The 72,089-nt window shown below is 39.2% G+C and overlaps 2 pseudogenes across 2 annotated transcripts; both read right to left on the bottom strand.

The window, feature by feature from the left end:
* Nucleotides 1-21,118: 21,118 nt before the first annotated feature.
* LOC123841131 (large ribosomal subunit protein uL24-like) lies at nucleotides 21,119-21,696 on the bottom strand (annotated as a pseudogene). Its single transcript, XR_006790170.3, has one exon. The product of XR_006790170.3 is annotated as a large ribosomal subunit protein uL24-like (transcript).
* A 6,849-nt stretch (nucleotides 21,697-28,545) lies between these two features.
* LOC123837451 (small ribosomal subunit protein uS7-like) lies at nucleotides 28,546-57,403 on the bottom strand (annotated as a pseudogene). Its single transcript, XR_010413494.1, has 3 exons — nucleotides 57,162-57,403; nucleotides 31,712-31,905; nucleotides 28,546-29,675 (listed from the first exon to the last, which is right to left on the bottom strand). The product of XR_010413494.1 is annotated as a small ribosomal subunit protein uS7-like (transcript).
* Between the last annotated feature and the right edge of the window lie 14,686 nt (nucleotides 57,404-72,089).

Genomic DNA, 72,089 nt, shown 5'->3' with positions numbered 1-72,089 from the left:
TGTGCAATTGGAGGGGTGGGGGGAAGAAATCTGCAGGATTGTTTTCCCAGTAAAAGGGCTGTTATCTTTAATATCTTCCTGTCTCTTGAACTCCATTGTTGACAAAGAGAAGCATGTTTCAAGCACAGAGTGAGAAAAGGTGTGGTCACATGTGGATGAGCATTTGAATGAGACTGTGAAATCGCAAGCCATTTAAAAAGAAAAAGAGACAATTTTGGTGAAACCATGGAGAAAGACAGACTGGCACTTAGGAGAGCTGGAAATGAGCAAAGAGTAGAGTGGAAAACTTTGGCAAAGGGCTCATAAAAAAAAAGAAATCCCAGCATGAAGCATAGGCAGAGGGAAGATCCCGTCAAACCCGATGGAGCTCCTAAGCAGACACTGGAAATCGGGGTGGACGTTCAACCTTGCAGCTAATTCTCAGATTTGAAATCCAGTAGATCTATGGAACCTTGCCATGTGTACCAAGGGACACCGGGGACATTAGGCCTAAAACCAAAAGAGGTGGCCTAAGCCTTGGAGTAAGAATAACATAACTTTCTGAGAGACTTTAAAAGGGAAAGTTCAGCCTGAGCCCTGAGGATCCCTCAAATCCAGTGGGCGTAAACCCCACTGAGACTAAACCCAGTAGGGAATGCCTAAAATTCTCCCATGCTGTGAGATTATAGGAAGCTGTACTGCAGGATCCCTTCACATCTACTCCTGCCATCTCTAAATGGATTCACTGAGGCCCCGGGGAGTGGGGTCCGAAAGCGGGGCCCCACCCATCCATTTCTCCCGGAACACAGCAGTGCCCTGCATATGGGAAATCTTTGGGGAAAATATCAGCTATCGAAACAAATGAAATATCCTTGTGACATTAATAATTGAACGTTCATATCTTTTACGACAAAAACAATGCTCAGAGCACGGCATTACTGGAAGTTCATGAAATGAACCCTCTTTTTTGGGTCAGTGTTTACTACAATCCTGATTGTTTCAGAAAGAAAACTTTATGAAAGGAAATCAAAAGCATTTCTCCAACTCCACGGGTACAGCAATAACAGGAAACAAAACTCCTATTTCTGCAGTTTGCCAGATAAGAACTGAATAGTAGATTTTTTTGAAGGCATGTTGCAAATACTGTTAATGACATATAAATTACTGTCTATTGCATGGTCTTGGCTGGGTGACTTACATTGTAGCTACTATTTCTGGTGGGGGAGACACAGGCATTTGTCATTTCTCCAGAAAATGGTAAAAAACGACAAGTTGGCAGAAGAGAGGTTCTTGCTCAGAGAGCAGCTGTTTCAGCTCTGGTCATCCGGTAGAACCACTCTGCCCCAAGAACATTCTAGATAGTGAATTTGAAACAGGGCAAAAGCCAATTTACAGAGCAGTTGGAAGTAATTTCTAAGGGACTCTAAAGATACTGCAGTTCAGATGTTCTTTAAGAGTGGAAGAAAAAAGTAGCACCTCGTGGCCTGAACTGGGATCATTCCTTTGACTATGCAAGGAGATACCTTTATTCAGTTCAGCCCAGGGCATATTTGCTTATTACGTATTTTAAAATTCAAGTACAATAGCCAGTTGGCCTATTGCAATATTACTTCCCCAAACTTTTCCCAAGTTATGTTGTAACAGCAAACATAATTAGGGAGGTATGCGTGTTTCATTTTAAAGTTTATCTTCTCCAGTGCCTTTGAAAAAGACAAGGAAGTGAGGTCAGAAAGCCAGTGGGCCATTTAAGACAGAAATCTCCCAAAACACGCCTGCTAAGCATACATTTATATCGAAATATGTACCTTGAGGGATTTTTTAGGTGATAATGCAAAAGTTCTTTTTGGTCATGGTTTTCAGCTTTTTAATCATAACGACTGATTATCAGTTTCCTTGTTTGCTCAGACATCATTGATACCATCCATTGTGGAGAAGGCAGAGAATAAGGAATTTTTAATATGTGGTTATGTTAACAATTGTGAAATGGTACTGAGACCAATAACAGAGGGTAAGATTAGCACCTTTATTGAATGTATGATTGTTACAACCATTAGAGAACTGTAAAAATGCAACGTAATGCACCAAAATCCCATCCACAAACTCAGATTCAGTCAATGCTTACATTTTGCTATATTTTGTTATGCGTTTTACTTTATATCTTTACTAGACCACATCTATCCACAATTTTGCATCCTGCTTTTCTCTCACCCACCTTCATGTCATGAGCAAGTTCCTATGCTATTAAAATTCTATGCAAAGGTCACTTTTATGAATGGATTCATTTCATATGGATATACTAGAATTGACACACTAAAGTTGTTTGCAGTGTTTCTTATTATAAATAATTCTATGTAAAACATCGTTGCAAATATATCCCTTTCCTTGATACTTAGGATTTCCTCAAGATCCTTAGGAGTAACGTTACAAGGTCAAAGTTATAAATTTTTTAGAACTCTTGATGCATATTGCCAAATACAGATAATAGAAAGGTGGCAACAATTTATACCCTCAACAAAAGTCTAAGTAAGCAAGAAAAATGTACTTAGTTTTCTTTAATTTGGTCATGGTTCTGTGAAAATGTATACTACAGTAAACAGAGCATTTGTTAAGAACAAACTACTGAGATCTTTTTGTTTAAGATCAAAGAAAGAAGGAAGACATCTTTAAAAAAAATAAATTACTGGGAAAGGCCAGGAATTTAAAAATATATCCAAAATTTATTACAGAGGCAACATTATAGGCAATTTTTAAGTCCATTTTTTAAGAATAAAAATAATCCCTGATATTTGCCATCTGCTTGACAGTTTGCAAATACTTTCAGAAATGATCTGTTATGAATCACCATGAACTTTAGCAAATACTCAAATAATTCAGGCCTACCAGAAACCCTTAAGCACAATCACATTTTAAAGATACCACAAAATTATCTTGCATTTAAAGTTGATTTTTCTCATTTGTCTTAAAATTTTTATTCCCAAGAATGATTTCTGCTCTGGCTAAAGAGTAAATTCTATGGCATGGTTCTTTCACTTCCAAGCAGCCGGCGGACGAAGGCAGGTCTATGAGCCAGGCTCACTCATGTGTGTATACCTCCATGCCTTTCCATAACCTTGAAGTGAAATGAAGGGAAGTGAAACCATTGCAGCATCCTGAACACACCATGCATTCCCCTACCTCTGAGTCTTCTCACCCACTGTTCCCTTTAGCCGGGAGCTCTCCCCCACCCAGTAATATCATGGTTTCTTTGCTGCCTTCCCCTGGGTCTTTGCTTAAATGCTATAATCTCAGCTGGCCTTCCCTGCATGGTCCTACTTAGAATTGCAACCATCACAATCCCCCCCCACCCCCACCCCAAAAAGTCGCTCTCTGTTTCTTTTCCTTGCTTCCTTTTTCTACATAGAACTCGTTACCATGATTTATGGTTTTTATTATTATCATTATGCTCAATTGTCACAACATTATAGGAAGCAAGTAAACTCTTCTGATTATATATTCTCCGGGTTTCCAAATAAGTCTGGATAATGCTAGGTAACTCCTATCTCCATTGGGATTCAGATTATGTTAATATATATTATGTATTAATAAATTAGAAGGTCTGCAATAAAGAAAACTGTTCAGCTTTATTTTTGCTTTAATCTTTCATTTGAGTTTAATCAAGCATTACGAAAGATGCTTTGCTTTTGTACATGACACATACTGTCATCATGTTAAGATGGTGATTCCTGTAAATGCCCTTTAATAACTTACAGAATGCATGAGTTTTCCCCACTTCACAGAGAAGGAAGCTGAGCCTCATCCGAGAAGCGTGGGGACTTACACAAGGTTACACAGATAACAAACACAAGTACAGATATCCTAACCCTGCTCCACCCGATTCGGGATTCAGGAGGCTGAGCTTATCACCACCTTACTCCACGTAGCCCCCTGTCACCTAATTTGGTTATGATTCTTGCACATAGAGATGACAAGACAGCAACACAGCTGCACTTCTAGAATTGTTGAAAACTCAAACACAACTGGAAAATGGACTTGAGCTAAGATTGCATTTTGTGAACCTGAAAGAAACATGTTACATGAACTCTAAGTGTTTGGCCGTGGCTTGGTCCTACCAATGACTTTCTTTTTTCTGACATTTATGTGGTAGGCAGGCAAATAAAAGCAAGGCCATTCTCTAAAAACTAGAAATGGTATAATTCACCTACAAAGATTTCAGTTTTATTTATTTATTTATTTTTGAGAGAGAAAGAGGGGGGGGGGTAGGGGCACTTGCCCTCTGGAGAGAGAGAATCTCAAGCAGGCTCCAAGCTCAGCACAGAGCCTGACCAGGGACTCGATCCCAGGACCCAGGGATCACGACCTGAACGAAAATCAAGAGTCAGATGCTTAACTGACTGAGCCATCCAGGCACCCCTCACCTACAAAGATTTAAAAAGAGAATCAAATTAAAATCAGTTAATTAGAAACACACTGATACAAAATGAAACCTGAAGCTCTTTTCCTTTTGTCAGAGAGAAATCTGGTAACTTTCAGAACGCTGGATGAGAAAAGAAAAACCAAGCTTCAAAAAAAACCCATAGGTCTCTGCTGTTCCTTAACCAGGGTGAGCTTCATAGACAGAAATCCCAGTTAGGAAGGAAGGCTTGCTCACACATAGTGGTTTGTCTGTTTTGGAGATGTGCTTATTTGGTTTCTGAATCAGCCAGAGATTTCATATTACGTAACTAGTGAGGCCTTTTGAAAGCCTGACAAAAGGAGGCGTGGGGTTCAGAGTTGAACAGAGAGTACTCAGGTTTTTGCTGTTTTTGAAATTTATAGTTCATTGGGTGAAAGAGAAAAAAGTCCATGGTAAATAGGGAAATCATGTTTGAAGTTAATGTCTTTATTATTATTATTTTTTTAAGATTTTATTTATTTATTTGAGAGAGAGACTGAGATTGAGAGAGCATGAGAGGGGGGAGGTCAGAGGGAGAAGCAGATCCCCCGCTGAGCAGGGAGCCCGATGCGGGACTCGATCCCGGGACTCCAGGATCATGACCTGAGCCGAAGGCAGTCGCTTAACCAACTGAGCCACCCAGGCACCCTTTATTATTAATCCCCAAAAAGGATTTGCAAGTCAGTATGGGCAAAAGGGTCAGGAAAACCCAGATGAGATGGCAGAGAAACATCACAACTGTACATTGTACTTGATGTCAAGACAACTCATCTCAATTTGGATACGTTGGAAACCGTTTATATGCCATTCATCTGGCATGCTATCTTAGATAAGCAAGGCTTGAAGAGGTGTCTTAAAGATTAGACCACTTAACCATCTAGCTCAGTCTGTTTTGCATATTGTGTCCTTTGTATGCCCCACTGCACCAAAATAGGAATTGGTAGAAATACTCAAATCGTCACTTTTTTTTAATCTGAGCCATGATAAATGTACCCAGGTACCTGTCCCAGCCCTGGGCTGACAAATGTGGACTCCTCTTGAGACATTCCATGTGTGATTACTTTATAATTTGTTTCTGGTTGTTAAGATTGTAAACATGTTAGATTGAAGCAGGAATCCTCGGGCACGCTTCTGTGCAGGGACACAGTGACAGAAGTCAAGTTATTATCAGTGGCAACACGGATTACAAGAAAGAACATGAAATTTTGCTCCTTAATCAGTGTGCTGAGTCCTATCAGCAGCAGAGGGGATGAGACCCAGCAAGGACGCGCTCTCTCTTGCTGTCTATAGGAGAGTTCTCATATACCTTCTCGCACACAGGTTGGCACCCCTAGAATATTTGCAGAGAAAGGACTTCTTTATATTGCCAGGATAATAGCATGCACATTTCTAAAATGTCACTCTTTCAAAGATAATTAAGGATTTTGGCTTTGCCAAAAATGCATGTGAAGCAGGCCTTGCGACTTAGAGGTTTGCAAGATGCGAAGTATCTATGTTTAGGGTAATTTGTACACATTTTGGACAAGACGGAACTATTTATTTTGAAATTAAAGCGTCTCCCAGCAACCATGCATTACAAAACATTTTAAAAAGCCTTCTGGCAATGGCTAAGGAGTATTTTTCATATGTATGAATAAGCATGTGGAGATAATGGGCGTAAAAACCCATTTCCAACTTCTGAAACTTCTTGTGCCTGATTCTACCTTAGAAAAAAGTAACAGGAATGGGGCTGCGTGTGCTGGCTTGTTCTATACATCTTCAGAGAGCCAGCTCTGTGTGTGTGTGTGTGTGAAGTAATTCTATATGATGTAAACTGCAAGAGCAATGCTCAAGTTTATCTCAAAGAGGTATATGTCTATGTTCATTTTTTTTACTATCTTATTTATTTATTTATTTATTATGTTATGTTAATCACCATACATTACATCATTAGTTTTAGATGTAGTGTTCCATGATTCATTGTTTGTGCATAACACTCAGTGCTCCAGGCAGAACGTGCCCTCTTTAAAACCCATCACCAGGTTAACCCATCCCCCCACCCCCCTCCCCTCTAGAACCCTCGGTTTATTTTTCAGAGTCCATAGTCTCTCATGGTTTGTCTCCCCCTCCGATTTCACCCCCTTCATTCTTCCCCTCCTGCTATCTTCTTCCTTTTTTTTTTATTAAAGATTTATTTATTTATTCATGAGAGACAGAGAGAGAGAGAGAGAGAGAGAGAAAGGCAGAGGAAGAAGCAGGCTCCCCGCTGAGCAGGGAGCCCGATGCGGGACTTGATCCCAGGACCCCGGGATCATGACCTGAGCCGAAGGCAGACGCTTAACCATCTGAGCCACCCAGGCGCCCAATTCCTTTTTTTTTTTTTTTAACATATAATGTATTATTTGTTTCAGAGATACAGGTCTGTGATTCAACAGCCTTACACAATTCACAGCGCTCACCATAGCACATACCTTCCCCATTTGCAACAACGTGGATGGAACTGGAGGGTATTATGCTGAGCGAAATAAGTCAACCAGAGAAAGACATGTATCATATGACCTCACTGATACGAGGAATTCTTAATCTCAGGAAACAAACTGAGGGTTGCTGGAGTGGTGGGGGGTAGGAGGGATGGGGTGGCTGGGTGATAGACACTGGGGAGGGTATGTGCTATGGTGAGTGCTGTGAATTGTCTACGTTCATTTTTCAAGTCAACCTTCTGGGGAAAGTGTCCTTTAGGCTAAACATTTTTTGCTCTTTCCCTATATTCTTGGCACAAATGGAAATGCTTAGTTGAGAATATCTATCAGATCCCACAATGGTATGAACAGGTGGAGAGAGAAGTCACAGAGCATGAAAACCATAATTATTATTTATTAGTGTATTTACCTGACACTTGCAGGTGGCATTTCTAGAACTTTATCTCTGTAGGGGACAGGCGAATGGAGATTGGATAACATCATCTCTCCATTACAGGGAGTCACAAAGCTAGGAAGTAGAATACTCTTGATGTTCTCCTGTTGGTAGAGCAACTCTTAGTCGACTGACGGGCCTTAGCTTTCGAGGTTACCTTCTGGTTTGTCAGTGCCTCAGAGAATTGTTTAATACTTGGGATTTTTTTTTTCTGTCTGTCCATAAACCTTTCTTTATTTGCACAGGGACTGTCTTTTGACACTGTATGTTGGTAACATTCTGCGTGTCTTGCCAACCAGAAAATAATTGCTCAGTTATATATAATTCAAGTTTTATGCTTCAGCAACTCTTCTAGAGTCTCCCAAATAAATACTTCATTAAATGCTGAAATCCTTGCTGAGCTCAGACCGTCCCTATTGAGAGCTTGATATATTTTAGCAACCAGTTCATCTATCTCTTTATGTTCTGAATCTAAGCAATTTCCGATTGTGATTTGTCTCCCCATGGAGGTTTGACTACAGGGGGAGTGTTCACTAACGATACCACCATGAGCATACAGTTCTCCGATAGTTTTATTTCTCATTACAAATTAATACATGGGACAGATATAAATGATATTCCACATTGGTGATTTGAGTCAGCCCGCTCTCATTGAATTAACACAATCTGGTCAGAAGCCACAAGCTGAACATCAGATTCGGGTCCATGGTGGGTAATTTCTCCAAGGCTCTCTTGGGCTGCTGATCTGCTTCCCTGGAGGCAATTCTCAGATATTACCATGTGGAAACTGTTCTAAATTCCTATAGTCCTCTTTGTACTTTTGTTCTAGGAAAGCTTAGAAGCTGTGTGAGCAAAAGTACTGTGAAATTGCAGGTGGATATTGGGGAAATTTAGGTGATAATCATGTAGAGGGAAGAGTTGCTTTGAAGGCTGGGAGCACGAGGCCAGGCAAGGATAGATTCTGTATCCTTCTATAGGGTATCCACAACATTGTCGGCATGCCAGTGTGAGGGAAGAAGAAAAGCTTCCACAGAAGGGAATGTTTATCCAATGATAGCCAAATTTTGGAGGATGAGGAAAATAACAGTTCCCTATCTATATTAACTTGAATTTGTCTCTACCCTTTATCATTAATCACTGCTCCAAACAAAGTTAATGGGAATGTTATGGCTCAGTTTCTGTGGACTGGGGAAGCTTATCAATGGGGCTGCCACTTCCTAGCTACTTGTGGAATTTATCTGTATTAAATGAGTTCACTCAGGGATGTCATGAATGTTATAAACTCTGTCCTGCCGGAATGATGAAATATTAAAAAATATCCACACACATTTAGGAAAAAAGAAAGAGGGGAAAAAAGATATCTCCTAAAATCCAACTTCCTCCCTCCATTCTGCCATGAAGACTTAAAAGGACATTTATCATTACACACCGTAATACACGTCAATGGAGCTTAATTATATTTTAAACTCAAATAGTTTACAACTTTGTAATTATTCAAGGACACATCCCTTTAAGAAAGAATATCATAGGGCGCCTGGGTGGCTCAGTTTGTTAGGCGACTGCCTTCGGCTCAGGTCATGATCCTGGAGTCCCGGGATCGAGTCCCGCATCGGGCTCCCTGCTCGGCGGGGAGTCTGCTTCTCCCTCTGACCCTCCCCCCTCTCATGCTCTATCTCATTCTCTCTCAAATGAATAAATAAAATCTTTAAAAAAAAAAGAAAGAATATCATAAAAGGGCATGCACAATAAATTGGTAGCATACTGAGAAGTTGTTTTCTTGGATTAAATCTACTTGAATGGCTTGCTGTCTACCCAAAACATGCACGTTCAGTCATATAGATGCACAAGGCTGTTTTATTATATTATCCAAATTGTGAGTCATTGTTACTTAAGAGCCCTTGATTCCTACAACCAAGAAATATGGCCACATCGAGAACAATGAAGCTGAGTTACAAAGGACTGTAAAATTCTTGCCCAATATGATATGGAAAACTGGTTATAGAACCAATCCTTCCCGTTAAAGATACATACACTAATCAGAGAAATCCAAATCAAACCCTCAATGAGATACCACCTCACACCAGTCAGAATGGCTAAAATTAACAAGTCAGGAAATAACAGATGTTGGCGGGGATGCGGAGAGAGGGGAACCCTCTTACACTGTTGGTGGGAATGCAAGATGGTGCAGTCACTCTGGAAAACAGTATGGAGGTTCCTCAAAAGGTTGAAAATAGAGCTACCCTACGACCCAGCAATTGCACTACTGGGTATTTACCCCAAAGATACAAATGTAGTGATCTGAAGAGGTACGTGCACCCCAATGTTTATAGCAGCAATGTCCACAATAGCCAAACTATGGAAAGAGCCAGATGTCCACCAACAGATGAATGGATAAGGAAGATGTGGTACATATATACAATGGAATATTATGCAGCCATCAAAAAAACTGAAATCTTGCCATTTGCAATGATGTGGATGGAACTAGAGGGTATTATGCTGAGCGAAATAAGTCAATCAGAGAAAGACATGTATCATATGATCTCACTGATATGAGGAATTCTTAATCTCAGGAAACAAACTGAGGGTTGCTGGAGTGGTGGGGGGTAGGAGGGATGGGGTGGCTGGGTGATAGACAATGGGGAGGATATGTGCTATGGTGAGCGCTGTGAATTGTGTAAGACTGTTGAATCACAGAACTGTACCTCTGAAACAAATAATACATTATATGTTAAAAAAAAAAAAAAGATAGTAGAAAGGGAAAAATGAAGGGGGGGTATCAGAGCAGGAGATGAACCATGAGAGACTGTGGACTCTGAGAAACAAACTGAGGGTTCTAGAAGGGAGGGGTTGGGGGATGGGTTATCCTGGTGATGGGTATTAAAGAGAGCACTAACTGAATGGAGCACTGAGTGTTATACTCAAACAATGAATCATGGAACACTACATCAAAAACTAATGATGTAATGTATGGTGATTAACATAACATAATAAAATAAAATTTGAAAAAAAAATTCCCTTATGCAACCAAAAAAAAAAAAAAAAGATACATGCACTAAGACCACTAGGGTGCCCTGTATTTCAATTACATTATGTCTTTGAGCAACAAGAGTGAAATGCAAATGGTCTTGGGAGAGTGGCAGCATTACAACAGAATATCCAAGAGCTCTACTAATTGTCTGTGCTAAACTCTGTGCTTTCGTAAACTCCGGGTAGTTTTAGTTATGTACACGGGGTAGGGTGAAAGAATTAGGCAACAGGGAAAGATACCTTGCTAAAGAATGTCACATACCCAGTCTTCCTGTAAAGTTGAGGAAGAATTCTGCACTTTAATTTTAAAAGCCACTATGTGACTTTCAGATTTGAGTCTCCTAAATATGCTAAGTTAAGGCTTATGGAGGGATTGTGTGATTGAAGTAGCTAAATTTCACAAATTTTTTAGGGGCTAAAAAAAACTGACTGAATCAACATTTCTAGGCAGATAACTGTCTTCCTTCCCTTACCCCAAGCCTTTATTTCCACATTAATCACCAAAAAATTGCATGTTCCTTGTGCATTAGAGCTGATTTTATTAGATTTAGAATTTATTTTTTTAAAGATTTTATTTATTTCTTTGACAGAGAGAGAGCACAAGCAGGGGGAGCAGCAAGGGGAGAGGGAGAAGCAGGCTCCCCTCTGAGCAGAGAGCTGGACATGGGGCTCGATCCCAGGACCCTGGGATCATGACCTGAGCTGAAGGCAGACACTTAACCAACTGAGCCTCCCAGATGCCCCTAGAATTTACTTTAATAAATACTCTCCTGATAGCCAAGACACTAAAAATTCCTTTAGTGTAAGAAATATTCCTAATAATTTTGCTAGGATGCTAAAAATAAATGACTTTCCCTTCTCCTTTTCAAGTGTTATGGGTGTCAGTCTAATGAAAAGCTTCTCTACTCATCACTCAGTAATCCTGGGGATGTTGTTTCAATTTTTTGAGGTTTAGTTTTCTCATGTCTACAATGAGGTTAGTGATTCCTACTATCCAGTGTAGTCATGACAATTAAATTAGATAAACTATATACATTGTTTGCTTTCTAGATTACAGTCGGTCCTCAGTATAAATTCTCCCTATAGTTCATTCAACCCCAACTAGATTTTAGGCTTCTTTGGTCCTATGATAATGAACTGTATCTATCATTAGTGAATTCAATCATCAAAAAATGATATGCAAATTGTTCATAATGGAATATAAGTGTTTATTATAACCATAATATCAAAGGCATTAGATTAAATATGCTTTATTAGTTATTTTTCCAATAATATAGTACTTAGCCAACATTTCATCAAATTCTAATGTACATATTAATTCCACTGGCAGGAAGATTTTCTAAAAGGATATGACATATAAGCAAGAAGTAAGAGACAGTAGGGCTTCTTCCTTCAAAATCAAAATCAAATCAGGATTTTATTCTTCTTTCTTTGCATTAGACATGGGCTCTTTTTCCAAATCCATTGGTAGGAGTTGGGCAGGATTCTGAGCAAGGGAAGAAGTATGAGCAAAGGTACCAATAGCTCAAGACCCAGAACAAGTACTATCTCCCTCAGCAATTGTTTGGTTATCATATTTGGTCAATGCATGGACTGCTAGACTCAGGGAACCCGCCATGGAGACAAAGAAAACACATGAGTCCTTCAACAGTTTTATAGCCTAAAATGAAGAGTCAGAAATATAATACTGTAGATGCTAGAGTAAGGGAATTTGGAAGCTATAGAGGGGACCCAAACGGCCAATTCAATTTGGTCAAGGTGGTACATTCCACAAAATACTTTCTGTAGCTGGAACCATGAGCCTGATCCTTATACAGAAATATTTTGTATGCATAAGTAGGTGTCCAGCAAGTAGGGTGAATGGGGATGATGGTAGATAAGGATAGACCTCAAAGAGGGACCTCATAAATGAAGGCACAAAAGTGTGAAGTGTCCTGGCTTGTTTGGAGCTATAAGAATGTGGGTGGGCCTGATGCAGAGGGGTGAGGCAAGAGATAAGTTGGGAAAAGTAGGAGATGTCAAATCCTCATGGTTTTCTGTTTATTCTGCAGAAGTTGGACATTGTCCTCAAGGGAGTGGAGAGTGACTGAAAATTTTTAAATAAATAAGAATAAATGAGAAGATAAACATTCTAAAAAAAAAAAAATCTCTGGAGGAAGCACAGAGGATGGAGGAAGGCTAGATTGGATGTAGAATCTGGATTGACGACTATTTCAATTCTCCAGGCTAGAAAATGGCTAACATTCTCTTTTTTGAAGTCCTAATGTGCTGATTGTCAGTGCTATTTATTTTACCACTTAGTTGTCCTTTTATTTCACTCAGAGGAGTTTTCTTTCTACAACTATATTGAAAAGTATTCTACCCCAGACATACCTTGAATTGCTTTTTGATATCTCCTCTATTAACCCTCTGGAACATCCTCATATGTACACCCAACTCCCAGGACAGGGATACATACAGAGAAGATGGGCAGATCATGCTTTTAATTGACAGATTCCACTGGTCTAGAGATAGACACAATCAGTACTATGAGGTCAACTGCAATGAAGGTCATACATACACATAAGCTGTTAAAAGATATCTGAAGGCTAACTCAACACACTAGAGAGTTAAAATGTGCGTGTCTATAGTTATTTATTCGATGTAACTTAATTTGAGTATTTGCATATAAAAATATTTGCATTAGACATGGGCTCTTTTTCCAAATACTCTAGTTTTTGAGTACTCTAGTTTTAATTTTGCTGAATGTATGAGATGACTTTGTCCTCTACACATAGCCCTCATTGCCCACACCTTGCAAATTGAATTTTCTTAGAGCCTTATCCAACTTGGTGGAATTTTCATTCCCAAAAACATCCATTCATTTCCTTGCAGAGCTGATTTTTTAACCAGACCTTTCTTCTGTAAGCACAAATTAACCTTCACTAAATGCATTATCTTAACTGATAAATGATTATATTATAGGTGTATTAGAAACAACACACACAACATGCTGTTTTAAGTGTAGTGACATTTTGTGAATGATTGGAAGGTTATAGGAAGGAAAAAAACTCCCTGGAGGTATCCCACAATTCTCGGTTTTAAAATTCATGGAATTGGGAGTGCCTGGGTGGCTCAGTCGGTTAAGCACCTGCTTTTGGCTCGGATCATGATCCTGGGATTCTGAGATCGAGCCCCACCTCGGGGTCCCTGCTCAGAGGGGAGTCTGCTTCTCCCTCTGCCAATCCTGCCTCATCCCCACCCCACGCCCCCCCACTCATGCTCACGCACTCTGTCTCACATGTGTGCACTGTCTCGCTCTCTCAAATAAATAAATAAAATCTTTTTTAAAAAAATTCATGGAATTGGGTGATTATGTAGTCTAAGACAAGCTAACAAGCTTCTGCTTTGAAATCCATTTTTACCTACGTCTAGGTTTAGTTTTTAGCCTTATATGGGTATGTAGGTTTAGATACTAGAAATTTTAGTTGATTCTGCAAGAATCCAGCTATTCTATGGAGATGTCTGGGATTTTTTTTTTTTTAGAAGAGAAAGGTAAAGGGTGGAAAAGGTGAAGGAAGAAAGAGGAGGAGAAGGAGGAAGAGAAGAAGAGGAGAGGAGTGGAGGAGGGGGAGGAGGAGAAAGGGATAAAAGAAATGATTTTGGAAAGTGGAAGTGTTGGAGAGTAACCCCTGGGCAGGAGAAAAGGAAATCTGAGACAGAGACATCAGAAGAAAATGAAAAAGGAAGACTGCACGGGAATCCATGACATTGTAAGCTGTCCTCATAGCTGTCCCCACCCTCGTCTGGTGTGTCCTATTGTGTCCTATCGTACTGCAGTGATGAGAAAAGGAACACTACATTTCCCAGACTCCTTGCAGCTGAGGTTTCTGTTAATTAGAAGCACTCAAGAAAGGCTTGAATTTAGCACTGACCAAGTGGGGAGCCAGGTAGCATCAGGTCAGGCATCCATTTTTCTAACAGAGATATCATCGGGGATACCAAGTTCTGGAGCCAGTCATTCCAATGGCAGCTGCTTCATTCCCCAGGTAGCTCAGAACATGTGATCCTGGAGATGGTGAAAATCTTTCCCCTGGATTGCAGATAAATTTAAGGCAATAGCTTCCTGATTCCCAAGCATTTTGACTGTGGTAGAAATAGAACCTGCTCTTCCAGTATCTGATTTTTTGTTTTGAATCCCTTGCTGCTTAAAATAGCTAGAGTGCCTCTGAAACAAATAATACATTATATGTTAAAAAAAAAAAAAGAAGAAGAAGATAGCAGGAAGGGAAAAATGAAGGAGGGGCATCAGAGGGGGAGACGAACCATGAGAGACTATGGACTCTGGGAAACAAACTGAGGGTTCTAGAGGGGAGGGGGGTGGGAGGATGGGTTAACCTGGTGATGGGTATTAAAGAGGGCACGTACTGAATGGAGCACTAGGTGTTACACACAAACAATGAATCACGGAACACTACATCAAAAACTAATGATGTAATGTATGGTGATTAACATAACATAATAAAATAAAATAAATAGCTAGAGTGCTTCTGTTATCTGTAACTGAACCCTGATTGATACACATCATTTTTAGGTAGTGACCCTGAAGAATCCATGAGAGAAAATTTGGGAATAACTCCTTTAGGAAAAAAAATTAATTTTATCATTATTAAAGTACTTTAGGTATACAACTTATACATGTTACATCTGTATTGGTAAATATCCACTTCACTCTTCAAAGGTCACCTCTTTCTCATCATCAACTATCCTGACAATGGCCCCTAATACTGGGATTAAAAAAAGCAAGAAACTTTTGAACAGAGCACCTGAAGAATTCTCATTGGTCCTCATCTGACGAGCATTCAGAGTATCACTGACTGCTAAATAACATGAAATTCAAAGAAATTGACATTTTTAATTTCTCACTAAATTGAGCAGAAATTAGAAATACATGGGAAAGACTTATAAAGACAAACACAAACAAGTAAAAGATTGAAACATCACAGAGGAAATGGAAAGAAATCAAAAGGATTTTGATATCATATTTTGATATCATATTCCCCCAAATATCTCCAAATTATAATGCAGAGACAGCAAAAAAAATGGACTATGCTCAGAGACAAAATATAAAAATCTGTTATTCTTTTGGAACTTAAAAACATATGATGCAAGGAGATGAAGATACCTTACAACACAAATGGTGTGAGTAAATGAACCATGGTAATTTCTTTAAACTTGGATGGGTCACCCTTGAAACCAATGAACACTCACAGAGAGAATCAAGTGTGTGTCCTTCCCACCACGTGTAATTCATCAATGGAAGTTGGACTGACACCAGAGAACCTGAGTAATAATTGTCTAATTGAGTAAATAGGAAATAATGGAAGTACTTCTGGAGTTTGCTTAGATTATGTCGCATAAGGACACATCAGTTGAGTGTCCTGAATTTTCAGATACTGAAGATGATCACTTGACAATAAATTATAAGCCACATTAAAAACTTCCCCATCACTTTTTCACATAGCCTACCCGGTGTGGCCACTAAATCAAGTTTGTGAGTTTTTGCTATCCCTCCCTTCTTGGCTTTACAGTAAGGTCCAAAGCAACAACCCTTGCCTGTAACCATGACATCAACTATTTAATAGAGTGTTGTTGTTTTGTGCAGTCTGCTCTGAACTCAAAACATAGATAGATAGATCATAGATAGATAGATAGATAGATAGATAGATAGATAGATAGATGATAGATAGATGATAGATGATAGATAGATGATAGATAATAGATGATAGATGATAGATAGATAATAGATAGATGATAGATAGATGGTAGATAGATGATAGATAGATAGATGATAGATAGATGATAGATAGATAGATAGATAGATAGATAGATAGATAGATAGATAGATGACACAATTTTCCAAGACATCTTATTACATGAAAAATCAGTTTGCAGAATAATACATAAGGTATAATCCCACTTAAAAAAAAAACAGCTATTGTGTGTATGTGTGTAGGTTTGTGCAAAACACATAGTAGAGTGAAAGACAGCATGGATGCATAATAAACCTTTAATAGTAACACCCCTGGGAAGAGAATTTAGGATGGGGACTATCTAAGGCAGTCCCGGGCGCAAAGGCAAGTGGAAGAAAGCTGCAATCATCTTAGATGCCCTGTCCACCTGGATGTAATCATCATCACATCCCTTCCATATTGCCTGCTTCATAACTTTAGAATTTGTCTATTTTGAGAAATGGCTGTCCCCAAGTTAATTTCCCCAGCTTAGGCAGCCAATATCGCCCACTTCAGCTTCGAGCTATTCTTCCAAATGGTTTAATTGCTTCTGGTTCTGCTTACACATATCATCCTGCTGCAATACTAAATCCATGCTAATGCTTTAGCCATAATTCTTTTTAAAATCTGTGAATTTGACAGTTAATATACGATTACATGCTCGGCATAAATATATTTTCAGTGTAGATAATTCAGATATCAAATTATCCAAACATTTCTTTTCTGCCTCCCCGCTCTTCACTTTCCTATACATTCTCTATTCTAGATCCCACTTCCCTCCCCAGAGGCACTATAAATGATTTATCATGCATTTCTCCAGTGTCCTTCTATGCTTCTTAACATACACTTCCATACACCTTTTTCTTTGTTAGTTTTTGCAAAAATATAATTTACCATATATATTATTCTGCAGCTTTAGTTTTCCCTTAATAATTTGTCTCAGAGAATTTTCCATTTAGGTTTATAAGGTTTAACTACTGCAAAATAGGGGTGCCTGGGTGGCTCAGTCGTTAAGCGTCTGCCTTTGGCTGAGGTCATGATCCCAGGGTCCCAGGATCGAGCTCCGCATCAGGCTCCCTGCTCAGCGGGAAGCCTGCTTCTCCCTCTCCCACTCCCCCTGCTTGTTTTCCCTCTCTCCCGCCTCTCTCTCTCTCTGTCAAATAAATAAATAAAATCTTAAAAAAAAAACTGCTGCAAAATAGTTCATAGAATGGATATATTATGATTTATTTATTGATAGACATTCAAGCTTATTACAGTTCCACGCCATTAACAAATTCCATATTTGTATAGCAGACTCATTTCTATTGAATAGACCCTCTAAAAGTGGAATGCTGAAAGTATGCATTTTTTTGTTTTTGATAGATACTGCCCCGAATTACATTCTAAAACTTTTCTTACCTGTTAGCACTTTACCTCTTAGTACTTTCATCAAAAGTGCCTGGGGGCGCCTGGCTGGCTCAGTCAATAGAGCATGTGACTCTTGATCTCAGGGTCAAGAGTTCAAACGCCACTAGGCATGGAGCCTACTTAAAAATAAAATAAAATGAAGGGTTTTTTTTTAAAAAAATGCCTGTTTCTGCAACTGATTTTATCTTTTAAATGTTTTCATTATGATGTTAATATATGACATTTATTTATTGTTTGAATTAGTAATTCCAGAAACACTAAACATATTATGTTTTTGTCTGATATCTCTACTTCTATCTTTTGACAAATACATATTTTCATTCATTTTAATAGATTTTTTAAATTGCTTTGCATGAATTCTATCTATAGATGGATCAATTGATGATCATTCTTTCATCTAATATAGCCTCTGGATTTTTTTCTCTGACTCAGACTGTCCTAACCACAGATTTAAAAATTACTTGAAATTGTGTTTTGATAATCCACTGGGAATTCATGTTGTTTATATATGAAGGAAAATACAATCTTTTCTTTTTTTCTTCAGATAGGCAATGGTCAAAGGCCTTTTACTGCATAGTTGGTCTTTTTTCCAATGATGTGAAACCATTTCACAAGAAACCACAACCCCACATATACATGGTCTGATTCTGGCCTCTCTGTTCTTTTATATTAATATGTTTTTTCATATATACTATGTTTTTATGTTTTGTTTTAATGTCACACTGTTTTAATTTTCATAGCTTAATGACATGTTCTTACATCTAAGAAGACAAGTTTCCTTTCCTTTAAAAAAAATTCTCTTGGTTCTTTTCTTTTCTTTTTTATTTTTTCTTATTATGTTCAATTAGCCACAGTATAGTACATCATTAGTTTTTGATGTAGTGTTCAGTGAATCATTAGTTACATATATCACCCAGTGCTCATCACAACACGTGCCCTCCTTAATTATTTTCATAAATTTTATTTGTCGTATGAAACTGAGAGCTTATCAAGTATCATGAAACGTCCTATTGGGATTTTCATTGGGCTTATATTATTTTCATGGGACAATTTGGGGAGAAATAGCTATTTTGCATTACTGAATCCCTTTGCCCAAGAACAGGGATAATTATTTCCATCTTTAAATATCGTTCACTACATTTTTATGGTTCTGTTTTATATGGTTTCTTGTATATTTCTTGGATTTATTATGTCTTCCAGTTTTATTTTTGCTATTGCAATTTTTTTTTTTTTTCTGTTTCCAAAACATTTTCTAATTAGTCATTTCTGCTATTGGGGAAATTTTTTAATTTACGTTTTCATTTTTCAGTCTGTCTACTTTTTAATCTTACACCTTTGTTATTCTTTTTCTAACTGCTTTCATTTTAGGCTTTGCATTTGAGAGCTCTTGCTTGGGCTCCTTTGAGTTATCAGCACCTGGTTCTGGTGAGGGTAGGACAGTGGCAAAAGTGAATCATTGGTTGTGAAAGCCCTGGTTTTTTTTTGGTTTTTTAAACTTGATGGAGGAATTTTGACAAGCAATTATATATATATACGTATATATATATTTAAAGTGCACAGTGTGACAATCTGATATACCTACACATTGTAGAACAATTACCCAATCAAGATAATTAACATATCTATCACCTCAAGGGTTAACAGAGGTAACTGTGTGTGTGTGTGTGTGTGTGTGTGTGTGTGGTGGTGAGAATGGTTAAGATCTATTCTCAATAACTTTCGATAGTACTGTGTTATTAACTATAGTCAGGACTGTATTGTTAACTGTAGTCACTATGGAAAACATCACTGTGGTTTCTCAAGAAAAAAACAATTTGACTGAACTACCATATGATCCAGCAATCCCACTCCCAGGTAAATACCCAAGATAATTGAAATCAGGATCTCAAAAGCATATCTGCACCCTCATGTTCATTGCAGCATTAGTCATAATATCCAAGATATGGAAACAACCTGTCCTTCCATGGATGAATCTATTAAAAATGGGATATATATAATATATATTATATAATGTATTATAATGGAATATTATTCAGCCATAAAAAGAAGGAAGTCCTGCCATTTGCAACTACATGGATGAATCTGGAGGGCATTATGTAAAGTGAGATAAGGCAGGAGAAGAAAGAGAGTCCTTCCCATGAGGGGGCAATATCTTCCTATAATGTTGCTCCATTTTCCTGCTGTAGCACCCACCCTCTCTGGTCAAGTGTTGGGTACACACCATGACTGTCCATGTGCAGCCCAGATGAGGATGCAAGAGATGGGAGGACCATGCTCCAGCCGCTTCAACCACAGCCCCCAAGTGAGCTCCATGATGCTTCCTCTCCAGGTCCTGTGACTCCAACTTCTGAACTCTAGTCTGGACACAGGGGAGTCCACTATTTTTTTCATATTTTCTATCTTCTAGAGATTCCTCAAAATCTCAGTTCACCAATGGTACTGTTTCTTGTTTTCTAATGTTATTATTGATTTATTCTCCTGCTGTCATCTTTTTGACTGGCAATAAACAGAGGTTGAATTCAGCTCACTCTCCTGATCACCAGAATGATTTCCTCCAGATGTAAAATTTATCATATTCTTTGTCCCCCTAAAACATGCCAGTGAGTTTTCAGCTCCTTCCTCTGCTTCGCAGGACCCTTCATCATCCAGTGCATGCCACCTGTCCATCCTCTTTTTTAATCACCTTTTCCCTACATCCCAGATGTCATTTTCAACCTGGAAACATACTGAATCCTGTGTCCTCCCCACTCTCTCTCACTGGTCCTTGCTGTCTGTTACCCCTTACACTCTTCATTAGTTTTGTCCATTTCATCAGTTAGGTTAGAGTTAAGAGGGCACCTCCTCCAGGAAGCTTTCCTTGACCTCCAAACTTAGGTTAGATGTACCACATCTCTTCTTCCATGGTACCCTTTGCTTATTCCTGCCACTGCATTTGTCACACTGTATGGCAATCTGCTTTTTACTTGTTCTTGACCTCCTTAGCCTGTATTCTATGTGAGGGGCAGGGATTGCAATTTGTGCATCATCGTAAACAACCTGATGGAAGGAACTGTAGAATTTCTAGAACTTAATACCATGCCTTAAACATAACTATTGTTAAAAGCAAGAGCATCAGGGTGAGTCAGATTTGGATTCCAAATCTAATCTGTCATTTATTAGTGCAGTGCAGGGCTGGTTACGTAATTGGGATGGAAGGCAGGGCAAAATAAAAATGTGAGCCCTGAAGGGGTGAAGAAGTCAATCTCTTTTCCCACAGGCCAAACTCCCCAACCCACATTTGATGGGCAATCTCCAAGGGATTACAGCCTCCTTGTTGGGATGGGATTTGTACCTGGATTGGGGACAGGTCAGTGGCTCTTGCCATCACCTATGAAACATGGCAAGACACTGTCAGCCGAGGGCAGAGACCTCTCTTGCCTTGCCCGTTTCAAGGACTCTGACCCTCCTTGTGCTCATGCCCAGAACCCCCAGGAGGCTAACAGCCACGTGGAATGTGGGTCTTATCCTGCAGACAGTCACTGCTCTGTCGTAGGGTAGAGCCAATGGCAGGGATGGGAGGAGAGAAGAAGGCCAGTGGCCTCTGATAAGCAATAAGAAGCAAGACCACTTCTTTTTTTTTTTTTTTCGTTTTAACAGTTTTTATTTCAAGTCGCATATAAGATTACTTTACTCCTGCATCTTCTCAATTGTTTCTTCCTTATATTTGCCCTTTTCCTTTCCTACTTGGCGAGATTTGGCTTTACGTTCAAGGATCTTTTTGCGGTCTTTGTCCAGTTTTAGTCTGGTGATAACCACCTTGCTAGGGTGAATGCCCACATGGACGGTTGTGCCGTTTGCCTTCTCTCGCTGCACTCGTTCAATGTAGATGACGTACTTCTTCCTGTAAACCTGGACTACTTTGCCAATCTGCTGACCTTTGTAGTGTCCTCGCACAACCTGCACTTCATCATCAGATGGGCATGGATCGAACGTTGTACTTCGTTGAATGTACTTCACCATTCAGATGGGCATGGATCGAACGTTGTACTTCTGTCTCAGCTCTTTGGAAAGAGGGGAAGACATGATCTTCCTGCGAATGTGGGAAGGTGCATTGAAATGCCGCTTTCGGTTCTTGCTCTGGTCAGAAGTCACAAAGGGATTAAACTTCATTTTGGCCGCTGCAATGGCCAGCAAGAGGGAAGAGCGAAGCAAGACCACTTCTAAGCTAAAACTCCAACTCCCATTGTACACTCCATTGTCTCTTTGGACCTCACTTTAAAAACAGAAATTTAATGATAAAATAATTAAAATGTCAAGAGGAGACAGTAGAGCTTTGATTCCAGGAAGAAGGGGACCCTGCATAGCTATGCTGGTTACACGCCCAGGAAGCTGGCCTTGACTCTGTGACCTAAAAAAAGTTCACCTAAATTCTGAGCCTTAGTGTCTTCACCTGAGAAATGGATGTGATAAAATACCTCATCAGATTTTAGTAAGACTTAAAGAAGTAATGTCCCCAAAGCTCAGAGCACAGCCCTCAGATATTTTTATGGGAAGTTCAAGATCTCCTCCTTGGAAGGACACAAATACAAGGTTTTTTTTTTTTTTTTTTTTTTAATATTTTATTTATTTATTTGAGACAGAGAGAATGAGAGACAGAGAGCATGAGAGGGAGGAGAGTCAGAGGGAGAAGCAGACTCCCTGCCGAGCAGGGAGCCCGATGTGGGACTCGATCCCAGGACTCCAGGACCATGACCTGAGCCGAAGGCAGTCGCTTAACCAACTGAGCCACCCAGGCGCCCACAAATACAAGGTTTTATGGACTCTTTTTGGTAATGCTTAAAATGTTTCAAAGTTTACGGAGTCATTAACCCTTTTCGTCACTAATCCTTTTCTTAGTCCTTAACCCTTTTGGGTTGGATTACAAAGTGGAGGAAATGGCCATAGGATAATTTCAGATTGTAGTCCACCATGTGGTGTGGAAATTAGTTCTCAGCATACACCTCAGAGCCGCTCCTGATCGTCCTGAGATTCTTAGATAATTCTGTTTCCTGAGCTCCACCATCGGATTACCTGGAGATAAGATCCAGGAATGTATGTTTTTTACAAATCTCCCAGATGATTCATACACACACAAATTTCTTCTCTGTAGTTCCTTATGGTGTTTTCTCCCCTTTTGAGGTAAATTTACATGCATGGAGTGGATAGATCTTAAGTGCACGTTCACCAACTTGACAGATGCATCGAACCTTATGCAGTCTGAGCCCCTATCAGGATACAGAATATGCCATGGACTGAATGTTCGTGTTCTCCCCAAATTCACATTTTGTAGCCACAATCCCCAAGTGTTGGTATTTGGAGGTGGACACTTTGGGAAGTAATTAAGTTATGAAAGTAGAGCCCCCATCAGGGGGATTAATTTTCTTGTAAGAGGAGGCACAAGAGAAATCATGCCTCTCTTGTCCGCGTGAAAACACAGGAAGGTGGCTCTGTGAAAGCCAGGAATCTGGCCCTCAGTGGGACCAGATCTGCCAAGGCTTTGATCTTGGACTTCCCAGCCTCCAGAACAGTGAGAAGTAAATATTCCTTGTGTTAAAAAGAAAGCCACAATGCGGAGAAAGGGGAACCCTCCTACACTGTTGGTGGGAATGCAAGCTGGTGCAGCCACTCTGGAAAACTGTATGGAGGTTCCTCAAAAAGTTGAAAATAGAGCTACCCTATGATCCAGCAATTGCACTACTGGGTATTTACCCCAAAGATACAAAAGTAGGGATCCGAAGGGGTACGTGCACCCCGATGTTTATAGCAGCAATGTCCACAATAGCCAAACTGTGGAAAGAGCCAAGATGTCCATCGACAGATGAATGGATAAAGAAGATGTGGTATATCTACACAATGGAATATTATGCAGCCATCAAAAGGAATGAGATCTTGCCATTTGCAATGACGTGGATGGAACTGGAGGGTATTATGTTGAGCGAAATAAGTTAAACAGAGAAAGACATGTATCATATGATCTCACTGATATGAGGAATTCTTAATCGTAGGAAACAAACTGAGTGTTGTTGGAGTGGGGGGTGGGGTGGGAGGGATGGGGTGACTGGGTGATAGACACTGGGGAGGGTAGGTGCTCTGGTAAGCGCTGTGAATTGTGCAAGACTGTTGAATCTCAGATCTGTACCTCTGAAACAAATAATGCAATATATGTTAAGAAAAAAAAAAGAAGAAGAAGAAGGTAGCGGGAGGGGAAGAAAGAAGCGGGGGAAATCGGAGGGGTAGACGAACCATGAGAGACGATGGACTCTGAAAAACAAACAGGGTTCTAGAGGGGAGGGGGGTGGGAGGATGCGTTAGCCTGGTGGTGGGTATTGAGGAGGGCACGTTCTGCATGGAGCACTGGGTGTTATGCACAAACAATGAATCATAGAACACTTCATCTAAAACTAATGATGTAATGTATGGGGATTAACATAAGAATAAAAAAAAAAAAAAAGAAAGCCACAAAGCCCAAGTTGCTTGTCCCTAGGACAGTAAACCAGGACTCCATTGCAATTTCAACTTCCCCAGCAGTGGCATTTTAAACCAACCAATCTGGAATTTTCTGGTCAGTTCCAATGAGGTAATCTGTCACATGGGTTCTTCCCATCCCCCCAAAGGAAAATAAGGCAATACACCTAAGGAGACCCCCCTCTCCTTCCTGCTAAGAGAAGATGACCTTGCTGAAATAAGCCTTTCTTTTCTTTTGCTAAGAACTTCTTGTCCCATCTTCTTTCCGGGGGAAAACAAAACAAAACAAAAAAGACCTCTTCCATTTTGTGCAACTCCTTGGAGCATTTCTCTACTTGCCAGATGGGATGCTGCCTAAATTCATGAATCACTTCATAAAGCCAATTAGGTCTTCAAATTTGCTTGGTTGAATTTGTCTTATTCAACAGTGTTTAAGCCACCCAGTCTGTGGTATTTTTATGATAGCAGCCTGAACGGACAAGGACAGAAGCATATCACCGTCACTCCTTTAGGACTTCACCTAAAGGAATCATTTATTAAATACACTTTTCTGTAAAGTTTCTTTTATTCAGCATGTTTCCGAGATCCATCCACAATGTTGTATGTATCAGGAGTTTGTCCCTTCTTCTTGCTGATCACTATATAAATTATATGAATTTCTTTCATTATGTGAATACACTACCATTTATTCATCCATTATCCTACTGGTAGACACCTGTGCTGTTTCCAATTTAAAGCTATTATGGTTCATCAAAAACTAATGATGTACTTTATGGGGACTAACAGAACATAATAAAATAAAATAAAATTTTAAAAAATAAAGCTATTATGGATAAAGTTGCCATGAACAGTTTTATACAAGCCTTTTTGTGGACATAGATTTTTATCTCCCTTGGGTAAACACTTAGAAGTGGAATTGCTGGGCGGTAGAGTAGGGTGAAGATTTAGTTTCACAAGAAAATGCCAGCTCTTTTACGCAAAGCGGTTGTACTATTTTATACTCTCACCAGCAGTGTTTGAGAGTTCCAGCTGCTTCTCAACCTCACCGACATTCAGTGTTGTCAATCTTTTAAATTTAATTTTAACCATTCTGGTCGGTATTTAGTGATATCTCATTGTGGTTATAACTTCCATTTTCCTGATGATCATTGATTCTGAGCACCCTTTGCAGACATTAATTGGCCATTCAGGTATCTTCTTTTGTAAAGTGTCCATTTCAATCTTCTGCCATATTTTGAATTAGGTTCTCTCTGTTTTATTATTGAATTGTAGGAGTTCTTTATATACACAGGATGCTGGATATCCTTGATCAGATATGTCTTCCAAATCATTTCTCTAATTCCAAGCTGTCTTTTCTTTTAATGGTGTCTTTTGAAGAGCAGAGTTTTTAAATGTGGATGAAGTTCAACTTAATACTTAGTTCCCTTATGGTTAATGCCTTCTCCCACAGCAACCAGGCCCGTATTTGCTCATCTTCTCTGAACTCCCAGCCTAACTGTACTTGGGAAACAGCTCTCCCCCATTTCCATTCCTCCTCGCCCTGTGATACCTCTGTTCAAGCTCTCTGCTCAAAAGACTTCTGAAAATGACATCAAGGAGGGGGTCTCAGTAGGCACCTTTTAAGAAAAGTCTGTGCATGATCCCACCATTTGGCAATTTTTATTATTTGAAGAAAAAGACAGCAGCCCTTATTTCCTGTTGTTCACATTTTTCAGAGACACAACCTCCTTCCTATGTTTAAAAATTCCTGACAACATTGAGCTCCAAACCACGATTTAAAATCTTCTGAATTAGGAACTCACGGTGAAGGGAGAAGAAGATCGGGATGATTGTAGTGAGCTCCTCAGGCTATTTTATTTTATTATTTTATTTTATTTTATATTTTATTTTGTTTTATTTTATTTTATTTTATTTTTTTATTTTAGGGCTCTGTATTTAGAAACAATCATCTGGAGCTCTTACAGCATCTGACAGGGAGTTCGGGAGTGAGGTAGCCATTGTTGATGAGAAAAAGCAGACACCAAGAAGGCACCTTGCCTAAGGCCACCATGGGGAGCTTGCAGCAGAAGCCAGGCCCCTATCAGGAGATCCCAATCCCTCTAAAATTCCACGATCAGAACAGGCAGAACACAAAAGAGAAACCCACTGAGGAGAGGAAATGTTTTCCCACAAAAGCAATTTCCTCCAATTTGTATTTCAGCAACAAATTTGTTTCCAGTTTCAGATGCCACTATTCAAAACTGACCTGTTGCCTTTCGACTATAATAGAGGCTCTCTCATTCTTCGGTGATTTGCTTGTAAATATTTATCAATACGGCTTGGCCCTCAGCCCCCTTTCTCTGACTTTATGACGGGGAGCCCCCAGCCCCTGCCAACACTTCTCAAGCCTTGATTACTGTTATGTCTTTCACATGGATCGATGTGTTTTCTCATGTGGTTTATCAAGTGCTATAAACATTTACAGCTGAACTGTCAAAGTGGATAAACAAAACACTGTACATTTTTATAGTTCAGTGATCTTTATTATGCTTTTTATACTTTTTTTTAAAAAGATTTTATTTATTTATTTGAGAGAGAGAGTGAGAGAGAGAAAGAGCACAAGAAGGGGGAGCGGGAGAGGGAGAAGCAGACTCCCTGCCGAGCAGGTAGCCCGATGCGGGACTCGATCCAGGGACTCCAGGATCATGACCTGAGCCGAAGGCAGTCGCTTAACCAACTGAGCCACCCAGGCACCCTATGCTTTTTATACTTTTGCATAGGTCCAGAAGATTTGCTTTATCTCAAGAAAGTGAAGCAATAGATTAGATTAGTTTCACTATGTTACTCAGTAGCAGTTGTGCTAAAATCCTGAAACTGTCCCCTTCCTACAGTTTGTTTTTTCTTTTGTTCGAATCTGGTTTATTAATGACAGAGATAAAGGCTTGATTACTACAACTACAGTTGTCTGAGGCAGTGGTTCTGAAACTTCAGCCGGCATCACAATTCCTTGGAGAACTTGTTAAAACATAGATTTCTGGGCCCCACCTCCAGAGGCTCTGATCCAGAAGATCTGGAGTGGGGCCCGGAAATGTGCATTTCTGACAAGTTCCTGCTGCTGCTGATGGTCCAGGAATGCAAAGCATTGATTTAGTTCTTCCATCTGAAGAACCAAGGGCATTTCCTTTTCAGTGATTTCCAGCAAGTGACTGCCTTACTTCCATATTCTGAGCGTGCAGAATACCAAGGCTTTGTCTTCACAGATAGCAGGGCTTGCCTTGTGCAAAATGAGAGAGTAAGCGACACTCACGAACAAACACGCATCTCTACGTATCCAGGGTACCAGCAGGCATTCCCCGGTCTCAGTGGCTTCCAGCTGTGCTGGGTCTCTCCCCCTTTGGGAAGGTTTGTGGAAAATGTTCTAATATGTTCGTTGCTTCCTCCACACCACTACCTCTTTCTAGCCAGCTGCTTTTTTTTTTTTTTTTTTAACTTCTGCTGCAGAGATATGTTGATCAGGAGGACTCGCTTCTCATTCCATCTTTCCCTCCACATCCCCATCTGTTTTAAACAGACTCCTACCCACACTTCAAGGCTCAGCTGAAAGCTCACACCCCACCCCCATGACACCACAGAGGAACTCGCAGCACCTCTCTGTGGTCTGGGAGTTTTGTGATGAGATATCTCACTTAACGCGTGGCCCTGCACTTTTCTGGTTCCATGTTTATCCCTCTCTATGAAACACAGGCTCTTCTAGACAGAGTGATGTCTTAGTTATATCTCTCACCCTGCAAAACCACACTCAATAAACGAAGGAAAGAAAGCAAGATGGGAGGAAGGAGGAAGAGAAGACGTTCTGCTCCCAGGACATATGTATCATTTATTGTAGAGAAGGGTAGGATAGTATTTGGGTGGTTGGGGAAAGCAGTGAGGGCTGCTACCTACCCTGACAATGCGAAAGCTTGATCCTCACATCAGCAACAATGGAATCAGCCACGTGAATGATTTGGCCATAGGTTAAGGACATGGATCCAGCTCAGCAATAGAGGAGGAAGGCAGAATGCATCACCCGCGCCCTTGTTGTTCTTATGGCTCTTTGGCAGAGAGGATGCTGATGCCATGACAATGGCGGGGCCTGGGGGCAGGGGGAGGTTATTTGAGGCTGAAGGACTTTGAGACTCAGGAAGGATATGGGATGAGATAAAAGCAAAGGCCTGAATAATATTTGCAAATAGAGTTACCCATCACTGGCGCACGATATGCCAGGCACTCTTCTAGGGTTACATACACAATGGAATTGGTTGGTTGAACTGAGAGTTATGTAATAAATTAAAACAATATATATTTGGTCTTTATCATGTGTGAATAGTATTAGGCTTTCCTTTAATATAAGAAAGAAATACACTCCTTTCTATTATTTAATTTATCTTCAATATCTAGCAATATACAAATGACGAATGAATTCATTCCTACAATATGTCTTTTTGTGGGGTGCCTGGCTGCTCAGTGTGTAGAGCATGAGACTCTTGATCTTGGGGTTGTGAGTTCGAGTCTTGTGTTGCACGTTGAGCTTACTTTTTTTTTTTTAAAGATTTTATTTATTTATTTGACAGAGAGAGACACAGCAAGAGAGGGAACACAAGCAGGGGGAGTGGGAGAGGGAGAAGCAGACTCCCTGCCAAGCAGGGAGCCCGATGCGGGGCTCGATCCCAGGACCCTGGGATCATGACCAGAGCCGAAGGCAGACGCTTAACGACTGAGCCACTCAGGCGCCCCGAGCTTACTTTTTAAAAAAGGCATATATATATATATATGCCTTTTTGCTCCTTCCAAAAATAGTTTCAAAATACTGCTTCTTAGAGCCACTTTAGAAGACAGTTTGGCAGTGTCTTACCAAAGCTAAACACAGTCTTTTTTTTTTTTTCTTTTTTTAAGGCTGCCCTAAAGGCAGACAGGTTCATTGAGGTCACAGCCAGGTGATCAGCGATTGGACTTGGCCACACGTTCCAGCTCGTCCTTCTTCTTGATAGCCTAGGAACTGGAAGAGCACCAAAAGAAGAGGTTTCATGTGTAAACATATTTGCCCAAATCAATATGCCACACAGAATTGGCTGCATTGATGAGCTCATCTGCTAGGCAGTCAGCAATGGTCTTGATGTTCTGGAAGGCAGCCTCACGGGCACCTGTGCACAGCAGCTAGATGGCCTGATTCACACAGAGCAGGGCGGACATGTCAACAGCCTGACGCCTCACTGTTCCGGCTCGTCCAATGCGGGTTGAGTCCTCCCGGGGACCGCTGTTAATAATTGCATTCACCAGGACCTGCAGGGGGTTCTCACCAGGGAGCAGATGGGAGATCTCGAAGGCATGCTTGACAATGCGCACGGTCATGAGCTTCTTGCCATTGTTACGGCCATGCATCATCATTGAGTTGGTGAGACGCTCGACAATGGGGCACTGTGCCTTACGGAAGCGCTTAGCTGCATATCACCTTGCACTGTGGGGCAGGTACTTGGCATACTTCTCCTTCACTGCAATGTAATCCTGCAAGGAAATGTCATTGATCTGAACATCATCAGTGCTCCATTTCCCAAAGAGCTTGATGTCAGGGGTCTCCACCACTGCAGGTCCAGCTGTCTCCCACTCGGTCATCCTGAGGGCACAGCCGGGGCATCCCAATCGATCAGCGTGCACCACGCGCCACCCTGGCACAGACAGGAAGACCAAAGCTAAACATAGTCTCACCATACAATCTAACAATCCAGCAGACATACCTCTAGGTATTTACTCAAATGAATTGAAAATGTACATTCACATAAAAACTTGCACACAAATGTTTACAGCAGCTTTATTCATAATTGCTAAAAATTGGAAACAACCAAGATGTCCTGCAGCAGGTAAATGGATAAATAAACCGCGTTACATCCAAACAACAAAATATTATTTAGTGATTAAAAGAAATAAGCTATCAAGCCATGAAACAGGAAAAGACATGGAGTTACTTTAAATGCATATCGCTAAGTGAGAGAAAACAGGCTAAAAAGGCTACATACTGTATGTTTAGGACAATATGACATTCTGAAAAAGAAAACACTGTGGAGACAGTGAAAGGATGAATGGTTTCCAGGGGTTGAGGGGCGGGGGAGAGAGAGATGAATGGCTGGAACGGGGAGGCTCTTTAGAGCAGTGAAACGACTCTTTATGATACTGTAACGGTGGATACGTGTCATTATGCATTTGTCAAAACCCAGAGAATGTGCAACACCAAGGATGACCCTGAAGTAAACAGTGGACTTTAGCTAATAATAATGTATCCATATTGGCTTATCAATGATAACCAATGTATCACAACCATATAAAATGCTGGTAATAAGGGAAAGTGAATGCAGGAGAGAGAAGGGTTTATGGGAACCACCTGTACTTTCTGTTCAATTTTTCCTTAAACCTAAAACTGCTCTAAAATATAAAACATGAGGAAAAAAAGAAAAAAGAAAGAGCAGACTAATTCTGTACCCCTCCAAAGGATCAAACATAGGTGCACTGAAGACCTTGCTGAAAATGAAAGTTGATAAATATGGGAGTGGGCCCCTTTCATTGGTAGGATCATGCTGTAACTCTCTGTCTCCCCAGAATGATGACTGGTGGAAGAAAGTGATACTTCAGTTAGGTTAGAGCACTGGAGTAGACAGTATTTAAGGTTACCTGCAATTTTGATATCCCGTGATGCTACAGAAAAGTAACCACAAGTATAATGAACGCTGTATAGAATAAATTAAAGTCAGGATGACACATTTCCCCAGACTAGGGGCTAAAGAAAGCAAACAAAGCATGTGAAATGACTGTCATTCTGAGTAGCAGTCCTTGCTCAATAGTGAGGTGAGCAGGAAGAACTGAGAAGTGGTGCTTTATTGACTTTGTTTCTTTCTTTCTTTCTTTTTTTTTATTTGAGAGAGAGAGAACGAGAGACAGAGAGCATGAGAGGGAGGAGGGTCAGAGGGAGAAGCAGACTCCCTGCCGAGCAGGGAGCCCGATGCGGGACTCGATCCCGGGACTCCAGGATCATGACCTGAGCCGAAGGCAGTCGCTTAACCAACTGAGCCACCCAGGCGCCCTTGACTTTGTTTCTTTTCTGGAAATTGTATTAAGTGTATGAGATGATGTAAGATATTGACAGCTGCAGAATCTTCCCTGCCCTCGATTTCCAAAACAGTATGATCACATATAAATGTAGGTGTGTAGACACATCATATAAATAATGAGTGGCATGAGTCACGCTAATGGGTTGGCCCATTCAATGGTTAATTTGTTTTATGAAACATCCATACCAACCCTCAAAGATACTCTAGAAATCAGAGAATAGACACCCTTGGAATAAGAGCCTCTAAACTTATTGTGTCCCCTATGTGGAAATTTTTACAAATCGCCTCTTTCTCCCCCTGTAAGGGAAACTACAGGCAGGTTTCGTAAACACACCTGGATAAAAGCCCCCCTGTTGTCGCTTATGTGTTCTCCTCTACAACATTAAAAGAAATTCCAGGTTCCTGTCTGCAGAGCTGCTGTTGCCAGGGAAACAGAGCTTCATCAGAATGCAGCCGCTCGAAGTCTCAGTGCCCCAGTTACTGGCTCTTTTGATTGGTGGACACACATGAATCTCTTTCTAAGAAAGTTAATTTCTTCGTTTGCATCTATTGCACAAACATATCTGTCACCTGGGTCCAGACAGAATACTGTATCTACTTGCCTGATTAAAACTTGCTCACGGAGAGAGGGAATGCAATGTCAGAGGATGGGCCATTCCATCCTTCACAAAAAGCAGGTGGTACCAAGGGGTCCTCTCTACTCCGCTTTCCTAGAAGTTCTGCAGAGACCAACAAAGCTTGAATATTTGTTTCTGATAGCCAGGCATTCCATCTTCCATGAGGGCATCGTAATAGTCTATGAGACAGGTAAATTCAACATGGGCAGACTTTCCAGTTAGACCTGACACTTAATGTTATCTAAATATTTAAAGCTGAGACCGCTCATCTGAATTCCCTGGTACTCAGCTTTTATTGGAAGGTCTTCCAGAAGCAGCCTAAATTCTTATTGTAGTTTCAGGTTGCTTCCAACTCAAACAACTTACCTGAGTGATTTCTAGAAAGTATGTGAACCGATGCCGACCAGGTTTGAGCTATTTTGAGCTTGATAAAAATCCAAATGAGATATTAACCCATTCATATAATCATGAGTCTCTATGTAGATTGATTCAATAATCCAGCAGGCCAATTTTTTTCAGGTAGATATGCTTCAGGGAACCATCTCTATCCAATTTTTGTTTTCTTTTTGTTTGTTCGTTTCAATTTTTGTTTTATTGGTGATAGGTGACCTGACTTTCTTACTCATTCTATGGAGGATGATACAGCAAACATGCTAATGTGCTCATCCAAGAGAAATCTGAAATGGGGTAATTTTCAAAGTGCCTTCTTTAGGAGGGCAACGAAGACGTGGTGACTGTCTAATTATGAAGGCTCATTTCATATGCAGCATGTAGTTTTTAAGTAAAAGATCTTGCAATTTTACTCTCAGGAAAGCTTCTGACTTTTCTTTATACCTGTCATTGTATTTCCCTATGTATGATAGTAATATTTCCGAAATTTTTACTCTCTGTTTAGCATTTAGGTAAGGTATTCTATTCTTATATTTTACTTTTAAACTAGTCCCTCAAGAGTTCTGATTTTTACTAATTATTCCCACTAACTTACCACTGCAATTCCAAAGAAAATTCCAGGGCTTTTTTTTTTTTTTTTTTTTTTTTAGTTTTTTCCCTGATAATGTCTTGCTTGAAAATAGCATCATTTCAAATGAAATCCACTTTATTTCATTAGTTCTAGAGGGGATATTTACTTCTTCTCCTGATAGGCAAATTCAGATTCAGCTGGGTTCAGGTGGCCCACGTAATCAAGGGATTTGGGATGTGACCTCCTCTGAATGTATATCCCGTATTCTCATAGCTGGGGCCACTTGGCAGCTCATTCAGCAGCTCCAAAATGATTGTTTAAAGCAGGACAATGTGCCTGTGTGGTAGAGTGGACAATGTAAAGCCGTAACCTAGAAGATTGACATTAAAACTTGACAGAAACATTCCTTTTGCAGTAAAATAAACAGTTTTCTCTTCTCCTAGATAAGGTGCTGTAATTTTTTTGATTAATCCATATGGTTTGTCCTCTTGCCTCGGAAACCACTAAAGACAACAATTTTCCAACTCCCTTCCTCGAAGTTTTCATTATCAATAAATGCCTGCGATATCAGCTGAGATTGCTTAGCCCACACATCCGGCCTGTATCTTAATTGCAGTAACTTCTTGTCACACACAGCCAACTCAGTTGATGTATGGAAACACTGGATTTTTTTTCCCTCCTCCCCATTCTCCCCGCCCCGGACCTCCAGCCCCCTTCTCTCCATTCCCCATTCCCAACCTCACGGAGCCCGGAAAGTCTTGCAGCATTCCTGAAAAGTTACATAAGACACCAGAAGTAGATAACATTGTATGTTTTGAGTTTAAAATGCAGAATGTTTATGCCTGTAGGGAGAGAATGAAAGAATGTCTTTTTCAGGAATCCTATCTGAAATGACTGGAGTCTGAGAAGTGTTTCCCTTAGTGTAAAAATGATGTTTGAGGAGTCTGGGTGTTCTTGACTACCTAGTCAATGGCAAGTTCTTTGTTCCCTAAAAGTAAATAACCAGGACCTAAGGGTCCAGGTTATAGCCCAGCTAGGCTGAGATGTCTAAGGTTTCTCTGGAGACAGGAGCAATGGAAGTAGACTCCCTGATCCAAGAGCAGTACCTTTGTGCTGAGACCCAGTCTTCTTTTAATGGTATAGAAGGACCAATGGGATGGAGGACGCGAGTCTTGGCTTGGCATGAAAGAAAGGCAAGCCAGGTTCTCCCTTTGGCATTTGATCACCTTGCTAATGGCTAGCTTGCAGATACAGACAGTTAGGTCTGTCCAACACCCAGAGTTTCAATCTCAGCAGCCTTTCCCATCTGGCATAAGAGACACCTTCTCTGAGCACCGAAGAGACTATGCTGCAATTCAAAAGAGGAGATCATGTAGTTGGCAAATGGGAGCACCAAAAGAAGAGGTTTCATGTGTAAACATATTTGCCCAAATCAATATGCCACACAGAATTGGTTCTTCCGAGACCTCCTGACCTTGCCCTTCCCTTCAGCAAGGTCAGTAGCAGCATACACGCAGCCCCATGGCTGATTCCAACACACTGCAACCGTCTCCAAGGCAACACTGATTTAAGGTCATCTCAGTGCTGCCCAATTTCCAGGAATCTTCTGGGGCGCTCTGTTCTTTGTGGTCTGGCATCGGGATGGAAAGTTTAACCTGAGCACAAGGGGAGGCTGGTTGGTTCCTACAGACTCTGCATTCTTTTCTCAGGTGGGTCGGGTTTGTGAACAAGGCTCGGCCCCACCTGTGGTGTAAATATTTTTGAAAGTCTCCTAGAGTGTAGACATGACCTCTGCCCAATGCACTTACCACCCATCTAGATAAGTAACAACAGAAGGGAAATTCAGGGAGCATCTCCGCTCCTTTCCTTAGAATGGAAATGACTTGGGAAAAAGGAGTAAATGAAGGAGAACTGTAATAACACAAAAATGTTCAGGCTAGTTTCTTCCCTCTGTCCTGCTTGGCCCCTGCTGTTGTTTCTTTGCCATCCTGCTGAATTTATCTATTTTATGTTCTGTAATAAAGGTATGCCATGGTGCGATTGGGGACTGCTGAATATGACTGAAATAAAGTGCAGCATTTACCGAGGAGTCTCCTCACAGCAATGACACCCCTTTGTTTTATTTTACGTATTGAGGTGTGACGGGCAGACAGCAAAGCTGTGCTTGTTCGATAGATACATCTTGATGAGGTTGAGATAAGTATTCCCTTTGTTTTAAACATTGTCTCAGCTAGTTCTTTCTTGCATGAGTGCTTTTACCTAATGTCACTGATGCTTTTCATTCTTGCATGCATTCACCAGAAGTCCATAGAACCCCTGCTAAGCAGGAGACACTGAGCAAAGGGGTGCGACAGGGAAAGAGGCCATTGCAGTGCCAACTGTCAGAGCTGTGGAAGACAAGAGGAAGTGACTGCCACATCTGGATGGACAGTCCAGTGTAATGGCCTCCAAAGGATGATCCTGAGTACAAAGTAACCAAAAGACGCTCAACCTGGTCAGATTATTAACTTCTCTGTGTTTCAGGTTTCCCATCTGTAACATGGGGACAAAACTAGAATTTCCATGGAGGTGTCTGATGAATTTAGATCTGGATTTCAAGTAACTGTCTTCTACTTGTAACTCATTCCTGGCCCAGGAAGTTCAAGGAGATGACCCATTTGCTCGCTGAGTTGCAGTGGCTCAAGATGCTGAATGGGGAGGAAAGGGAAGTTGGGTTTTCTTCCATTGTTAAGACTGACTCTTCCTGAAGCTTCCATCACTTTGTAGGATTACGTTAGACGTGGATGGGGCAAGTCCCGCCCGGCTAGGTAGATACAAACTTCCATCAGCCAGGCCTTGGGCAAAGTATGGTTCACCGAATCTCCAGACATTTTAGAAGGCATGAGAATGTGACCATTCAATTGTCTAGTGTTTGATGTCCGGACAGACCCAAGGGCACTGAGAGCATCTGTAATTCACATGACCAGGATGCTCTACCCCATGGCTCCATCTCAAGTTGCTGTCTCAACACAGTAGCTCACACAGAGGAAGATCTCTGGATGGGGACTTGGATTTTAATTGTTTGCCATCCTAATGAACCAAAGGATCGAAGTTGGTTAAACTCTTTCAAAGACATTATCACTAGCTGTGAGAAACTGCCATATTGAGAATAAAATTGTCATTTGACCTGGAAGACCTCAGTAGGATGAAGAGGTTTGGGAAGGTGGAATTTGGTGGGTGATGCCTCTTACCTAAGAGATAGATCTACAACACATCTCCACTTCTGTGACATCCAAATAACAAACACTAAAGAAACTCTTAAGTGAAAAAGTTCATGCTCAATGTGATACCAAAGAGCCAAAATCCAGGGAAATAGGGTGATATAAGTAAAATAAGCATGTACACACACCCAAAGGAAACTCATAACTCTTCACAATCACCTCATGAAATAGATGTTATCCCCATTTTACAGATGAGGAAACTAAGACCTAAAAAGGTGAAGGGATCTGTACAAGGTCATCCTAAATCACCTTTCTCTGGCTTTAAAACCTGAACACTCAATACTGTGATATGCCTTCATGTCAGAGATTTACTTACATCAAATGCACCACTTACAAAAAGGGGAGACATCCAAGGCTATTTATGGCCCTGCAGCCTTAACCATAATATAATTTTATCTAATGTCAAGGGGTTTTTTAAAAAAAATAAATCATCCTCTAGGGCAAAGGCTGGAAAACTATAGTCCATGATCCAAATCCAGTCCTCTGTCTTCTTTTATAAATAAAATTTTATTGGAATACACTCATGCCTTTATGTACTGTCCATGGTTACGTTCAAGCTACAATGGTAGAGTAAAGTAGCTACAGCAGAAACCCTATGCTCCACAAAACTGAAAATACCTACTGTCTGGTCCTTTACAGATTCACATAAAAGGGTTAGTATAAAATGAATCCATCTGCCTATGTATTATACTCAATATTTTACAGTGTTCATAATATTAACTGTGAGACTTCTTGCAACTTCTTAGTGTGTCAAATAAATCATAAAAGACTCAAGGCTACTTGATGCAGTTTTAGGGTTAAGTATATTTTATACTACTCAAATCCACTTCAGGTAAACTTATTATAATTCTCTTAGGCAAAATATCCCAGTCCCCAATCATCCTGGATAAATAAAATCTTGACCTGAAAGTACTCTACATTCTCTAGCCTACAACTCAAATTGCTACAGTAAAAGCTACATATTGGTTGTGGACTCAGCACATTAATTCATATTAAAACATGGTTTAGATTTTAATTTTGCTTTACCACCCCCCACTTATACAATTTGATTTCTGTTGTTTGAGGTGGTTTATAAGCCATGTATCTTTCCTTCTTACTTTACGAGCTCTTGCATTCTTCCACAACTAAATCTTCAAACAACCATACAATGAGTAAAAGACAATTGTTCCTGTCTTTTCTATTTTTCTTTTTCTACTGATTCATTTGCATTCGTTTCCAAACAAGTTTTTATTTTTCTCTCATATTAAAAAAAAGAAAAAAGTCTTTCTCTTGACCAAATTTCCCCCCTATGGTCCTGCTTGTTAAGTTTCCTTAAAGTATAGCTCCTTCAGAACTTTCTTCAATGTCTCCTCTTTCTTCCCTTTCAAACTTCTCCAAGCAGGCTTTCGTCCTCCTCACTCCCATTCCAGCTACTAGCAGTCAGAATGACCTTGTTGTTAAACCCCTGCTCAACTCTCAATCCTCATGCCCCCTGACTTACAACTGGCAGCAGCTGATATATTTGCTTGCTCTATTGTCCTTGATATACCTTCTTTCTTGACTTCCAGGATGCCACACTTTCTTGGGATCTTGAGTTTTGTCCCAATTCATACCTAGAACTGTGCCTGACACATGGTTGGTGCCCAGTAAATAAGTGTTTAAATAAAGGAGAATGGGACACCTAACCTCATCTGGATCACAAAATAAATTCACACCACTGCTTACAAGATACTATCAAATGTTGTTTGAAAGCTTGTTAAAAATATGTTTATCCAAAATCCAAATGGTCACATTCCAGTGCAAAAATATCAAGTACCATTAACAAAATAGCTATCTTTCATCTATCTATCTATGCTATCTATAGACTGACTTCCTTTAAGGTGTTTAAAGAAACTGTAAAATTTTTTATTGATAGAGCAATGACAGTATTTTATTCTTCTGAGAATACTACCCATTTAGGGGAAAGACTTACAAGTCTGAGTAGATCTTTGATTGAAAAGCATGGCCTGACATCTTTCTTCTTTACCTATCATTGTGTTTGACAGAAGTTGTAAGAAGACCCTTGGGAATATATCGGTGATGGATACAGGGGTGGATAGCCATGTTAGTAAGGCCATTTGAAGAGAAGGTCACTAGGATCAGGATGACACATTATCTGGTCAGATAATATGCAGCACACAGTAGGGGAACCTTCCCTGCCTTCCCACTCTCTGTGAAATAGAAGATAAGCTCATTGTGGCTGTCCAATAATACTTTGGAATGGAACAAAATTGAAAAAAAAAAATAAGCGTCCTGGTAGATTGTAACTGAGTAGCTTTTGATTTAAGAAGCATTTTTTATTCAACATGTCTCTCCCAGACCACAGCGCTTTTAAGTGATAAATAGAAATTAAGAATCCAGACTCACAGTTATTCAAAACAGCCTTTGTGAAAACGATTTTGCTGAGCATCCGCACGTTTAAGGAGACGAAAAGAACGTATCATGAGAACACTATAAACATAGTGTGAGGACGAAGCTGGGATTGTGATGCACAGGGCTTCCTCTGGGTGGGTGACATTCCACCAAGACAAATGGCATTCCAGCCACTCAGTTGGCCAACATCAAAGATTATTAACCAATTTCCATCCTGTTCTTTTTTTTTTATGGGTTTTAATGACCAGGCGAGATTTCACTACTTAATATTTAAACAAATGTTTTTATGCAGAGACAATAAAGCCACTGTTGAGACTGGATAGAACTGTTTAACATTCTCCAGTATGGCTGATTGCCATTCCCTCTGGAGTAAATGGCATAAGTTGATTTCTGAAAGTGTTCAGAAATTAAAGCTCTTATTGGTGACACATGGGAATGGAATCTCCTTGAGTGGCACACATAGCATACCAGGTGTGTGTGGTCTGCCCCGAAGGGTGAGTTCCTCTATTGTTCCAGCTCTTCTAGCAGAACATGATTTGGTTAGCATAGCTTGCCTTGGCTGAACGAACTGGCTTGCCTCCATGTGCTACTCCTTCTCTGCATTGACTCATCAAATTGCTGATGGTCTTTTATATCCCCCCTTCTTAATTACCCACCATCAAATGCAGGAGGGTGGTGAGCTTCTGTTTTGAGTTTCAATATCCCTCATTGGTAAGATGACCTGGAGTGAACCACTGAGGTAAACTTACTTAGGGTCAAAGCATGTTTCACATGAGGCAGGACATCTCTCAAAAGCCACTTTGACCTATTTAAACAGTAGTTCTATATTTTTTTCCTCAAAGTTAGGTGTTATAATGTTTGGATCATAGCAAGAAGGCTAACTTTACAAAATGTTCACGATCTTTTAGGTGCCTGAAGAAACTGCGATGGACAAATCCACTGAGGTTCTTTGATGACACCCCTAAGGAGGTATTATCTCTTTTAAGGTTGAGTGTGGGTAGGACAAGCTCCAAATCATGTCACTATCCCTGTGGATATTTAGCCATACAACCCTCAAAATACTGAAGTTGTACATTCTACTTGTGCCCATCATGTTTTAACTAGATTTTTTGCCTAGATGAGAATGGGGTCCAAGATAAAAGCCAGCAATTGAAAATAACAACATAAACCATCTGAAGTATTCCAACCACAGCAACAAGACATCTCAATGTAAAAAATAAAATCATTTGAATATTATTGTGTATAAATTCTAAAGCTTCCATAACACACTCTCTGATGGGTAAGATGATTCCTCCAATCCAACACCCATAGAATATGCATTAGAGAACACACTTTCTTCTAAGGGGCATGAATTGGTATAAAGTCATCCACTTCTCTCACCTAGCTCTCCCAGACTCACGATTTTAGAAATGGCTGCCCAGAGCCAGAATACCATTTAAAGCCACCTGGCTACAGGGAGAAGTGTTTCTCAAATTTCTCAGATCAGAAGTATTAGTTGGGGCATTTGTTAAAAATATAAATTCCTTTGCATGGAGCACTGGGTGTTATGCACAAACAATGAATCATGGAACACTTCATCTAAAACTAATGATGTAATGTATGGGGATTAACATAAGAATAAAAAATATATATATATAAATTCCCTTCACCCTTACCCACCTACCCTTCACTTCAGTTCGACTCATTAGATATGGGTTGGAGCCCAAGAATATGGATTGTTAATAAGTCAATCTTTTATGTGGGGAAATTGTGTGAGACACTTTTCCAGGATATAGAATCCCCAAATTATGACTTCACCAATTGAAGATGTACCAGTTTTGCGGCTTAATATATTCACGGGGAGTGAACAAGAGAAACTAAAAAAGAACTAAGATATAAAAAGCGTATATAAAGAATATAAATGATAAGAGAAAAAGAAAGTTAAGCACAACAATAATCAGAAATAAGTAGTGACTAGAAACTTAGGATATGAGAATATGAGGGGAAAAAAACCAGACACAAAAACAGAGATACAGAGAGAGAGATTGATTTCCAGAAAAGTCTGCTTTTTCACATCTACTCTGAATTAGTCTTGAGCTTGTGTCCAAGATCAAGGCCCCAGTTCTCATGACAGTGCCCTGCTCAATAGCCCCTCTCTTTTGTGTATGTAGTATTAGACACCTGGAAGCTAATTAGAAATACGTGAAGTTTTGTTATTAATGTGTTTATTTTTAAAATGGAAATCATTAAGGAAAATAAATAGAAGTAGGAGATGTGTTGATGGAATCGCTGCCATTAATTGAGCATCCAGCTATGTTCCACACACTATCCTCATGCTCTAACATTTCTTTAATGATCTTCACAAGAGGTTTTATTACAATTCTATTGATAAGGAAACAGAAGCTCAGAGAAGTGGCTTATCAAAGGTCACATCCTCTAGCAGTGACAGCTGGGGTTTGAACCCAGACGCATCTCTTTCTAGTCTATCCTGTGTTCATGAGACAGTAAGCTTTGGATTATGAGGCAAGAATTTTGATTCACTTCCAAGGTTGCCTGGTAACTCATTGTGTGCATTTAGATCCGTGTTTAGGTTCCTTTGTGCCTTGGTTTCCATATATTCCAATCTGCAGACAACTTTTCTGTTATCTGGTCAATATAGAATCTGTTGAAGTTAAGTACAGGGTTTCCATTTGGGTTCTACAACTGGTGTGAAATTGGGAGGAACGTATTTGAAATCTTTCAGTTGCTGTCAAAATGGCAGCGGTGGTTCACAAGTGAGGGAGCCCATTAAAGCAGTTTGAGGAACTATTCACCTATCTGGGAACCATGGGACGAGTTACTATTGCCTTTGGACCTTGTCTCGTACTTAACAGCTTGCTAAATTCTGACAAAAGGGACAGAGTGAAGCTACTATCTAAAATAAAGTATTTTTTTCCAACTGGCAAAAGGCAAACATGATCTCCCAGACACTCTTGCCTAGAAGTAACCGTTCTCTAATGAGTTGCTGTTTTTATTAAATATTATGTAGAGCAGATTCATCCTCTTGGATTATAGGAGACACAACCATAACACAATGTGCTTTTCCTATGCAGAAGCTTATTTGCAGCTATGTAACGGGTCCCGAGTGAATGTCTGAAAAATCAGTCATGTTTGTACAGATTTAAAGAGGTTTGCACAAAACTTTGAAAGATTTCAAAATAAGCATTTTTGAACAATCGCTTCCATCCAAAGGACAGTGCTCCCTGGTGTCAAGGCGTATCCTTTGCAAGAAGGAGCTGGGGGATATGAAAAAGAACATGAAATTAATGTTAAGAAAACAGATGTCCAGAGCCTTAGGGACTAGCAATGCAATTCCTGAGCAAGAGAGTTATAAAGTGCAAATGAGTCCAGGAAGGAAATGTGATAATGTGGAGGAGTGATTATCTATTGGGTAGGTCCTAGGTCTGTAGGGGTTTCATATTTTCAGCAACGACTAAGTGATGGCACCAAGAACAAATTTGTGTTCAATAAGTTAACAGGTGACCCCAGGCCGACCCAGAGACAATTAAAATTCAGGATGCCTTTATTCAAGGTGGGGGAGAAACTTTGTGAAAAATTTAAGGATATTTTCCAGGCAATGCAAACATTACAGAAAATAACATGTCAGGAGAGAGTTGTTTGGAGTTTACAATGAACTCCATGTTATCTCTAAGTCACCAGTACACAACTATAGTAATGTTTCCAAAGAAACATGTAGGATGTACAGTAATTAACTGGAAAGGGAGTATACGGTGGTCCCCCTTTTCTCTAGTCAGTAAAGCAAATGAAAGAAGGAGAAAATAGAAGGGAACTCTAGAATGGGAGATTCGGGTCAACCAAGGGGATGAGATTTGCAATAAAGCAAACTGTTCAATACCAGAATATCTGGCTAAGGATGTAATTATCATTCTTAATATCACTTCCTTGAGGTGTTTAAAAATCAGAGAATTTTTTGTGCAACTAGGACAAGGTGCATGCTATTAGGACAATCAGTACAAATTGCATCTAGGTTTAAATGATTCTTTAAGCCTCCCTTGGTCTGGTCTGTTGCTTCTGTGGGACATCAGGAGAGGAAAGTGTGGCTGTTTGAAACTTCCCTGGGCCTCCTGCTCTCATCCTGGACCCGGACAGCTCTCAGGATAACCAGACTTAGGCTGTGTTGGCTTTTCATCTCTCCGTGTTAATTGACTCTGAAGTTGGAGCACATCCCTGTTTCTTCCCACTCTATCCCCCAAAATGGAAACGGATGAGTTCATTTTCTCCTGCCCTGAACCAGCTCTGGCTTTGCTAGCTCATGTTCTCAAATTTAGTTGTCTCACATACCAGACTGAGATGAAGAGGCAAAAAAAAAGAGAGGGATAAAAGAAGAGAAAGCACAGGCGGTGCCAAGAGGATGGCCGGGGATGTGAGCCTTGGTTTAATTTCCATTTGCACATCATCTTGAATGGCACTCAACATCAGCTAAAATGCTATCCTTACTCTGCAAATTCCAAGCTTCCAGTTCTTTGCATTATCAAAGAAGTGGTCTCTGATTAAAGAATCAAAGTCATCTTGAGTTATAAGAGATTTTAGAGGAAGAGTATCTAGTCTAATAACTTTATTTTACAAATTAACAAATGAAGAACCAAGGGGGTAAATGGTAAGACCAAAACCACCCTCCCCTGGTTTACAGTCTAGATTGTGGGCTTCTTTTTTTTTTAATATTTTTTTTTTCATTGAGAGAGAGAGAGAATGAGCGGTAGGGAGGGGCAGAGGGAGAGAGCGAGAGAAGCAGACTCTCCACTGAGCAGGAAGCCCGATGTGGGACTCTATCCCAGGACATGGAGATCAAGATTGTGGGTTTCTCAGGAGCAGAACATTTGTCCATTTTTTCCTGCCATATCCTCAGAACTTAGCACAGTGCCACACATATAGTAGAAACTCAACATGTGTATTTATTGAATGAATAAGTGAATGATTTCTGGTGCCCTTTCTCGTGTTCTTCCCATTCAAGCACACATTTTAGTTTTCAAAAAAAAAAAAAAAATCCAAAAAGCAATCTGAGGACCAATTTAGCTCACTTCACCCCACCTCGAGCCCTGAAATGACCTAATATTTTATCTTGGAATGTTCCACTGTGTTTCCAAAAATTCTTAGTATGCTGTAGTGTGGTTTGACTTAATTCTGTTTTCACAAAAAAAGTTTGGCTAAGTGAGCCTTTCACAAATGCTCCATTGTTATCACCAGACTCAAACTTTCACCAATGAAAAAGTGTCATCTTATTAAATTTTTGCTATTTTGATTCTCAAACTTTCTCCTACTCTTTACAATTGAGGGAACTCTTTTACCTCAGTTTACAGTAAAAGTAAGTACAGTACCACAAGCCATATGTAGGTAAATCTCACTATATAAATTCTGATATTAAAAAATCCGATTTCCATTAAATTCTACCCCTGCAACAAATAATACAATATATGCTCACTATATTGAATTTAAATAAAAGATTTAAAAAAAATCTGATTTCAAAGCAGATACACTACAGGGGAGGCCAATTCTTTGCAGTACTGAAAGATTTACCATAAGAGTACTTTAAATACTGGTCTACAGTGTAAATGTGGTTCAGATTACAGGCAACTTTTTAGGAACATATCTATTGTGCAAGAGAGGTAACTTCTGATACAACGACAGGATAAACAAAGCAGCCAATTGACGTGGAATGTATTAGGACTGACTCAGGGCATTAGGATCCAGAGTTCCCAAAGCCCTGTAAAGCACGTGGACTCTTTCAAGCTCCGGAGATCAGAGAAAACCTAAGAACTACCATACTTGAAACTTCTTGCTCCACAGCCAGTTAAGTCTAGAGATGAGGGATGAATAGGAATAGGAAGAGAATACTTTAACCCTTACTGGAACATCAAATGCCCTAGTCCTGGCTAACTTTGACTGACACATAACAAATACCAAACACTCTGACACTGAGATATTCATAATGTACATTAAAAAAATAACTGAGGGGGACACATACAATACAACAAAATAGAGAAATCAAAGGTACATGAGAAAAAGGATAGGAATAGAAACACAGAGAAGCTAACCCAACAAAGTGTACCATTACACTTATTACAAGCGATGTGGATGTTGATTCCTTGATTTTTAGCAGTCAGTGAGAAAAAGAGAACTGATCAGTTACATAACTCATCAGCCTAAGTTTTTTTTAAATACTTGAGAAAGCACACCAGATAGAAATTTGTCTCCTAAGTCCTCATAAAGATGACACTGGGTAAATAAAAAATAACATCACTAATGATATACTTACCATAGCCTAGTGGTTCTCCAACTTCAGAGTACATCAGAATCAACTGGAAGACCTATTAAAGCATGGATTTCCAACACCACTCTTCAAGTTTCTGTTGCAGTACACCTGAAGTGGGGCCCGAGCATTTGTATTTTTTTATCCTCCCAGATGACAGCCATGCTGCTGGTCCAGGAACCACATTCTGAAAACCACTGATGTAGGCACAAGGCCAAATTTGTCAAGGCCTCTTCCTGAAACATCTTTCCATAGAGACTGATGACAATGCATAATTGAGCAGTTACCTGGGATTAGTGCAAGGGAGTCTAGACCCATTCCCTTTGCTGGTCTAGCCCACAAGGGGAGGTACAAGTGGAGAGAGATAATGGCCATACCATTTATCAGTTAGTATATTTTCTATATCATTCCTTTTTTAAAAAGATTTTATTATTTATTTATTTATTTATTTATTTATTTATTTATTTATTTATTTGAGATAGAGAGAGAGAGAAAGCACAAGCAGGGGGCTCGGCAGGCAGAGGGAGAAGGAGAAGCAGACTCCCCAGGGAGCAGGGAGCCCAAAGTGGGGCTCCATCCCAGGAACCCTGAGACCATGATCTGGGCTGAAGGCAGATGTTTAACTGACTGAGCCACCCAGGTGCCCCACTATGTCATTCCTTAATGCAGACCAGTCCTGTTGGTTTATTCATTGTGTCTCTCAACAAACTTACAGACTTCTTCCTCACTCATCAAATTGCTCTGCAACCCAGAGTAGAAAGATCTCTACCTATTGGAACACAGCCATCATGTGTCAGCAATCACAAGAAAAATCTTTTCTGATTGAGGGCTGCCTCTTAAGTGTCAATAAACTTTTGCACTTCTATTACTCATTTTTTACATGCACCCTTTTTGTTATTCATCCATTATTCATCAACTTTTTAAGACTGAGATTCCTCATATTTCCAACCACAAGTCAAATTCTATCAGCCATGTCTAATGATTCCTTGTAGCTCTAAATCACATGGTATAGTGCTTGTATAAAATGGGCACTCAGTTATTGGAGTGCTGAACAAAATGCTTAAAAGGAAAACTGTAAGAAACCTGGGAATCTGACAACTCACATCACCAGAGGAGATTCTCCTCAGCAATAGTAGCATACCTTTGTTCTCATAAAAAAGGACTCTTGTAGATTAACTATATTCTACTGAGGAAAAAAAAACAAATGTGCGTTAAGGAAAAATGTGATTTTATTGACAGTGTGAAAAATGTATGGTATGGTTATTCTCTCTGAAATAGGATTTTTTTCCTGTATTTTAAAGCTAAGTTCATTCATTGGTTCAACAAATATCCTGAACATTTACTATGTGTAGAGTAAAAGCCAAGAGTCCACTCTTAAGGAGCTCACATCACAATAGGAAGCACAGACACATAGCCCATCAATGTAACCCGTACGAGACTAGAGGTAACATGAAGTAAGTTGGAGAAGCAAAGAAAATGATCAGCTTGGAGGTGGCAGAGTGTGGGCCTAGAATGTTATCGTCTCTGACTCAGGTGGCAGAATGCATACTGAAGGTAGCAGAATGTTTTAGGAAAACAGGACTCATAATGTTAGGAATTGGCATGCCTTTTACCATAACAGGTGAAGCAAGCAAACTAACCCATCAATCAACTGTGAGCAAGGGAAGCATGAAGAATAAGATTGAGATGACACACACAGTGACATGTTTTGAGAGGAACTGGAGATATCCTGACACCAACTGCCACGGTCCTGACATTTCATCATTAAGAAGCCATTCCCATACATCTTAAACACTCTCTGGTTTTCTAAGTCCCCAGGTAAAATGCCATTTCTCCTAAGAGAGTCTCTCTCAACCTTGGCGACCTATGGACATTTTGAGCTAGATAATTCTTGGCTGTGGGAGACTCTGATACATTGTAGGATGTTTAGCAGCATCTCTGGTCTCTACTCCCTAAATGTCAGTGACAGCCCACTCCATAGTCATTACAATAAAAAAAAATATCTCTAGACATGGCCAAATGTCCCCTGGGAGGCAACATCACCTCCCTTTGAGGACCACTGTTCTAGAAGGTATAACACCTTAGGCTGGGGTTAGCTTTGTTCTATTTCTCATGATCAAAGAAGAATAGCTCTCCTCTCTCTGGGGAGACTGCCTCCCCCAGGTAGTCACTGTGCAGCTAAAAGAGAAGTGGCTGACCAATTAGGAAGCAGGATGACAATTGCCCAACAATCTTGTTGGCAACATACCAGCTCTGGTTGTCAATGGGGTGACAGGTATAACCCCCAACTGAAATCTATGAATCAAACTATTAGAGCAAAGGAGAGACCTTGGGAGAGGGAGGGGAGGCAAATCAGAGTATGACAAATCAAAATGGTCCAATTTTATAAGAGTTTGGAGCAAAGTGTCTAAATTGAACTTTTCTCTTTAGTTATATCACACAGCAGGAAGGAATTTAGTTGATGATTTATTGATTGATCAAGCGTCTATAAAGTACATAATTATCACTGATACATTATTAATAATCAATCATGAAAATAACAATGTCCTTTACATATATATAATGCTTTACAGCTTTTAAGATCCTTTTCACATATGACGTTTTCCAAAAATTGGCAATACATTCCGATGTTTCAAAAATCAAAACAATCTAAAAAGGATAAGTGTGAAAAATCTTATTTCTACCCTTGTCCCACCCACTCATTTCTTTCTCACTGCAGATAACGATTTTTGAGTTTCTTTGATACCCTTCAAGAATTTCATCATGAAAATACAAGAATATACAAATACATATTCATATTTTCTTATTTCTTACACAAAAAGTACCATGCTACAATTTTGTTCTGTAGTTTGTTTTTTTCATTTTTTTCCACTTAACCTCTTGGAGACTTCCATACAGAGAGCTTTCTCATCATTTGTTTTTTATAGCTACATTGTCTTCCATACATGGATACACCACCATTTGTGTAAATAGTCCCCTATTGATGAACTTGTGGATTGTTTCCAATTATTTTCTGTTGCATGCAATGCCACAATAATTATCCCTGGCCATGCATTGTTCCATGCACTACCTTCATCCAATCTTGACATCAAACTCTTCTTTTTGTGTGTGTGGTAAGAAAAAACAAAATGCACACTCTTAACCATATTTAAGTATACAGTTCAGTAGTGTTGAGTATATTTACATTATTGTGAAACAGATCTCTAGAAATTTTTCATCTTGCAGAACTGAGACTCTGTACCTATTAAACACTAAGTTCCCTTCTTTTGTCCCTAACCCCAGCCTCTGGTAACCACTTCTACTTTCTATTTATATGAATTTAACATGTAAGGGGAATCATACAGTATTTGTGTTTTTGTAAGTGGGTTGTTTCACTTAGTAGAAGGTCCTCCAGGTTCATCCATGTTGTAGCATGTGACAGGATTTCCTTTCTTTTTAAGGATACACAAGATTCTATTGTGTATATACTAAATTTTGTTTATCCATTCATCCATTGATTGACCCTGGGTTACATCCATTCATAGTGATTGTGAATAGTGCTGCTATGAACATGAGTGTGCAAATATCTCTTCAAGACCCTGCTTTCAATTATTTTGGTTATATACCCAGAAGTGAGATTGCTGGATCATATGATAATTCAATTTTATTTTTTTGAAGGACCACCATACTGTTTTCCATAGTGGTTGCACCATTTTACATTTTACATCTCCATCAGCAATGTACAAGGGCCAAGCTGAATTCTTAAATACTCTAAAGATGATGTATTATATATGCAGAAACCAAGACAAGCTGCAGCCTCACAGATAATACAGCCCCAACTGGTAACACACCAACAGACCTTCTTGACACAGCCCAGTGTCCTGTATTATTCTATTTACTGCATTAAAACTCCAAGTGAAGCAAGCAATGCAAATGTTATTTTCTGTCATCAGTAAGTTTGATCATCTCTGTTAGAGTCTCTGGAATAATTTTAGCCAATAGATTTTTCTACCCTTTGAAAGAATAAATGTCCCCCTTGTTGTTCAGTTCTGCTACTGGTCTCCCCCAGCACCACTTCCAAAAATACAGAAGATTAGTATACTGCTTCATTGGTCGTTACTTATGCCAGGTTATATTCATCCTCCATTATATATAAATTAATTGAAATCTTGAAGTTGGAAACAGAATGATGCCCCATTGGCCCAGCATTAGGGAAAGAGTCCCTAATGACCAATACAGTAACCTGGCTAGACATGTTTGCTAACCCGAAAAGCTGTGATCTCTGGGCCAGGCACGTGGGGCCAGAGGAAGAACTAACTCTTGGCTGTATTAGTGGATTTTTCCACCAAAGAATTATTGCAGGAAGACAGGTCACAAAGTCAAAGCATATATTACTGAGCAGGGAATACCATCAGAGGCAAAAACAAATACCAGCAGGAAAAAAGGAAAGCCTGGCCCACTCTCCCTCACACGTCTCACCTCAAAGATGTTGGTTGTTGGAAGCTGTTTCAATAATGATAGCTCAAACTGATGACAATGCTCTCTAGAACTGTCTTTGTGATCTGGCTGTTTTATGTTTCATAAAATATCCAATGAAGAAAAGAAAGGTCATTGCCATGGGGAAGGATATGACAGAATGTTGTCCAGCAGAACTAATACTTTTCCTGCTCTGCATATGCCTCAGATCGGCTTTCAAAGGTTTTATGCTCTAATTGTCAAGGAGTTTGCCACTAATGATAAAATAATAATCTCTGACAATGGAGTGCATGTATCAACATTTAAGAAAAGAATGTGTTTTATACATGAATGACATAGCTAATAATCAGCTAACAAGTACTGGAACCTGACATATCAAAGCAAACTAGAAATCCACCCACATGTAGGAGACATTGAGGAGAGGTGCCTGTCTTAGACTTGGCATTGGATGGAAGGGGAAAGAATCCTCCCTAAAGAATTCATAACCACACTCTGGTACATGTGGAGGTTTGCTTCCCAATTTTGCACTTCCTGTTTGGTGCAAAGAAAACTGAATCCAATCCAATCCCTTGGGGAGTAAGCCTTGACATCCAAATTCCTCCTGTTTCCCAGTGATCAAACCCTGAATCTGATCATGAATAATCTTATCACTTACCTTGACACTTAAATTTATTATATAATATAAATATTTCCAGAAGTAGTAACACGTGAAAAGATTATTACCCAGATAGCTATTGTAACTCTATTCTTAACTATTTACATAGCTAAAGCAATTAACTCTTGAGTCTCAGAATTCACCAATTCTGGAAGATTGAAACAAGTTAAGGAATGAAAAGTAAATGGAGTTAATATGTTTGAGTCAACTGTCTACTCCATTAAAACGATATATTTTTTAAAGATTTTATTTATTTATTTACCAGAGAGAAAGCACAAGCAAGGGAAGGGGCAGAGGGAGAAGTAGGCTCCGCACTAGGCAGGGAGTCAGATGTGGGACTCGATCCCAGAACCCTGGGATCATGACCTGAGCCAAAGGCAGATGTTTAACCGACTGAGCCACCCAGGCATCCCTATTAAAATGATTTCTTATTTATTTCTCATAAAATGTTATGTTGTGATTATTATCACTCTTAATAGTATTGCTAAGTTACAGGTGAAGAAACTGAAGCATAGTAATTAAGTAACTTGCCCAAAGTCATGAGAAGTAAACGGTGGTAATTGGCAAAGTAGGGTTCAATCCATGATAAGCCCCAAATGCTTTTACTACTGTACTGTACATCCTGCCTCTTTCCAGTGTACGCATTCTATTTTTATGCAAGAATTTGAAAATCAGAATTTGTTTTCTGTTCTATAGTTAATACATGTCCTTCATATTTTATATATATGTTATACACATATTTTTATATATGTTATGTATATATTTATGTTACATATATTCATATATGTTATGTATATGTTTATATGTATGTGTACATATATATATGTATATATATATATTCCTATGGTTAATTTCCTCCCAGTATAAGAAAGCTTGTATAATGACTTATTCCCATTCAAAAATTAATGTCTCAATGTGAAAAAAAAGCATCTGAAAGTAATTGTGACTGGCTTTTGGAGGGAAAAAAGAAATTATTCAGTCATTTCTGAGTATTTTAGAGGGCTTACTATGTTCTGGGGCCTATGCATTCTGAGTGAACAAATCATATAAGGAAATTGCTCTTTTGAAGAGTATATTATAACAGGGAAAGGCATAAAATAAGCAAGTAGAAAAATAATAATAGCTTTAAGAAAATGGTAATTGCTATAAAAAGTAGAAAAATTGAATAAAGAATGACTGGTAGTCAGGACAGGGCTGCTGTTTTAGCAGAGCTATTTTATCTCATCACTCTGAGTTGGTGATGCTTGAGAAGGGTCCTGAATAATGAGTTTAAAAATCCAGTCATCCTGAGATCTGGGATCTCAGAGAGAACTTTCCAACCAAAGGGAACAGTAAGGGTGAAGATCCTAAGGTAAGAGGTTGCTATATCTGACCAATAATCACTTAGTGGTCTGGAGTCTATGTGAAAGACAGAATGGTTGGATGATTTCAGAGTGGTGCATGGGTCTAGATCATGTGGGGCTTTGTCATTAGCTGGAAACTACTGGAAGATTTTTATCATATCACTCGAACTACTCTTTGAAGAACAGAGTTGCAAAAGCAGTACAGGGAGTTCCCAAATATCCTTCACCTAGCTTCCTCCAATGTTAACATCTTACATAATCACAGTACAATGACCAAAACGAAGAAATTAATTGAACTACAGACTTATCTGGATTTTCAGTGTTATTTTTCTCTTTCAGGATTCCACATTTGCATTTAGCTGTTACATCTCCTTTGCCTCCTTCAATCTATGATACTTCTTTAGTCTCTCCTTGTCTTTCACGACCTTGACATTTTGAAGGATAATGGTCAGCTACTTCTGTAGAGTTTTCCTCAGTTTGAGTTTGTCTGTTTTCTCATGATTAGATTGGGATTATATGTTTTTGGAAAGAATGCCACAGAAGTGATTCTCTTCTCTGTGCATCACCATTATCAGAGGGAACATGATGCTATTACATAGTGATGTTAACCTTGATAATTTGATTAAGGTATAGTCTATTGGGTTTCTCCACTATAAAGTTACTAATTTTCCCTTTATAATTAATGATATCTTAGTAGAGATTCTTTAAAACCAAGAAACTGTCTTGTTGTATCTCAACGTTATGTCTATAGCATACCTTGTTAAATCTTGCGTGCAACAATGACTAATGTGGTTTTCACTCTGCTTTGACCACTGCAGAATAGAGGGAGCTGAAGAAAAAATCTAGGGCTTATCCAAAGTGAAGAGTCTAATAGGAAATTTCTCTTGGATGGCACGGGCTGATAGAAACACACTCAAAGAAGGGACATCAAAAACTTGCCTGTCTTAAACTTGTGTGAAGGGCAAAAATATTTCCTTGGGAATTCAGAATCAAAATCTGTCTTTAATGTGGATTTGCTCCCAAAATTCAGACTTGAGATTGGATCCAAAGCATCTCAATCCAAAAATGTATTTTAACATATCTCTAGGTCACTAGTGCCTTAGTCACCTCACAAAATCAAGTGACAATAATCTAAGCAGAAATCCACTTCCAACATTGACCATAAAATATTTCCCTAGATAACATTCTACAGAACATGAATTCACAGTTAAAAATCACAAAATACACACAAAGGAAAAAGATGTCTTCAATGGAAGCCAGCAGAAACAATATACAGGAGAATCAGATGAGCCAGTATTTCTGATATTGGAATTTTTCAATAAAAATACTTAGTAAGTTTAAAAAATAAAATAAATGTTAATAAATAAATGTCTACAAATTACCAAACAAATTTGAAAAAGAAAAATAAATCCTTGAGAAGCAAAAACAATAACAATTGAAACTTAAACTGAGAGGATGAGTTAAAGAGCATATTAGACCAAACTGAAGAAAGAATTAATGAACTGGAAAATAGACCTGAAGAATTTACCCAGAATTCAGGATGCCGGGTTAAAGAGAGAAAATATGAAAGAGAGTTTAAGAGACATGGGAAGAGGAGAGAGTCTAATACCAAACAAGCATTGTAAAGTGGAGAGAAATGAGAAGAAAGAGGAATGGAAAGGAAATATTTGAACAGAGAATAACAGAGTTTTTCAAAATTATAGAAAGTGAAGATTTTAGAGTTAAGAAACTGTATGCAAGATAAATAAAATATATCTACAATTAGACTTATCCTAGTAAAACTGAAAAACACTGAAGACTAAGTAACAATCTAAAATTTGCCTGAAAGAAAACATATTATTGACAAATCAGCAACAATCTGACTAACTGATACCTCAACAGCAATAATTACTTACCTAAAACTGTATACCCAGAAAAACTATTTAATGATGATATTTTTAGGAAAAACTGAAGTGAGAGAATTCGTAATGATATTTTTAGGAAAAAAAATCTTAAAAGAATTTTCCACCAGTAACATTTACTAAAGAAAAGTATCAAGAGAGTCCTTTAGCCAGAATAATCTCATATGGAATGTCTGCAATGCAAGAAGGAATGCATGAGTAAAGAAATTGGTAAAGCATATGAGCAACTTACACAAACAGTGATTGTATAAAATAATATTTTCTAATTTGGCTAAAATACACGAGAGAACAAAGACACAGTGCACCAATGGTATATAAGAAAGGAGAAATTATTTGGGATTATAGTACTACTAGATCCTATAATGTTAAGTAGCGGGGCAAAGGTAATGATTAACTTTATGTATTAGGGTACTCCTTAAAAAAAAAAACAGAGCCAATAGGATATTTATTATAGGCATTGATTCACACAATTATGGAAGCTGAGATACCCCCCAGTCTGCTGTCTGCAAGCTGGAGAACAGGAAAGTTGGTGGTATCATTTAGTCCAAGTCCAAGACCTGAAAACCAGAGGAGCCAAAGGCTTGAGAACTGGAGAGCACTGATGTCCCAGAGCAGGAGAAGATGGATGTCCCAACTCCAATGGGGAGAGCAAATTCACCCTTCCTCTGCCTTTTTGTTCTATTTGGGCCCTTAATGCTGCCCACCCACACTGGGAAGAAAAATCTACTTTATTCAGTTCGTCAATTCAAATACTAATCTCTTTTGAAAACATCCTCACAGACACACTCAGAAATAATGTTGTACCAGCTTTCTGGGTATCCCTTAGCCCCGTTCAGTTGACATATAAAATTAACCATCATGCTTTAAAATGTAAGTTAAGTAGCATGGTAAAATTTTACGGTAACTACTAACAAAAAAGAAACTGAGTTTATAATTTAAAACCAGTAGAGAAATAAAAGATGGGATGAGAGGAAAAAATTCAAATAATTTCAAAGACAAAAAGGAGAAGAAACAAATATACTCAGAAATTTAGAAAAGGGGAAGAAATAATAATGGTAGAAATAATTCCATGTATGTAAATAATCACAATAAATATGTATGAACTAAATTTAGCCACCAAATAGCACAGATGATTATATAGGATTTAAAAGATCCACTTAAATCCTCTTATTAACAAGAGATGCACTTAAATTATAATGCAGAAAATTTGAGAGTAAAAGACAAATATTAGCCAAAAGAAACCCGGCATCACTGTATTTATATCAAATCCAATAGACTTTATAGCAAGCAATCCTGGAGATACAGTTGCTCTATCAGATAAAATGTTTAGTTCACCAGGAGGACAAGATATGTAGCATATCACTAACATGTAAAGTAAAAATTAACAGAACCACAAGAAGTAAATAAATTCACCAACCTCCCTCTTTCCACTTGATAAGCATATAGATTTTGAGTAACACAATTAACAAGTTCAGTATAAGAGAGATATTTAGAACATTGCACCCAAAACATACTTTTTAATCATGAAAAAACAAACAAACAAAAACACCATTTTTAAAATCTGGCCTATAATATGCTTAGATCATGAAAACAACAAATCTCAAAATTTAGTATCATACAGACATAATTCTCTGCCCACAATATAGCAAGATTATAAATTAAAGTATAATTAGTAATATTTCATATATCTGGAATTTTTTCTTCATATATCTGGAACTTTTTTTTTAAGTAGGCTCCACACCCAGCATGGAGCCCAATGCAGGGCAGGAAATCATGACCCTGAGATCAAGACCTGAGCTGAGATCAACAGTCGGACACTCAATCGACTGAGCCACCCAGGTGTCCCTCATATCTGGAATTTTTAAAAGAGAAAAACAGAGCTCAAAATCTCAGTCACAAAAGAAATAATGAAAGGAAAAAATTAGGACTATCCAATACCCAAAAATACTACGTATCAAAACATGAGTGATACTGAAAAAGCAATGATGAGAAGTCTAGAGCTTGAATCTTTGTATTAGAAAATGTTAAAAGCTGAAATTTACAAAAACAATGAATCGTGGATCACTACATCAAAAACTAATGATGTATTGTATGGTGACTATCATAACATAATAAAATAAAATTTAAAAAAATAAAATAATAAACAAAATAATAAGCATCCAGCTTAAGAAATTAAGGGCACACAGCAGAAAAAGTATTAAAAAAAGGAATGATAAAGCTAAATTTGTAACATACAAGGTAGAGATAAAATAGAGGATTAACAAAGCCAAAAGTTTATTCCATGTAAATACTAATAAAATTGACAGTATCTTGGCTGAACTGATCAAGACAAAAACAAAACAAAACAAAACAGTTTTTAAAAAATATGTTGTTGAATCTGACTCAATTAAAATGTTTTTAAAACTTGAAATAAACTAGCCATTTAAGATATTGAATCAGTAACTTAAAATCATAAACAACTGAGAAAACACTAGGTATTAATGTAGATAATGTAAATCACTCTAGCCAATTTACAAAGAAAAGGATTTGGAACAGGGTATTCACCTTTATAAAAATCACTGCAAGGGCTAGCCTGGGTTTGGCAAACTTTTTCTGTAAAGCACCAGATAGTAATAATTTAAGCTTTATGAATCATATATAATCTCTGTCACGTATTATTTTTTGTTTTGATTTTTGATTTTTAATACCACCTCAAAAATGTAAAAACCATTTTTAGCTCATGGATTATACAAAAACAGGCCACGAATTTGTCCTACAAGCTCTAGTTTGCCAGGCCCTGATCTAAGCTGAACACTCTGGAATGATCAATGGAAGCAAGTGGTTTTTTGCCCACATTTAGGATAATTGCTAACTTTTCACTTTGCTTCATGCTTTTTTTTTTTTTTTTTTAGAGAGAGAGAGAGTGTGCGTGCAAGTGGGGTGCAGAGAGGCAGAGGGAGAGGGATAGAGAGAATCTTAAGCAGGTTCCACATCCAGCACAGATCACCATAATGTGGAGCACGTTCTCACCACCCTGAAATCATGACCTGAACCAAAATCAAGAATCAGACACTTAACCCACTGAGACACCCAGGTGCCCCTGCTTCATGCTCTTTAAAATTAAGAGCACTTCAAAAAAAAAAAAAAATTAAGAGCACTTCATATTCTATCCTCAGGAAAAGTTAATTAGGGAAATAAAATGTCCTCCAAACTCCACAGAACTCCTTTTTGTACAACTGCGTTCAACATGAACTAAACTTGAAATATTCGTTCCTATTTTCCTACAGTTCTAATAAATTATGTTCTTCTTTTTCCCTGTGTGTGTTTATTTATTAATATACATGTTTACAATAGATTATAAAAGTTATGTTCATATAACTATGTAGACATATATGTTTTGACCACTATAAATTAATATTATATATTTACATCTAATTATAAAAATATATTAAATCCTTATTTATGTTATTCTATTTTCCCAAAGCTATCAACTCTATCTGAGCCTTCCAAGGCTGTTGGCTGCTTACAATCACATGCATTTATTGATTTGCTTGTCACTTTCTTGTCACACTATCTAGAGTTTCACTTGTTAACTAAATATCACAATTAAAGACATTTTGGAAAGAATGAGACAAAGAAATTCAATAAATAAAATATGAACCCTAAGAAAATATGGAAAGTATATTTATAGCATAATCATCAGCATCACTGTGTTCAAGATATCATATATGTTACTAAAGTCATAATTGATAATATTGTATTGAAAGCAGATGCCTGGAATATACATCAAGGAACAGTATTCTTCCATAGGTCAGTTCCTTTCTGTTTATTCACTTTTGCCTAGACCCAGCATATCCTGAATAGTCTCGATGCAATGGTAGTTCTAGTATATCTAGAATTTCTAGCCCAATTAGAAACACTTCCCTCTCATATTTTTATATTTTTTAATAAATGTTAACAATCTCTATATAACAAATTGGGCTGCTGGTTCAGAACCATGATCTTTCAACTCTCCCTAGCCTACCATCAGTTTGGTATATATTCTTTTTTTTTTTTTAAGATTTTATTTATTTACTTGTCAGAGAAAGAGAGAGAGTGCACAAGTTGGAGGGGGGAGCGGCAGGCATAGGGAGAGGAAAAATCAGATCCCTGCTGAGCAGGGAGCCCCTTGCGGGGCTCAATCCCAGGACCCTGGGATCATTACCTGAGCCGAAGGCAGACGCTTAGCCAACTGAGTCAACCAGGTGTCCCTCTTTGGTATATATTCTTATGGCCCATTTTCAAAGGGATTTCGTGTGCGTGTTTGCACTGAAAGCACAGGACACATCCCTGGGACGTCTATAACATAGCGGACAGAGTCACCAAGAATTTCCCTGAGGTCGAAAAGAAATTAAATGACATTCTTTCCCTGAGTTCTCAGCTGGAGAGAAAGAACAAAACAACCTGTTCATTGCCATCTATAGAAATTTGGATCTAATCAAGGACTGAATATTAATCATGTTTTTACAGGAAGAGCAACACCAGGAAGCTTTTCTAGCTGAAAAAAAAAAATGCGAATGAAAATAAAGCAGTACACTTCACAGACTTGAGAGTTCTGAAAATGACTCATCCAGGAATCATGTCAGGAATGCCTGGCTGTTACCAGATGGCTGGTTTGGGTGTCAGACTGGATTCTTGAGATCCAGGTTGAGGGAAAGAGTCTCTCCTTTAGACCAGACCTTACCTTAAACTTGAGACCCCAGCTGACATCCAGATGGGATTGGGCATTCCAGGGACATGGGGATAATGCTCTGTTCTTAGCAGTTAGCTGACTTGTGTAAGAAGCAGATTTGTCTCTATTCTCTTCTCTGCATCCCCAAACAATAGAAGTAGCCTCACCTGTCTCAGTAGGACTTCAACTTAATGTAAGCACATTTTTAGAATACGTACACGTGTGGGTGGCAATTCAATTCATACACATACACATATATGCCCAGTCTACTTACGGTCTTTTATTTCAATTAACTATGTACTGCCTTATGATGCTTCATATTTAATGTGTAATACAATTTAAACTCATATCATTTGATTTTTCATTTGTTCTCTTATCTACCAAAGCCAGCTATAAGCTCATTAAGAGCAGAGATCGTGCTTTTTATTGTTTTGTGATACCCATCTCGATTGAATTGGAATTCAAACACACTCTGAATTTCAAATGAATAAAAAAATTCATGTGATATTCGTCTTATGAAAGAACAGCATGAACTAAAAAAAAAAAAAAAAAATCAAGATAAAACATTTCCCAGAAGCTTATCTTGTTCGTATTGGAACCAAATGGCAAAATCCTATTTGGATGGGCAATGCAATTGTTGGTCTGTTATGTTTTTCTCACAGATGTGCTGGGCACAGCATGCTTCTTCCTGGGACACAAACATGGCTGATGGCTTCCTCTGGTTTTCCTTACCATTGGATACTACCACGGACCTCAAAAGCAAAACTACTTAAAAATTCATCTACTATAAAGTAATCAATCAGCACTGTTATTGAGAGACTACTGTGTTTACGGACTATTTTTCAGAAGTGAGTAGGTGTTATAAAATCAAAAACAGAATGTTAAAACACCAAAACTAGAAGTCACTGTGATGGGTTAATATGATTTGCAGTGTATATTTTTTTCAAATAAACTTTAAGATTAAGTTCTTCAAGTGTCTTTGTTGGCAGTGGGGGGTGGGCGTGGTATCTTGCTCATCTATCCTTCTAAACACAAGGATCATGACCCTAATGAATCAGGTAGGCACTTCTGAGTTTAACAATACCTTGGAGCAGTGTTTTCCAAACTACGCTCCTTGATACACCAGTTTCTGGCAAGAAGTCAGTAAGTGTTCAATGAAAACAGTGATTAAGTAAGTTTGGGAAATAGCGCCTACTCTATCACCCACTTGAATAATTCCCAATGCCTGTAATCATAGTAATGATTCTGAGAAGTCCTTCTGTTAAGAAAGCTTTGCTCAGCTTTGTTTAACTCAGTGTTTCCCAAACTAATTCACTTATAGACTACCACCCCCTTTTATTTTTGATGATTTATTAACATTTCAAAGGACACTCATGTTCCAAGGAGCACCATTCAGAAAAAGTTCCCTAAGGAGTTTATTCTTTATTTCAGCTCTTTTTGAGGACAATAAAAGGATTAGTTGAAAAAAAAACCGCACCTGCTCTCTGTAATGAGAAGTCCACGAAGTTTACTGTGCAAAAGTACATTGGTATCATGGCTAACCCCTCCTTCCTAAGAAGTAGGGAATAATCTGAACCCCATGGGTGGGGTAAAGAAATCCTTGCTATTCTTCCTAATAATCTTTTCTCCTTCTCTCTCCTATTCAAGGTCTGGCTCATCCATGAGCGAGCACACACGTGTATATGTGTGTGTGTGTGATGGAGCATTTATTTCTTGTTTCTCACCCCATGTCACTCAATGTAGAAAAGTTTTTCATATTTCCTTTAGTAACCACAGAAATAATTTGTTGTTTATTGCTGAATTTTTGAGTCTTTACAGCTTGTCTGTAATTCTCTCTGAAAGATCAACATTCCGTGATATTTGGAAGAGAACAAGAAAGATAAAGATATACTACCTAGTCTCCTGATAATTGCTTCTATTCCCCAGAATATTCTGTGATGATTGATAATGCATGTCTTCAACTTCTTCCCTCAACTGGCTTCATTGCCTTACTTCATAAACATGTTCAAGTCTTCTCTATGCTAATCAAACTCTCTTAAATGTCAGTTACTGCATTATTCCTCATTCTAGTCTCTGCCAAATTTCTAGGACAACGTTACTTTTACTCATTCTGTTTGCACCTCCAGTTTACTCTTCAGCCTTCTGCAATCCAGGTTATAAGCTGCATCTTCCCCAATCTGTTTTACCGATACTGTTCTAAGAGCACAAATCATCATGTCTCTGTTATTACCTTGCCTGATCTTTCTGATGCAACTGGCTCATTAACCGGAGTCTTCGTGAACTTTCTACTCTCACAGTTTTAGTTACACCACCTTCTTGGTGATTCTCATTCTTGGCCACTTTGTGAGATTCTCTATGTCCATCCAACTCTAACTTAGCTGTTCCCTGGTGTCTGTGCTTGCTCACTCTTCTCACTCTATTCATTCTTTCTGGAGAATGTATTCCATTCTCAAATATTTAGCCACCACTTGTTTGCTGATGATTTGTAATTATCTATCTCCACCATGAATATCTTCTCTATACATCAGATGTATACATAATCGGATGTCTCCCAGACACCTTCATCTAGATGTTCCACGTGAACTCACACTCAACCTATTCCCAGTAGAACTTTACACCTCTTCCTCCCACTTCGCAAAGATTTACTCTTCCAAATGTAATCCTTACTACAGCTGGTGGCCTGTAACAGTATAGTCTTGGTCATGCCAAAAAGAAACCTGTATTGCACCTCCCTGCAGCCAACCTCTCCTCTTTTCTTGCCTTCACTTGCAACTTCCAAGAGTAACTTTGTCCTTTCAATTCTGTTGCATTACCATGTGGAATAACCTCTGAACTTGTGGTCTCCCTCATTCAAGTTTATTGGCCCCAGAGTTGCTACAATCATCTGCCTTAAACACAAATCATGTCAAGTCATGGCTTTGCTTCATGCCTACCCACCAAAATATGATATAGTACAGTGACCCACTATTGTCTACAGTACTGACTCTCCTTCAGATGGCCTGTGAATTCTTCACTTTGTCAACTGCTTATCTCTGTGAGGCTGGATTTTCTGCAGATACTTCCAAAAAAATTAACATAACACAGCAGATTGAATGCAGAAACAGAACTTTTTTTTTCTTTTAAAAATTTATTTATTTTATTTTATTTTTTAATTTTTTTATTCTTATGTTAATCCCCATACATTACATCATTAGTTTTAGATGAAGTGTTCCATGATTCATTATTTGTGCACAACACCCAGTGCTCCATGCAGAATGTGCCCTCCTCAATACCCACCACCAGGCTAACCCATCCTCCCACCCCCCTCCCCTCTAGAACCCTCAGTTTGTTTCTCAGAGTCCATCGTCTCTCATGGTTCGTCTACCCCTCCGATTTCCCCCGCTTCATTCTTCCCCTCCTGCTACCTTCTTCTTCTTCTTCTTTTTTTCTTAACATATATTGCATTATTTGTTTCAGAGGTACAGATCTGAGATTCAACAGTCTCACACAATTCACAGTGCTCACCATAGCACATACCCTCCCCAGTGTCTATCACCCAGTCACCCCATCCCTCCCACCCCACCCCCCACTCCAGCAACCCTCAGTTTGGCAGAAACAGAACTCTTAAGGCAGACACTGAAGAGATTTGCAAAAGTATAAAGCAATGCCTTTTTTCTACTAAATTTGATTCTTGTTTTGGAAAATACAGTTGCTTTTCATAAAAACAGGTTATTTATGTTAACAGGTAATAAATTTAGTATTGTTACTTTTAAATGAATGAATAAATAAAGATGCCTCAGTTGTAATTTCTAATAGTAAATACAGATTGATGCAACCTGCCTAAGTCAAAATTCTTTAAGATCCTCAATCATATTTAAGAGTATAAAGTGGTCCTGAGACCAAAAACTTCATAAACTTCTGATGTAAATGTTACAACATAAGCTTCTTAGCATGCAGATGTTCACTCACCTATTTTAATTAATTTATTTTTTTTAAGATTTATTTATTTGAGGGGCACCTGGGTGGCTCAGTTGGTTAAGCGACTGCCTTCGGCTCAGGTCATGATCCCGGAGTCCCGGGATCGAGTCCCACATCGGGCTCCCTGCTCGGCAGGGAGTCTGCTTCTCCCTCTGACCCTCCCCCGTCTCATGCTCTCTCTCTATCTCATTCTCTCTCAAATAAATAAATAAAATCTTAAAAAAAAAAGATTATTTGAGAGAGAGAAAGACAGAGAAAACACAAGCAGGGGGAGGGGTGGAGGGAGAGGGAGAAGCAGACTCCCCACCAAGCGGGGAGCCCAACTCGGGGCTCAATCCCAGGACCCTGAGATCATCACCTGAACCAAAGGCAGATGCTTAACTGACTGAGCCACCCAGGCGCCCTTCACTCACCTACTTAATGCATTAATGGTAATGTTACATCTGATCTACATCTGACCCAATTAATTCTGGGGTCACCTCCTTGAGAAAGGATTCCTCAAACCCCAGTACGGATTAGGTTTTTCCTTTCCTGTGCTCTAATTGTGCTGAAAAAACTTGTCTTTGTTTATCTGTCCTAAAGAATTGTCAACCCTTGAAAAAGGAACTGTATTTTATTCACTGTTATTATATTCCCAGTCCCTAGCTCCCTGCTTCAAGTGCTTAATCAATAACTGTTCAAAAATCAAAGACAGGGCAATGGCGGATTTTCAAAGAAGCTTTCAGTTTTTGTGGCTGACTTTCTTCCAGTTGCACCCAAAGTTGGATCAGTCTCAAATGCTCCTCATTTATGATTACAAATCATCCATTCCATACACTTATTCACTCGCTCATCCATTCAACAAATCCTGAGTGCCTATTGTGTCTCAGACACTGGGCTAGGCACAGTTTGGATGTTAAAACAAAGCACACATGTTCTCTTCCCATTTGAAGTGAACTGTCTATAAATAAAACTCTAGGGGTGCCTGGGAGGCTCAGTCAGTTAAGCCATCTGACTCTTGATTTCAGCTAAGGTCATGATCTCAGGGTCATGGGATCGAGCCCCGAGTGGGACTCCCTGCTCAGGGTGGAGTCTGCCTCTCTTCCTTTCCCTCTGCTCCTCCCCCCTTAAATAAATGAATCTTTATTGTTATATTTTTTTCTAGTTTTTAAAGAGTTTATTTATAGCCCATCCGTAAAATTTCTCCTCAGTCTAAGGAAAAAAATTCCTACCAATATTTTTATTTATTTTTTTACTTTTACGTATTTTAATTTTTTATTGATTTTTTTTAATTTAAATCCAATTAATTAACATATAATGTGTTATTGGTTTCAGAGGTACAGGTCTATACCTGTTCATAATATCCAGTGCTCATGGGTGCCTGGGTGGCTTAGTTGGTTAAGCGACTGCTCTCAGCTCAGGTCATGATCCTGGAGTCCCAGGATCAGGTCCCACATCGGGCTCCCTGCTCGGCGGGGAGTCTGCTTCTCCCTCTGACCCTCCCCCCCCTCATGTGCTCTCTCTCTCTTATTCTCTCTCTGTCAAATAATAAATAAAATCTTTATTAAAAAAATAATAAATAAATAAAGTTTCATTGGGCGCCTGGGTGGCTCAGTCGGTTAAGCGACTGCCTTCGGCTCAGGTCATGATCCTGGAGTCCCGGGATCGAGTCCCGCATCGGGCTCCCTGCTCGGTGGGGAGTCTGCTTCTCCCTCTGACCCTCCTCCCTCTCATGCTCTCTGTCTCTCATTCTGTCTCTCTCTCAAATAAATAAATAAAATCTTTAAAAAAAAAAATATCCAGTGCTCATTACATCACATGGAGTCCTTAATATCCATCACCCAATTACTCCATCCCTCCACCTCCATCCCCTTCAGCAACCCTCAGTTTTTTTCCTATGATTCAGAGTCTCTTATGGTTTGTCTCCCTCTCTGGTTTCATCTTGTTTTATTTTTTCCTCTCTTCCCCTATAATCCTCTGTTTTGTTTCTTAATTTCCACATATGAGTGATATCATATGATTATTGTCTTTCTCTGACTGACTTGTTTCACTTAGCATAATACCCTCTAGTTCCATCCGTGTCATTGCAAATGGCAAGATCTCATTTTTTTTTTAAAGATTTTATTTATTTGACAGAGAGAGACACAGCGAGAGAGGGAACACAAGCAGGGGGAGTGGGGGAGGGAGAAGCAGGCCTCCCGCGGAGCAGGGAGCCCGATGCGGGGCTCGATCCCAGGACCCTGGGATCATGACCTGAGCTGAAGGCAGACGCTTAATGACTGAGCCACCCAGGTGCCCCATTTTTTTTTTTTGATGGCTGAGTAGTATTCCATTGTAGATATACACCACATCTTCTTTATCCATTCATCTGTCAGTGGACATCTGGGCTCTTTCCATAGTTTGCTATTGTGGCCATTGCTGCTATAAACATTGGGGTGCAGGTGCCCCTTCAGATCACTACACTTGTATCTTTGGGATAAATACCCAGTAGTGCAATTGCTGAGTCCTAGGGTAGCTATATTTTTGACTTTTTGAGGAACCTCCATACTGTTTTCCAGAGTGGCTGCACCAGCTTGCATTCTCACCAACAGTGTAGGAAGGTTCCCCTTTCTCCACTTTCTTGCCAACATCTGTTGTTTCCTGACTTGTTAATTTTAGCCATTCTGACTGGTGTGAGGTGGTATCTCATTGAGGTTTTGATTTGGATTTCCCTGATGCCGAGCGATATTGAGCACTTTTTCATGTGTCTGTTGGCCATTTGGATGTCTTCTTTGGAAAAATGTCTGTTCATGTCCTCTGCCCATTTCTTGATTGGATTCTTTGTTCTTTGGGTGTTGAGTTTGATGAGTTCTTTATAGATTTTGGATACTAGCCCTTTATCTGATATTTCATTTGTAAATATCTTCTCCCATTCTGTCGGCTGTCTTTGGTTTTGTCGACTGTTACTTTGATGTGCAAAAGCTTTTTATCTTGATGAAGTCCCAATAGTTCATTTTTGTCTTTGTTTCCCTTGCCTTTGGAGATGTGTCTATCAAGAAGTTGCTGCGGCTGAAGTCACAGAGGTTGGTGCTGCTGCCTGTGTTCTCTAGGATTTTGATGGATTCTTGTCTCACATTTAGGTCTTTCATCCATTTTGGATCTATTTTTGTGTATGGTGGAACTGTCTATAAAGAAAACTCTAGCAGTGCCTGGGTGGCTCAGTCAGTTAAGCAGTCCGACTCTTGATTTTGGCTAAGGTCATGATCTCAGGGTCATGGGATAGAGCCCCAAGTGGGGAATCCCTGCTCAGGGCACAGTCTGCCTCTCTTCCTTTCCCTCTGCTCCTCCCTCCCTGAAATTAATAAATAAATCTTAAAAAAAAAAAAAAGAACTCTATTGTACCAGTAAATACACAAATACTGTATATTTGTAAATACTCATATGTGTTGCTAGGAAAAACAAACAAACATTGTGCTATTAGAGAGGATCAGGACGGGGCAAATCTTCTCTTGATAGTTTGGGCAATCAGAGAAGGAAGCCCTCAGAGGATGATATTTAAGCTAAAACCGTAAAGGTAGAAAGAAATAGTCAGATGCAAAATGGAGTAAAGAACAGGAAGTGTGAAGGCCCTTAGGTAGTCAGGTCCTTGTCCTATTTGAGGAACTAAAAGATGGTTGATGTGCCTAGAGTAGGAACAAGAGGCAGAATGGCCTGACTTAACATTGGAGAGGACAGCTGCCAAAGCATGCAGGGGCTCATAAGTAGTCATCATAACCCATAATCCAAAATGGGACACTTTGGAAATGAAGGGGAGTGCTCAGAATAAGAACTTAGCCAACTGATATAAACAAGACTGATATAAACTGATAGAAACAAGGTTCGACAAACCAAGACAGATGGTCACCCTACTTACAAGCCATCTTATGGGATAAGGTTTAATTTCAAGTGAAATGGGCAGCTATGCAAGGGTTTTAAGATCACTCTGGCTGCTGGGGCACTGGCTGGCTCAATCGGTTAAGCATCTGTCTTGGGCTCAGGTCATGATCTCAGGTTCCTGGGATTGAGCCTCACGTCGGGCTCCCTGCTCAGCGGGGAGTCTGCTTCTCCCTCTCCCTCTGCCCCTCTCCCAGCTTGTGCTCTTTCTGTTGTTCACTCTCTCTCTCTCAAATAAATAAGTAAAATCTTTAAAAAAAGGGATCACTCTGGTTGCTCCCTGGAGAATGAAGAACGAGAGAATAAAATCAAAAATAGGAAGACCACTTAGAGAGTTCTTGCAGCATCCAGGTAAGAGTATTGTAGACTAGGGTAGAAATGGAAAGATTTGAGATCTATGTGGAAGTAAATTAACAAATTTTGGTGGTAAATTAGAAGTGAGGATTGGAGGAAAATGTAGAAGTCAAGAATAATCTTACATTTTTTAGGTGAGCAACTGGGTAGATGGCGAGGTCTTTATTGAGAAAGATGTCTTCAGGAAAGTAAGCATATAGGGTGGGGAGAAAAGGACAGAAATCAAGAATCGAATAATTTTGGGTATTACATTTGTAATTCCTGTGGGACATTCAAGTAGACATAGGTGAAAGTTGGCCTTTGTATATACAAGTTTGAACTCAGAAAAAGATGACTGACCAAAAATGTTAACGTCAGTCATCAGCACATAGATAACATAAAAGTAAAATAAAGTTCAAAATATTTCCTTTTCCTCTTCTTCCATCAAAAAATGCTGACACATTTCTTTCCCTCACCATCCCATATTTGTGATATAAAAAAGTTCAAAATTGGCTTCCAACTTTAAATTTTGAAAGCCTTGCTGTCTCCTATTCTATGGTGACTTCAATAAATGATTATACTGCATCTTTTGAAAGATTAAATTTTCAGCTTTTCTGGATAGGACTTGTACTACAGAGTTGTGGTATTCCTCAAGGTTTGAGCATAGATCACTTCTGGGAAAATTAAATTATTTTGCAAGTATATGAATGATGTCAGTTATTATTTATATTAACCCCATGGCAAAAGGATTTATAAAGTTAGGAATTTGTCTGATTGGTGAAACATCATGCTCTGGTGTTTTGTTTGGGAAGTTTGGATTTAGGTTACTGGATTTTCTTGAACAGGTAAGACCTGCATTTTGTTTTCAGAGCTGATATAGTTATTTTCTCTATGGCAAAAAGCCTACCAGCCTAAGTCAACATGATTTCATTAATGATGGGTGGATCTCTTTCCACTTTTAGATTTGAAGCTAAAACTGAAATGCTTAGGTCATTAATTTTGTACTCCCAAGTTCATGTAAGAACTCATGCCTGTGGAATTCTTTGATTGAAGTAGCGATGTCAGGAATTTTGGAGAATACCCTACTAAATCTCCCAAAGGCTTATTAACTCTCCAATCAGTACATGTAACACATAAATAAAACAAAATAACTGATTCGCTAACCAAACTTAACCCTGAAGATGGAGATGGAAGGCATGTGTGCATGAAAAAACTTGTCTGGTTACATTTTTTTTAAGTTTTTATTTTAATTCCAGTTAGGTAACATACAGTGTTACATTAATTTTAGGTGTTGGTTACATATTTACACACTAGTTTCCAAGTGTTACTAGACATGGGGATCTTAAAACAATGACATATTACCAAATTCTTTCATCAATCTCTTGAAGATTTTGGAAAGAAGAATTTTATGATTCTGGTTAAGCAGGTAAATTATATGTACATGTATAGTTATGTGTATATATATGTGTATTTGTATATATGTGTATACATATGTGCTCTGCCCCCCACCTCCATCGCTGTTCCTCACAGGGATCCTTCAGCAGATGTATTATTACCAACATTATGCTGTTAGCCTCTGTTTTAGGCTCCCACTATTTAGATGGCTGACCTTGGCTGAGATCCTTATTCTTTTTGTTTTTATTAAGATCTTTTTTTTAAGGTTCTATATATTTATTTATTTGAGAGAGAGAGAGAGAAAGCACATGCACGAGCTGGGGGAGGGGCAAAGGGAGAGGGAGAGACAGAGAATCTCAATCAGACTTCATGCTGAGCACAGGGCCCCGATGCGGGACTCAGTCTCACGACCCTGAGATCATGACTTGAGCTTAAATCAAGAGTCGGACACTTAGCTGACTGAGCCATCCAGATGTCCGTTTATTAATTTCTTTTTAAAAACAAGCTTCTGTATGCTGCTTTTCTTTTCCCTTGGGAATGGTCATCCCAGTCCTCATGAGCCATAAAGTCATTCCTTTAATCCTCATGAGTACTTGTTCAAGATGCAACTCTTAGGAGAAGGAACCATGAGTAGCTTCTCTCAGAGAAGCAAAACCTTCTAACTCCTGGGGAGAATTTCTGTTATATCCACCCCACCCTCTAATATCTGAAGATCCCCCTAGGAGAACATATATTATGGAAATGCTTGGAGAAATTCCCCCAAGCATTGAGCGGACCTTGTTACCAAGAATACAGTGATATTTGAATGAACAAATCTTAAGGGGCTGGAATAGAAATGGGTTTCATTATTGACAACAAAATGTCCTGTTGTTCCTTTCTCTCCTTCTGCTCACAGCCCTATATTCCTCCTTTCTCTTCTCCCTCTTTCCTTCCTTTTTAACTTTCTCTTCGTCTTATGCCCAGTACCTCCAAGAGTCTTTGCTTTCAGAAGGCTGTCTCCCCCAGGGTAAGTGTGACTTTCTGAGAATGAAGTGTCAGTGGGCTGCCCTGGCATTGTTGCTCAGAATGATGCAAGGCACTCCTAGCAAGGGAGGGCCTGCGGCTCTGAGTGATGAGCTAGAACACTAGATTTCATCTGACAGGCAGCCTCAGTGACTTGGAGGAATTCACAAGGAGCACTTGGTCCCTCCTCATGAGTCCAAGTGTTGTACAGGACTGCCAGGCTATCTTGTCCTCTACTTCTTGCCCAGGGCAGGTGGGAGATCCCAACCCACACTTCAGACAGAAATAGGGCTGCGTGTTTGCCTCAGATACTAAGAACAAAAGCATTTGAAAATGTCTTAAAATTGCCCAATCATCATACCCCATTTTGTTAATTGCTCCTACCTCTGCCCCCAAAAATAAAGGAAGAAAGGGAGCTCTGTCCTCTCCTTAAGGTCATAAAACATTGTATATTCTATGGTGAGCAGTGGCAGCGAGTACAATAGGCTGTTCAGTCTTCCTGGATATTTGGGGCTGGTTTTCAATGTTTCTTTTTTTTTTTTTTTTAAGACTTATTTATTTGAGAGAGAGAAAGAGAGAGAGAACAAGTGGGAGGGGCAGAGGGAGAGAGAATATGAAGTAGATTCCACACCCAGCACAGAGCCCAACTCGGGGTTTGATCTCACCCTGAGATCATGACCTGAGCCAAACCAAGAGTCATCCACTTAACCAACTGAGCCACCCAAGTGCCCCTGGTTTTCAATGTTTCTGTGGGAGAAAGTGATTCATTAGAGAAAGAATGAAATCTTACCCATTTTAGTGTATTTTAGTGTAAAACTGTGCAGAATTTTAGGCTGACAAACTGAGATGCATCATTTCTTCAGGGTAAACATGTCTTAGGTGTCCTCTGCCAAGACCCTGTAGAGAGAGTCATTCTCTGACGTTATTTGCCTCGTATAAGTGACTTGATCTAATAAGTCATTGCCTGAGCATGGAATTAAAATTTTCAGAAGCAAATTTTCCGTTTGATGTTTTTCTTGGTAAGGATGAGCTAATGAACAAAAAGTAGTTGATATTTGACTCATGCAAATTTCCAAAAAGTGCACATACAAGATTTTGAAGGTATAGGCAAGGTTGTTTAAGTGTAACTGAAGCCAAATTTCAAGACTTCTATCGAGCAGAGATGACAAAATTATCTCAAATAAAGAAATGAAATCAAAAGAATTTAGATTAGTAATCTTAACTATACTTTGGGTTTTGAGTCCAGGACCTTACCTTCAGGGTAATTTTCACCCTCTATCTATTACATTAAGAACCCAGAATCACTTGTCAATTTGAGAAACCCACCTAGAAACATCCAACAGGTTTTACTTCTCACCAAGCAGAAGCATTGGCATTGCTTAGGAGTTTGAAGACCCTCTCCTAGTTTTAAGAACATGCCTAGGCATTGTGAAGTCTGCTCATCCCCCAGGCAACACAGAGCATAGTATTTTCTTCCTCTGGGTCCTTTAATGACTTTGGATTTGCACTACACCAGCATATAGCACCCTAGCATTGCTGATTTTTTTTTTTTTTTTTTTTTTTAGCATTGCTGATTTTTAATGACTCAACAGGTCCAGACTCATAGGCAAGAATTTTAGGGCCATCGCCCAGGCCTGAATCAGCAAGGACTAAATCCAATTCATCACTTTGCAGTGATATTTGTTTATTCTTGTTCCAAATGTGGTTCAAAGAAAAACAAAGCCCAGGGAAGTTTGGTACAATGTGTTAGCCTGCAAATAGCAATTATTGTAATGAAACTGTATAGACCTGGTCACCATGCCATTTCAAGGACTCTTTTGACTTCATTTATCTGAAATGACCAAGAGAATCAGAAGTGAGTCATGATAATTATTTATTGTTCTCCAAGACAAAAAAAATTAATAATAGCCAAAGCCTTGCAGAAAAAAAAAAAGATGATATACCAGAATATTCATAATCCTTCCATTGTGCCCAGTTTCATTTATCCGATTGTCAGTCGGTTTATGGATGCCCTTTGGATGAAGCCCAAATCTGTGATCATTGGCAGGCATTATCTCAGGCAACATTAGCCTCATGAGTCTCCATCTAATCTTTTGCACTGAGGGTGAGGTGACTCTAATCTGATTATTGATAAATTACCACCTATTCTATTACTCATCCACATTCCCATTTTCGGTGCAATAAATGCTGAAAAGCTAGAAGTAGTCCTTCTTCAAGTCTCAGAATTACAGTTTATACTTGTGTCTTGAGGTCCAACCAATAAGTCTTTCCAAATTTCAACATCTCTAGAGGATGTCATCTCACTCTTTGATTTTGTAAAGATGATCCTGCCCGCGGCAGGGGTGAAGTCGCTAAGAAGATGGCAGGTGGGTGGGAGACAGAGAGGCAGCCTCATCTCAGCCCCAGGAAAACACCTACTGTCCCTGACTGTAGGAGGCGATGCATCCTCTGTTTTTACAGCATAATCATGATAGTATGACCAACTATGATCTTCAAAGGGTGCCCTGTTTTTGCCTTAAAGACAAATTTAAAAAACAAGAAGACATGCGTTTGTTCTTTACCTCTTGGAAAGAATTAAAGAGAAGTCTGATAAAAAGTGCCACAGGTTGTAAACAGTGGAAAGTTTTTGCTTTTGTGTGGGTTGAGTTGGTTCAATGTTGCGGGAAAACCTGATAATTCTTCCTCCCTGCCTGTATTAGAAGAAACGCCCCTCTGCGGTAGGCTTTTTTCAAGAGGGCGGGGTCTGCCTCTGAACTTAAACCAACTACATCAGGAAACTGTGGGTGATGTTCTGGTTGTTTATCGAGATGGTAGGAAACAATTCTTGCAAGGTATTTGGAGATAATTGACTGTTACAGGTCAGGATCACAGCTGCACAAATGATTTTTCAAAAACCATGACATCAGTGAGGTGTTTCTGGTGGTTGAAGTAAGATACTTCTTATTGTGGACTTTTGTGGCACGATTTATTTGCAGGTCATGAAAACTCATCGAGTTTGTCCAGACACACTTTACCCCCCACAGATGATCTATCTTCCTTCAATTGGGGTAAAATGGACTTCCCAGAAAGCCAGAAAAAGCTCCAGTTGCCAATAATGAATAACCCATGCTTAAACTGAAGTTCGGTTGTTTTCACAAGCAGGTAACTTACTAAAGCAAGCATCTTGACCACTCCATACAATACATAGTTCAACAGAACTACTGACGGATTAAAACACTGATACCTGAGCGTACTGCATGCTGTTATCCTTATGAGGGCTTGAATTTGCATTTGAGTCTATTAATATTCAAATGGGACCTCCCTTACTACTTTATCCATATTTGTCTTTTGGGATCTATCTCTTTTGATTTATGGCCAAGTCATGCCTATACTCATGACCTACCTCCTTTACCAGACAGTAATCCCCATTTGACTGGACACAGATTACTTTTTCGTACTCACTATTACTCCAGCAACAATACATACTCTTGGTAAATAAATTCTTAATGAGTATAAACAGATACTATTCTAAGAATATTTCCTTTCTTCTAATAGAAAGGCACACATTTATACACAGATGAAAATGCTGATGACTGTAGGTAAAATCAGGACTGAGAATGTCCTTGTTCCTATTTCCGGTTTAAATGATATTTAAAATATTTTAGGGAAAATTTGCTATTATATGTTTTCAAGAATTTCAAGAGAAGAGACAGAAAGAGTGAGACTGGCAGATTTTTGGAAACACTTTGGTGTTTTTCTTATATTTGCCCCTTAACTCCTCTTTTAAAAGAGAAGTCAGTCAGGGGCCCTGGGTGGCTTAGTAGGTTAAGCGGCTGCCTTCGGATCAGGTCATGATCTCAGGGC

Source organism: Mirounga angustirostris, unplaced genomic scaffold (assembly GCF_029215605.1).
Source record: "Mirounga angustirostris isolate CCGP_5_RB_7025 unplaced genomic scaffold, mMirAng1.0.hap1 SCAF_8, whole genome shotgun sequence".
NCBI lineage: Eukaryota > Metazoa > Chordata > Mammalia > Carnivora > Phocidae > Mirounga > Mirounga angustirostris.
Note: the sequence above shows the minus strand (reverse complement) of the source record. Positions and strands in the feature narration are given on the sequence as shown.